General features: G+C 36.7%; 4 protein-coding genes across 4 annotated transcripts; all 4 read left to right on the top strand.

The window, feature by feature from the left end:
• The first annotated feature begins 1,448 nt into the window (after nucleotides 1-1,448).
• LOC110897852 (glutathione S-transferase T1) lies at nucleotides 1,449-3,932 on the top strand. The gene is made up of 7 exons (XM_022144581.2): nucleotides 1,449-1,648; nucleotides 2,553-2,626; nucleotides 2,840-2,900; nucleotides 2,974-3,027; nucleotides 3,109-3,188; nucleotides 3,293-3,495; nucleotides 3,580-3,932. Exons 1-7 carry the CDS (start codon nucleotides 1,584-1,586, stop codon nucleotides 3,769-3,771), a joined length of 729 nt encoding a protein of 242 aa, XP_022000273.1. The 5' UTR covers nucleotides 1,449-1,583; the 3' UTR covers nucleotides 3,772-3,932.
• Nucleotides 3,933-42,910: 38,978 nt separating this feature from the next.
• LOC110897853 (glutathione S-transferase T1) lies at nucleotides 42,911-44,539 on the top strand. The gene is made up of 7 exons (XM_022144582.2): nucleotides 42,911-43,133; nucleotides 43,256-43,329; nucleotides 43,408-43,468; nucleotides 43,601-43,654; nucleotides 43,760-43,839; nucleotides 43,933-44,138; nucleotides 44,216-44,539. The coding sequence occupies exons 1-7, from the start codon at nucleotides 43,069-43,071 to the stop codon at nucleotides 44,390-44,392; spliced, it is 717 nt and encodes a 238-aa protein (XP_022000274.1). The 5' UTR covers nucleotides 42,911-43,068; the 3' UTR covers nucleotides 44,393-44,539.
• A 2,898-nt stretch (nucleotides 44,540-47,437) lies between these two features.
• Nucleotides 47,438-48,372, top strand: LOC110902651 (ketol-acid reductoisomerase, chloroplastic-like). The gene is made up of 2 exons (XM_022149144.2): nucleotides 47,438-47,749; nucleotides 48,244-48,372. The coding sequence occupies exons 1-2, from the start codon at nucleotides 47,468-47,470 to the stop codon at nucleotides 48,316-48,318; spliced, it is 357 nt and encodes a 118-aa protein (XP_022004836.1). The 5' UTR covers nucleotides 47,438-47,467; the 3' UTR covers nucleotides 48,319-48,372.
• A 13,929-nt stretch (nucleotides 48,373-62,301) lies between these two features.
• Nucleotides 62,302-64,847, top strand: LOC110902652 (glutathione S-transferase T1). The gene is made up of 7 exons (XM_022149145.2): nucleotides 62,302-62,395; nucleotides 63,725-63,798; nucleotides 63,902-63,962; nucleotides 64,061-64,114; nucleotides 64,218-64,297; nucleotides 64,391-64,593; nucleotides 64,671-64,847. Exons 1-7 carry the CDS (start codon nucleotides 62,331-62,333, stop codon nucleotides 64,845-64,847), a joined length of 714 nt encoding a protein of 237 aa, XP_022004837.1. The 5' UTR covers nucleotides 62,302-62,330.
• Nucleotides 64,848-72,089: the final 7,242 nt, after the last annotated feature.

Here is a 72,089-nt window from a genome sequence, read left to right as displayed (position 1 = left end):
AATTTTTTGGGGGTGGGGGGTTAGGTTTTTTGAGACACCTCACAGTTTGTTTTTTTTTTTTTCCGGGGGGTGGGGGGGGTGTGGGAGGTTTAGGTTTTTGGGTGGTGGTGGGGTGGGGGTGGGTGTTTAGGTTTGAGTGGTGGTGTAGTGGGTTTAGGTTTTTTGGGTGGTGGTGGGGTGGGGGTGGGGGTTTAGGTTTTGAGTGGTGGTGTAGTGAGTTTAGGTTTTAGGTTCTTAAGTAGGTGGGAGCGGTACATTATAATACCGTGATACACAAAAATAACGCGTGGATTCCCACCGCCACTCCAAGTTCAACACGTGATACTTCAACGTACTCCCAATTCCGTGATTTTTTTCACGGCGTTATTTTGTTAGTTGTGAGGGTAGTTGTTGGTTGGGGGGAAATTGTTGGGTGTGGTGGTGAGTGATGACCACCGCCACTAAAAAAAGGTTGTGAATGATGGAAAAATGGTTGCTGACATGGCGGAACATGATTGGATATTATGAGTGATGAAATTCTATCACTAGTGACCACCCCTACTCCCCTTAGACACTTGTCACTCTACAATATCTTTTTACATTTCTTATTTTAAGAGACTTTGTATAATAACTTAGGGTGTAGGGAGTGGGGGGCGACAAACCCACTTCCCCGATTCGGTGACTAGTGGCAAACGAATGCCAAAGAATTTTACCGATCAAACCTTCACCAATTCGGTGAGTGGTTGCCGACGCGGGGAAGGAGGAAGGAGAGAGAGAGAGGGTAGTGTGGTGTGGGGTCCATTTCAATCTCAACCAATCACACATTTTTCCTTTTTTTTTAAAGTTTACTACTTTACCAAATGTCTAAATCATTGCCAACACTTTTCACCAAAGTTTAAACACTTTTCACTGATTGACGTGGCGCACTCTGATTGGTTGATTTTTTAGTTTGTCACTCTCAAATGTTTAACCACTCCTTAGAGCATTCACATCCAAAGAACTAAATTGTGAGTGTGGAGTTTTTAAAATATAAAGAGTATAAAAAATGGTTGTGAGTGGAGGAGAGATAAAATGTTACTGTTCATCTGTATATTTGGGGGGACACTGTTCACCCACTATAATTTTTTAATATATATTGAAAGTGGTTGTGGGTGAATGAGAGAGAAAAATGTAATGATAAAGGTATAAAAATATTATTTATTTGAAAAGAAGAGAGAAAAAATATTTGTTTTTAGTGGAAATATATTAATATAAGAGTTGTTTTTTAGTGGAATGTATGTATAATTTTAGGGGTCTGGATGTGAATGCTCTTACACCCTTAACCCTATTATTATATAGGCAACTGTCTTAACCAAACCGCTTGCCTTGGCTTGGCTGTCCAACCAACCCAATAGACCAGTCTAATATTTTTTGTATTTATTATTATTATTTTTTATAATAAAAATCTATTGAATCTCATAAGTTGCATCAGCCGTTATGTAATTGGCTGAAAAGAAGTCAAAAGATAATGCGGTGAGCTTCATTTTGTTTTTCGGTGTATCCACCTCAAAGCCCTTGTCTCTAATAATATTACACAACCCACAAAAAAAACCTTCAAGCAGGTGATGGCGTTGAAAGTATATGTTGATCGGATGTCCCAACCGTCTCGTGCAGTTCTCATCTTCTGCAAGTAAGTTACCTATCTTTACTGATGATTCACTACATCTATTGAATTAGCAGGTTAATTGTTCAGTAAATTGAGTTGGGGTTTCTGTATTCTTACTTCAGTTTTAGTAAATTCATGTGTATGCACTTGTTGGTTGATCGTTGCAAGGTAGGGATGGGATTGGTACCATACCCGTACCCATACCCGTAACGGTACCCAAAAATACCGGTATCGAATTTGAACAAAACTGTGTACCAAATACCGTATCAAATATATTGGTACGGTAGTGGTATTTCGGTACGGTACCCACTTTGGTACTATTTTGTTTTCATTTAGTTTTTGAGCACCCATACGGGTACTAAATAGGTAAAATTGACATAATTACCAATATAGTACGGGTACCAAACAGGTAAAATTGGTACGAGTACTAATACGATATAAACACCATATAGGTAAAATCAATACGAGTAGTATAAATATTATAATACGAAATAAAACATAATATAAAAAAAAACTTTTAAAGGTATATATAAAATTCAGTACAAGTACTTGTACCCGTACCAATACCGAAAGTACCGAATACCAAAATCAATAAAACTAGGTACCGATACATGTATCAAATACCTAAAATCGGTACAGGCATTGGTATTTGGGGAAAAAAGCCCATCCCTGTTGCAAGGTATGAGTGTTGTCCCATATTGGTTGTGGGGTTTATACCCTCACCCACTGTACTAGTCTTTGGGGATGAGTTCTCGTGTTTTGGGTTGTAGCACGGATTCAGTTAGGTTTATTGTTCAATTGATTCTTAATCTTATTATTAGCTTGTTAGGTACTGTTTCTGTGTTTCTTTGTTTATCTGCAAGTAGATTTGTAGCTCATACTTGTCTGATTTTTGTTTCTTTATGGCTTTTTTGTATGTCATTTGAAGAATAAATGGGATAGATTTCGAGGAAATCCGAGTAGATATCTTGACAAATAAGCAATTCTCCCCTGAATATAAAGGTTTTTTTTACCCCTATCTTCATTAATTTTGTGTTGAATTTTGCTCATTTTGGTTGTCACAATTTATTTTTTACACACACCTATCATTGTTATTGAGTTATTGCTTCATATCTAACATCATATTATTTTGATTACACATGTTTCACGTGGCTGAAAAGTGTAAAAGGATAATCATTAACATATAAGTATGTTCACTAATCTTGTTATATGTAGCAATAAATCCCATGCGTCAAGTTCCCGCAATAGTTGATGGCCGATTTAAGCTCTTTGAGAGGTTCTTTTTCTCTTTCTTTTTTAAAATCACTCATCGTTCTTTACATGAAGTAAAAATATGATCTGATCTGCAGTCATGCAATTCTTATCTACTTATGCTGTGCATTTCCGGGAGTGGCTAGTCACTGGTGAGTCGGCTTTCTTCTTTTCTCCATATCATCATACAAGTTCTTTACTACATAACATAAATAATCTTTTTATATTCGTAGGTATCCCGGTGATCTATTCAAAAGATCTAAGATTCACTCTGTTTTAGACTGGCATCATTCCAATTTACGCCGTGGAACAGGTAACAGCTATATTAAAAAAAATTCCTTATCTTATTGTGAAATTTTGTTTGATATTTTCCGAATGATTTTATCATACACTCGGTTTTATACTTGTTACTTTCAGTTGGACTTGTTTTCAACACCATCATTGGACCACTAAATGGACTCCCTTCAAACGCACAAGCAGCCAAGGAAGGTGAGAAGCTACTCGTGAGATCGTTAGCGAAACTAGAAGATTTTTGGCTAAAAGATGGGCGGTTTTTGACTGGAAGCCTTCAGCCATCAATAGCGGATATCAGCTTAGTATGTGAAATCATGCAACTTGAGGTAATAATATTAATATTAGGTTCTCTCATTTCTTTATCTTTTTGGTAAATTCTGCATTAAAACACAAAATTTTATGTGTTTCAGCTCTTGAGTGAGAAGGATCGTGATCGGATATTAAGCCCTTATAAGAAAGTTGTTCAGTGGATTGAAGACACAAAGAAGGCAACGGCACCTCATTTTGATGAAGTTCACGGGATTCTCTTTAAAGCCCAGAAAAAATTTCGAGAGCGGATGGCAACAGAATCTGTTAAAAATGAAGTGAAGTCGAAGATGTGAGATCACTTGCTAAGTTTCATATCGTCTTTACTTAAAAGATTAAGTTCAGTTGATCACAGCCTGTATGATATGTCTCAAGTCTATATTTACAATATACCGTTTCAGGATTATGTAATCGTCGTTTTGACTAATAAATTGGATTTCATCCATTATCCTTCTTACTTAAACATAAACATAAACAGTTATGATTCTATGATAACTGCACAGGTTGACAATAGGACCAATGAAAGTAAATGATGCATGTAAGATTACTTGGCTGCTTGCTTGGACTTCTATCTGATCTTGCATCTAGCCCTACACGGCAATGTTTTAAAAACCGGTTTATACCAGCCGGTTGAACCAGTTAAACCGGATGTCGGAAGCTTAGCCGGCACGAATCATACCGGTAAACTGAGAGAACGGTAAGGAAGTTGTAGCGCCGGTAAATTGGGTTATACCGGTTTAAACCGGTATACTAGTACCGGGTGAAAGGTTAAAATTTGGAGTTTTAATCTTTTATGGGGTTAATTAGTCAACCTGGTTGAACCGCCTGGTACAACCCGGTTTAACCAGTTGAACCATTTCTGAACCTAACCCGGTACAATTTAAAAACCGGTTTTTAAAACATTGCTACACGTAACACGGAGATCGGCTTCTATGAGGAAAGATTACTTTGGTTGTCAATTAAACATACTCTGTGTTTACTCCTGACCAATTAATTCACTGCCAGTTCATATGAGGAAAGATCACTTTGGGTGTCAATTGAACATACTATATGTCGACTACTGCTAACCAATTAGTTGACATTTCAGTTTTATGCATATGTATATGAGTTTGTTTAAAGCTTAAACTTACTTATCAATGTGATAATAAACGTCAAATTATAATAATCTTTCTATACTAATAAATAAAAATCTTTTTAGGACACATGTCATTTCCTGGTGCTTTCTCACCTTATTTTCTTATTTATTTCTCATATTAAATAATAATAATAATAATAATAATAATAATAATAATTTAAACAAAATATTAGGGGTTGTTTGTTTACCTCTTAATGATTCAGACCTCTTACTGGTTCAACACTTAATGGTTCAGACTATTTGTTTCGCAAGCAAATGTCTAAATGGTTCAGACATTTGCCTCTGAATGTTTAAACACTATACTGAGTCTGAATGGTTAAGCACTATACTGAGTCTGAATGGGTAAGACCTCTAATCTGAATTGGTCAGACATTTGCCCCGGAACGGTTAAGAATTATACTGGCTCTTAATTGTTCGGACCTCTTACTGGTTCAGCACTTAGGGGCTGTTTGTTTACCTCTTGATGAGGCTCTTAATGGTTCAAATGGTTCAGACCTCTTACTGGTTTCACACTTAATGGTTCAGACTGTTTGTTTCACGAGCAAATGTCTGAATGGTTCAGACATTTGCCTCTGAATGGTTAAGCTATATACAGAGTCTGAATGGTTAAGACCTCTAATCTGAATTGGTCAGACATTTGCCTCTGAACGGTTAAGCATTATACAGGCTCTTAATGGTTCAGACATCTTACTGGTTTATCACTTAATGGTTCAGACCTCTTACTGGTTCAACACTTAACCATTCAGATGTTGCCAAACAGCCTATTAACGGTTCAGACCTCTTACTGGTTGAGCACTTAACCATTCAGATGTTGCCAAACAACCCCTTAGATAAGAATAAATATTTGGTTTTCTAAAAACAATTTAAAAAAAATAGATAAGGATTAACGTTTGTTTATTATGATCATATTAAATAATAATAATAACAACAATAATAATAATTTTAAACAAAATGTTAGATAAGAATAAATATTTGTTTTTCTACAAATAAATGAAAATCTGTTAAGGAAACATGTCACTCCCTGGTGCTTTCTCACCTTATTTTCTTATTTATCTCTCATATTAAATAATAATAATTTCAAACAAAATATTAGATAAGAATAAATATTTGTTTTTCTATAAATAATTTAAATAAAATTAGATAGGGATAAACGTTTTTTTATTATGGTCATGTTAAATAATAATAATTTAAAAAAATAGATAAGAATAACCTTATTTATCTCTCATATTAAATAATAATAATAATAATAATAATAATTTTAAACAAAATATTAGATAAGAATAACTATTAGTTTTTCTATAAATAATTTTAAACAAAAATTTAGATAAGGATAAACGTTTGTTTTTATTATAAACGTATTAAATAATAATAATAATAATTTTAAACAAAAAATAGATAAGAATATAAACGTTTATTTTTGTTATGTTCATATTAAATAATAATAATTATAAACAAAAAAATAGATTAGAATAACCTTATTTTCTTATTTATCCCTCATATTAATATATAAAAACGTGAGGATTGATCTTTACTTTTTTGTACCGTAAACTCTCTTGAATACAAATTTGAGACGGATGTTTTATGAATGAAATAAACAAATAATCATAAAGATGCATATAAATAACTTAAATAATTGCATCTCATAATTTGAATGTATCATAAAGCGGGATTCAACCCCGTGTAATACATGTGTTTTCCAACCTAATAATAAGAGAAAAATGCCTGGATAGTTCCTGTGTTTTATCCATTTTTCACCTTTAATCCCTAACTTTCTAAAATTACAGCTATAGTCCTCAACTTTTGCAATTTTGTTCTCGGATAGTCCCTGGCACAGATGTGGGTTAGTTTTTTATGTTAAGTAGATGTGAAATGATCAAAATACCCCTACTGTTAAATTAATACCTAAAAATTAAAAAGAAATATAATTAATATTAAATAATTTATGTGGGACCCACTACCAACCCCACCCACCTCATCTTCCCCACTCTTTCACCACCACCTCCACCTTTCCCCACCACCAACATCGCGGTTTCTTTCTCTTGTCGAACATGAATTGCAACTAAATGAAAGATGAGTTTTTTCCCAAAGTAGTGTTGATGGATAAAATATTTACCAAAATAGTGTTCATTGAAAACTATTTACCAAAATAGAGTTTCTATTTAATTTTTTATTTGCATTTTGTTTTTAACCTACATATTAAACTTCTTTTTACATATATCTTGTCAAGTAAACGATTCCCTTTTTTAAATATATCTTTTCTTTTATATTTTTTCTCCCTCAATACGCTTTTTTTGTTTATCTGATTTATAGTTTTTTTTACCAATAATTCTTTTCTTTTGTTATTTTCTCAATCAACAATAGCTCTCTACGTGAATCGAACAACCCATAAACCATTTGATGAATTTTCATTTACATTCCATTCATTTAATAAATGAACGAAAATGAACACATTTTATTCACTTAATTAAACGAACGAACGTGAACACGTATTTTGTGTGTTCCATTACGTTCGTAATTTACGTTCATTTGAATTCGTCTGTGTTCATTCCATTAAGGAAATCAATATAAAATGAATGATTAGGTACAAATTTCCATTTAACCGGTCATCATACATTTTATTTCTCCCATTCTATTTATTTTTTTCTCTCATTTTAATTTCATTTAATTCTGGGCATGTGATCATACTTTTTTTTACAGATCATGGACAGGAAAATTAAATATGCATGTTGATCTTATTTGTTACTTATAATAAATTTTTCATAAGAGTGACCAAAATCAATTAAGCCAAATCAAATTTTCAAAAAAAGAAACATATGTAAACATGAATATATATTATCGTTTGTTGTGATACTTTTAAAAACCCAAACCCTTTGTGTTAAGTATTGTTTGTTGGCTAAACATCAGTGTATGGTTATACATTAGCAAACATTTGGATTAGTTCTCAAGGATTTGTTAAAGGTGAAGAGAAACAAGATATCTTGTTTTATCAAAGAAAAACAATACTTAATCGATTGATTAAAAACAATAGATAGCTTTATATAAGAATAAATATATTGACATTTAGTTGATTGAATAAGGATAATACAAAAGAAGGCTAATATGTTGGTTTAAGAAGAGAATGCAAATAAAATTAAATAAAAAACACTATTTTGGTAAATAATTTTCAAGAAACACTATTTTGGTAAATATTTTCTTCACCAGCACTAGTTTGGTTAAAAACTGAATGAAAGATTCTGCCTTTTTTGGGATTATCGATTCATGAATTGCAATTATTAGCACCTGAGTTTCTTTTTCTTGTGGAACATGAATTGCAAATAAATGAAAGATTCTGCCTTTTTTGGGATTATCGATTTATGAATTGCAGTTATTATTCTGGCCATCATCAAACCTGCAACAACTTGTCATCATCAAACTTGCAACCTACAAAAATAATCCGGTTGCCATCCGCCGTCACATCGTTTTTCCGTTCATGGACAGTCATCGCAATGTCTCCGGCAATCAGTATCAGAAGTGGCGGTAACAGTGATGATGGAAGGGTGGAATGAGGCTGGTGGTGCCGGAATGATGGCGGTGAACGGGGCTGCTACCACTAGATAAGACGGATGAAACAATACAAGATAAGTAAATATGAAATGGAAAGATTCTGCCTTTTTTTGTCAAAACTATATGCTATATCATTTAATTAAAGAGGAATATGTAACCTTTATTTTTCAAAAGTCAAACCCATGTTCCACAAGAAAAAGAAACCAATGTTGTTGGTGGTGGAGGTTGGTGGTGGTGAAAGGTGGAGATGGTGGTGGTGGTGAAGAGTGGGAAGATAAGGTGGGTGGGGTTGGTGGTGGGTTCACATAAATTATTTGATATTAATTATATTTTTTTAAACTTTTTAGGTATTAATTTAACAGTATGGGTAATTTTGTAATTTCACATCCACTTAACACCAAAAACTAACCCTCATCCGTGTCAGGGACTATTCGGGAACGAAATTGCAAAAGTTGGAGACTATAGCTTTAATTTTAGAAAGTTATGGACTAAAGGTGAAAAAATGGACAAACCACAGGGACTAACCGAGCATTTTTCTCTAATAATAATAAATAAAAAACAAAGTAAAATGTTATAATAAGTAATCAGTACATTAAAGTTCATTTTTAAAAGATAAATCTTGACGATTGTATGTGTTAACAAATGACATTATATTTTATTCAACACGTGCAATATACGAGTTTTTTAAAGATATATCTTTTTTTATTATTTATTATATATAATATCATTTATGCAAAATATAAAAAAAAAACAAAGTAAAATGTTATAATAAGTAAATAGTACATCAATGTTCATTTTTAAAAGATAAATCTTGACGACTATCTGTGTTAACATATGACATTATATTTTATTCAACACGTACAATATACAAGTTTTTTTAAAGATATATATCTTTTTTATTAATTATTATATAAAATTACATTTTTGCATCCTGTGTAATATACGGGGTTCTAACCTAGTTAGGGATGATAAAAAAATTCCTGAGCCAGATTAGAATACATGAAATCCGAGACATTTTGGACTGGTTTTCAGGTATGAGAAAGGGAACAAATATTTCCTTGACATGAGATTAGGTGATAGCCGACATGATTAGCCAAAGCTACATACATTTTTATTTTTATTTTGTTTCTTTTAAAACTTGTTTAGTAATGCTTCCAACAATTTTGTTTTAAAAACATATATGTGGGAATGCCTGGTATCTAACGGGTAAGCTGACAAATACCAACAGGCATTGGGCCAGGTATGGACATGATTTTACAGTTAGGTATTTGAGAATGGGATTACATACCTAACTCACTGCCATCCCCAATAATAACTAGTCGGTTACGAATGCGCGTTGTGGTGGATAAGTTTTAAACATCATAACTTGGATTAAAAAAAACACGTAACCACAGTAAACATAACGTTTTGTCCAAATGAATGTTAAACGAACACAAAACTATATTGTACTAAACATAGATAACAACTAGTAAATTTTCCAGCGCGTTGCTGCAATGCCGAAACCTTAAGTAACTCGAATTTGTATCATCTAATGAAAACACAATATATTTGAACCGACTCGTTTCCGAACAAAATTTACGTTAAAATATAGACCAACTGAAAATGTTTATAAAATAAGTAAAAGGGGAATTGGCATGTAATAATCTCATGTAGACCTTATTGGCCATTAATAATCACACCTCAAAATATTCCCCCCACCAGTCCCACATTTCACCTATTTTTCCTACAATGGTCTCCCGTTAAAAAAACTTAACGGAGTTAAACTTTTTTTTCCAAATTACAAACAGATTTTTTAGGGATTTTGATCAGAACGATGATACGAGTCCGTTGATGTAAAACTTACTTCGAAATGGTGCTCCAAGTGACTTGATTTTGGTTAATTGGAAATTTAAACACCCGAATTGAAGCGTCGTTTTCATCGTTTGGGGCACCGTTTCGAGGCAAGTTTTACATCAATGGACTCGTATCGTTGTTCTCATCAAAAGCCCTAAAAATCTGTTTATAATTTGGAAAAAAGCTTAACTCCGTTAAGTTTTTTTTAACGAGGGACCATTATAGGAAAAAAATAGGTGAAATGTGGGACTGGTGGGGGGAATATTCTGAGGTGGGATTATTAATGGCCAATAAGGTATAGGTGAGATTATTACAGGCCAATTTCCCTAAGGAAAAAACCACATTATATTTGACTCGACTTATTTTTTTTGAAAGAAACATACGTCGAAAAAAAAAAACCAACTTGAATTTATACTAACACCTTGATGTGCTGAATATGGTTTATAAAAACTAACCTAATCTAGACATTCTAGTTATAACCTAGACTTTCCTAATGCCATACCACAAGACAGGTAAGTTTACCTATCGAGAGTAGTAAAGCCTAATGAAGTCTGGATATCGAACCCACGAGATACTAGTGACCCTAACTATACTCTGACTCAACTAATTACTTAACTGGTTTATTGATTTGAGTTTTAATTAATTAACCTACGAAATTAACTAAGAGATTAACTAAATTACTAAAACTACCAAGACACAAGCTGAAGACTAATAGGGCGAAATCGAGGATGAGAAAGTGCTAGCCAGGTTTGGAATCCTATTCGTGACTCTCGGTTTTCTCTTACAACTATGATAGAACTAGGTCCTAATGATAAGGCACTCTAAGACTAAAGATAAGCTGAATCTCCTCCCGGTCTCATTAACTTCTCTTAAGGATCCTAAAGTTTAAATAACACTCACTGGTATGGGTTGGTTCTCCTCTCGGTCTTTCCAACAATACTAAAGTACCCAAAGACTAGATCTCATCCCTGTCTCACTAATCACAATACACCCTAGAGTGTACTGGGTAATCTAAAAACACTTGAGAAGACTTAGGAAAACAAATAATACTAGGGACTTAGATAGATCTTTCCCCGGTCTCATTACACCTAAATACCTAGCACCAAAGACAATCCTAACTATCTATCTCCTTCCGGTATCAAGAATATGTAGATTACTAAACTCCTCTGAATTATCAAACAATATTCCTATGGAATTCTAGCAAGGAAAACCATCAACTAGTTACAAACACCTCCTGATCTCATTGCACCTAAATACCTAGCACCAAAGACAATCCTAACTATCTCCTTCCGGTATCAAGAATGTGTAGATTTCTAAACTCCTTTGAATTATTAAACAATGTTCCTATGGAATTCTAGCTAGGAAACCCATCAACTAGTTACAAACACATAGTAGGTAACCTGTCACACCCCAACCGACGGCGGAATCATCGGGGCGCGACATTAGGCGAATCAGATTGCTCAAGAGAATCCATGCGACAGTATTTAATGCGTTCATTACCCCATACTAACAAACAATACAATCACATAAGGTATCACAGATTTCTTGTCCTCTCGAACAATACAAATCCTACAACATAGATTTTAGGTGAGTTTCTAGACTTCCTAGCTTGATTTGATGTAGACTGCGGTTCAACCTACAACATACGTTAAAACAACGTCAATACAAAAGTATTGGCGAGTATACAAGTTTTGATAGTGTAGCGTAAATAGATAAAAACGCTGTGAATTACTAAATACATAAACGAGATACCTCAACATATATGCAAATAAGACAGATACTGCCAGCTAAGTCACTCGAGCTGTGATTGCGATTGCTATTCATCCTAACTAGACCCCGTCGGGTGCTATAGTACTATACTAGTTATGGCGGGACCTTGCGAGTATAAGTCCTAACACATATGTAACTAGCATCACGTATAAATATGCATAACAGTTATTCGCAAGTGATAAACAGTTTGATTGAATAGGTCGTTTGATAAGTTTGATTTGTTGGGAATGTATGTTACACCCAAAATGCGATAAAAAGGGTTCGAGTATACTCACACTCGATGCTCAGCAAGCAATACGGCTTGGTTGGATTGCGTCTGAGATTAGCCTGATTACTGATTGATAGCGTAAGCGTTGCATAGTGCGTTAATCGGTGTAAAGTGTCAAAGGATCGGACAGTACTCCGATCGGATGGCAATCCGATCAGGTGGCCGATCGATCAGGTGATAATCCGCTCGGACGGTCATCCGGTCGGGTGACCTTTTGAGTGGATTGTTACCTCCTTTGGGAAGGATGTGTTTGTGTTGATGGTTGCCTTTTGAAGTTTTCATTGCAGCGTTTTGAAAACAGAAGTATCTCATCCTTTCAGGTCGGTCGATCGAACGGCTGTTCGATCGGGTGCTAACCCGATTGGTGGACACTTTAGTGAAAACAAGTTCACAACAGTTTGTCACTCAATCGGAGTGTAGTCCGATCGGGTGACAATCCGTTTGTAGTGAATACATTGAAAATTGTTTAAGTGTTGAAGTCTAAACACCACATGGTCGGGTGGGAGTCCGATCGGGTGGCAATCCGATCGGACGGCAATCTGTTCAATGTTCAACTCCAAATTGTTGAAACTAAGTCAAGTGTGGGACCCAAGGTGCAATCCGATCGGATGGTGGTCCGATCGGATGACTGTCCTGGTCGTTCGGATGACGGCCTGTCCGATCGGATGACTGTCCTGTCCGATCGGATGACTGTCCGATCGGACGGTAGTCGGTCCAAACGATCTAGTCGTCCTTGGCACTTGATTAGTTTGAAGGTTTTTGGCGGTTTTGATCGAGACAGTGTTGTGACGTGCTAAACAACAGAAACCCCATCTCGAACCAAGGGACCCGATCGGACAGGAATCACCCAAATCTGACCGGTTTACTGGTTTATGACTGTCGTTCTTGGTTAACCCGAAATCGGTCGTCTCTTTGTTAGAAACCAGATCTTGAACCAACACGACACTAAGAATGAGTAGAAGGTCGATACGAGCTCCGATTCTATCGATCTTGAGTGCATCGAGTGTAAAAGAGTTGAAAGAAAGTTGGAAAACCATCTTTCAATCCTTTTAACCGTGAATGGGTGTTGATCTATGCGAAAACATTGTTTTATCTTGTGGAAATCCTTCATATCTGAGTTGATCTTGGTGGAATGAGGCCAAAGCTTGAAGTTCATAAGAACTCCATGATGACATCATCCTAGAACACCCCAAATCCACTGATTTCACGGTTAAAATTAAGATTCGAAGGTGAAAAAGATGAATAAGTGTGCGTAGATCATAGAAGTACAAGATTTAGGTTGAAGACTTACAAGAATCGCGAGAAATCAAGAGGGAATAGCCCTAAAGCGTGCTGGTCGAGTGAGAGCTGTCACATCATTGTTCAAGTGATGTGACAAGTGCTATTTATAGGTGAAGTGGAGAGGAGGTGGTGCAGTGCATCGGATAAGATGGCTGTCCGATCGAGTGACACCTCGATCAGGTGGCAATCCGATCGGACGGCAATCCGATCGGATGGTCCTCTGATCGAGCGGTCAGTCGATCGGTGGCATCCGGCAAGTTGTATTTCGGCATTTCGTTTCGGTCGTTAAGTTTTGCGATAGTTTTGGTTACACATTTTCATATATTTATTATAATTAGTCATGTTGGGTCGTATATACATATCCATATTTCAAATCCTGCGATAATCGAGTTACGCGTGCCTGAGAGTGCGTTTTTGAGTATTGAGTTGCACTGCGACACATCACGGCTATCAAGGAGGGTAGAATTGGTCCTCACTTGACATCTTCGTGGTTGTCAGCAAGTACAATGTGATGTGATAGCGATAAAGTATGCGAAATATGCGAAAATACTACGATTTAGCGATATATGCGATATGGCTACATTATGATCCGAATCTCTAGTGCTAGGCGTAACGAGTATAACGAGTAGTAACAACGCATGAACGTGCGGGTTGTTACAGTCTCCCCTACTTTAGGAAATTTCGTCCCGAAATTAATCCACAAGAAGGGTTGCGAGAGTTGATGCGAGCGAGTAAGCGATAAAAGCGACGAGGTAGCGAGCGATCGATAGAGAATTAACGCGTGAGAGTATTGCGAAGACTAAACGAGAGCGATGAGTTAAAGCAATTCGTATGATCAAAGGCGAGATAACACACACAAGAATGCGATTCCAAAGCGTTTTAAATTTTCAAAAAGTTGAGTAATTAGAAAAACTTGTTTATGAAAATATTGTCACGGTGCGGCGTTAACTGTATTGATGACCATACTAGCGCTATGAGAAGGGTTTTGGTTAGGTTACTGAAAGATTTTAAAGTGATTAAAACTCGTTTTACGAAATTTTCTCGTCACGCGGCAGTAACTTGAGTCGATTGTCACTCCAACTTTATAAGATAATCTTGTTTTGTACAAAGGTTTTGATCAAATTTTAGATAAAGTTTTGTAAGAAAAGACAAATTTAAAATTTGTGTAAATAAAACCTTTTAAGTACAAGCGAAAAGCGATGAGCGATAGCGACAACCGTCGGGCGATAGGCGACGATCGATGCGTTGCAGGCGATGGGAATATGCGATTTGATTAGATCAAGCGACACCACAATTTTAACTAACATCAGCCCACATGGCCTTTTTCCACGAAAGTCTGCTGATACGGCTAAAACACCACCATGTCTTAGCCCTATTAGTTTCGTCTCGTGAAGCGAGGTCATGTGTGCTAACATTACGCAGATAAGACAAATAACACAAATAGCGATAAGCGATGAGAACATCGAAGCGACGAGATAGATGCGAGAAGCGTTAAGGCGAAGAGCGACGAGCGATGAGCGGTACTCGTCAAGCGATCCACGATACGCGATTCACAGCAAGCGATACACAGTAAGCGGTAATCGATAGAGCGATGCACACAAAATATGCGATTAAGCGAAGACACACCATAGGTGATTGCGATCCATATAATAAGCGATTGAGATTGTGAACACACAATAAGCGATAACGCGAGACACATAATAAACGATTTGCGATTTGCGAGATAGATTCTAGCGATAATGCGATTGCGAGCGTGTTGACTTACGAAAAGTCTTGCGATCACACGCTTGAGTTGCGATTGAGATTGTTACGCCTTGCGATGTAGTATAGTGTGTCGAAAATAACCACAATAGTATAATAGGTCTACGTTCCAACTCCACATGGCACTTTCTTCACAAAACTTCGGTTAGCATGGCGAAACACCATCATGTTTCAACCATACGCCTCTGTTCCGTGAATAGGTGTCACACTTTGTCAGACATAGTCAAGACGCTTATATATAGGAACTACTAGCAACGTATCCACCACACTTAACCATGCCCTGAACGTTAAGGCATTATTGAAACTCACTACGATCTCCGTGCACTAACCAAAATAATCCCGTGTGCACCCGTGATTAATTTGATTCTTGCACGTTTATCGTACCTTATCTTAAGAACGCATAGTAAGGGTAAAATACATTATATAGTACATAGTGCTAGCATATAGATTGCGCGCGAGTATGAGGGAGAAATAGAATCCACATGCGTCGAGAGATAGAATAGGTTCCACACATAAAAGAAATTGACGGCGATAACTCATGTTATTACAACAACATTAGAAGCAAAATAAAGTTGTTGTGGGGACTTTTGCGGAGACTGCGGTTGTTGCTGAAAATCCTCAAGGCTGCGGTCCTGTGCGACAGTGCTGCGTAAGATGACCATACCAGTTGCAATTCGCGCAATAGAGACAATTAGCTTCTGGCGGGTGATAATACGTACATGTGTAACACAGGGGATGAGTTCCGTTGTAGGCACGTTTCAAGTGAACTGGAGCTGCTTGGAGAGGTTCTGGTTGTGACAGTCCAGTTGTTGAAGAGTCTGGGCTCATGGTCTTTCGTTTACGGCTGGGCTGAGCTTCCTGAGATAATGTAGTGTCGTCGGCGGATTCTTCTGATGATTTGCTGGAGGCATCGTCGGAGGAATCTTCAGAAGAATCGTCGGTAGAATCGTTGGAAGAATCGTCGGATGAATCGATGACGATTGCTTGGTGAGCCTGCTTGACAGGATTCTTGGAGAAGAATCCGTCCAAGACTCGTTTGTCGTTGATTTCTGCGGCCAAGCGATAGGTTTCTTCGATGGTAGCAGGTCTTGAAGCTTCGACAAAATCGCCCACACATTCAGGCAAGCCGCGAATGTACTTGGGCAGATTATGCTAAGCTGTTTGAACCTTGCGGTGTAGCCAGCATTGTCACCTTCGACTTGCTTGATTTCCCAAAATTCGTCTTCTAGCTTCTGGACTTCGTGGGGCGGGCAATACTCTTTCTTCATGAGTTCTTTTAGCTCATCCCAGGAGAGGGCATAAGCTGCGGAGATCCCACGTTTGTTACGTTCGGCTGTCCACCAGTCGAGTGCTTGCGATTGAAATACCCCGGTAGCGCAAGTAGTACGGAAACTATCGGGACACCCACTCTGACGAAGGGTAACTTCGATAGAATCGAACCACTAGAGCAGTTGGGACACACCTCCTTCACCCGTGAACTCCATTGGGTCACAGGCTTTGAAGTGTTTGTAGAGGAAAGCAGATTGCGGTGCTTCCATCTTAGAGTCTTCCGAGGTTCGAGAGTTGCTGAGAGAGTGCACTTGAGCGACAATCAGAGGAATGACCTTGGCCACTTCCTTGGCCACACGCGAGGCAAACCTTTTCTCGGCGCTTCGTTTGGCACTTCTCCTAGCTGTTTGTCTCGAGGTAGAGTCGTTGGAAGGCATCTAGACAGAGAAAGTTTTGGAGTGAGATTCGATCATAATGATTTTTGGGTTTTGCGATGCGATTGAGCGCGTTCAAAACTTGATGCGGTAGTATAATGGTAATGCGAAATCACATAGGAACCACATAGGAGACACTAAATTCCTAAGTTCTCACACAATGACTTGTTTGTTTATTGTAGTTTATACTTATACACATATATCGAAGCAGGATACGCGAGGACGCGTTGAGGCGAGAGAGCGAGCGCGAGGGATTAAGCATTAGTTTCATTGCGATTATTCGATTTTCGTTTTAGATTGCGATGGCTGTGCGAGTTGTGCGTTTTGTAAAACAAGGAGCGAAAATTGATAAATCGAGAAATCGATAAGGCATAAAATAAACACATAAAGCGTAACTAAGTTCATCAAAACGTAAAACCGGCGAGTCGTAGGCTTAGTAAAATAATCGGAGTGCCTTGGGTGTTTAGGCGTCGACTACCCAAGGTAACCCAACTATACCCAACAAGTTCGTGCACGCGCGTTGACCTAGAAGACTTATGTTTCCACTAGGATGCAGCTCATGGCATTCGTCCTCCCAGTCATCGCGTGGCTCGAGTCATCGTTATGGTCGAGTCCTTGGTGAGAGCTTTTCGAAAACCATTTTAGAGAGTGAAACGGTTTATTAAGATACGGGTTTCACCCCTGACTTAACAACTTCGTTCCTAATTGTGGTTATGCTCTTCGAATAAATTCGTGAGTTCCACTAGATTTCGAAATGGAGACTTTCGTCGAGATGTGGATGTCACTCCTAGCTCGATGAAAGGTTCTCGTGCTAGAAAAATGCGCTGAGTGAGCGATCTCATCGAGAGTTCTTGGTTTTCACACCTGGTCTCGACTGGATAACTCAGTTTCGTTATGCGAGTATTTTCGAAGACGTGTGCATTTTGTCAGCCTTAGGAAAGGCTAAGTAGTATTTTAGCCTTAGGAAAGGCTAAGTAGTATTTTAGCCTTAGGAAAGGCTTCTTTGTGTGAAGCTGTAGTACGCGGTGTTCACACAAGGTTGTAGTTTTTTTAGCAATTTCGATCGAGAGCATCAAGTAGGCCCATGCAAACCCTACTGGGTTTGTACGAGTCGGCCTGTTGGTACTTAGACTATAGACTAGGTTAATTTCTAAGACATCGACCCGGACTAGGTCGAGTCACAAAATTTTACCCAATTCCCTATAGTTATGGCTCTGATACCAATCTGTCACACCCCAATCGATGGCGGAATCATCGGGGCGCGGCATTAGGCGAATCAGATTGCTCAAGAGAATCCATAACAACTATATTGTGACAGTATTTAATGCGTTCATTATCCCATACTAACAAACAATACAATCACATAAGGTATCACAGATTTCTTGTCCTCTCGAACAATACAAATCCAACAACATAGATTTTAGGTGAGTTTCTAGACTTCCTAGCTTGATTTGATGTAGACTGCGGTTCAACCTGCAACATACGTTAAAACAACGTCAATACAAAAGTATTGGCGAGTATACAAGTTTTGATAGTGTAGCGTAAATAGATAAAAACGCTGTGAATTACTAAATACATAAACGAGATACCTCAACATATATGCAAATAAGACAGATACTCCCAGCTAAGTCACTCGAGCTGCGATTGCGATTGCTATTCATCCTAACTAGACCCTGTCGGGTGCTATAGTACTATATTAGTTAAGGCGGGACCTTGCGAGTATAAGTCCTAACACATATGTAACTAGCATCACGTATAAATATGCATAACAGTTATTCGCAAGTGATAAACAGTTTGTGTAACACCCCGTGTTACCGAAAGTCAAAGTCAAAGTCAAGATTGACTCCTTTGACCTTAGTTAGTCTATTTTGTGTTCATGCTTACGTTAGTTGTATTATGTGGAGTAATTAATTACAATCGAATTAATCGAAGTTTATTTATCGACGCGAACCGCTTTATGATTGTGAATAATAGGAAGTAACAATGCGCTAAAGTCAATTAATCAATAGTCAAGCTAATCCAATCATCATCGAACTCGAGACTCAAATTACGCGAATTTTGGGGTTAATATATGTGTGTGTGTGCCTTGTGTGTTACCTGTGCATGTTTACTTTATGTTATGTTTGATACTCAATCGAACTCAATCGAAATCGAATTATGATAATTGGCGGCGAAAAGACAGCGCGAGACATAGATGATTGTATGTTAGATATAGTGGTTGGGATTAAAAGTAATCTGAATAGGAAACTCTATCGTATTCTCATCAAACGCAATCAAAATCGTAATATCAAAAATCATCGCACCGAACGCTCGAATCAGGCAGCTAAACGATCAAGCTCTCAGCCGATCGAACGGCCCAGCCGATCGGACTGCTGTCCGATCGGACAGGCTGTCCGATCGGGATGCCTGGCTGATCGGCCAGCCCTTTCCACTTTTGGCATCCTATAAATACCCCTGTCATTGTCATCTTTACCACTTTTGGAAAGCTCTGACCGACCAGCTCGTGCTCCCTTTCTTTTCTCAGATTCCTTCTGATTCCAGTAAGATTTCATTCTAAATCTTGTACTTTCTTGATCTTTACACACTCCTACACCTTTCTATCTTTCAAATCTTGATTTCTAACCGTGAAATCATCAAGATTCAAGTGTTCTAGGATGATGTCATCATGGTGTTCTTGAAGAACTTCATGTTTTGGCTTCAATCCACCAAGAATCACTTGGATCTAGCCGATTTCCACATAAACAAGCAAAGATCTTTCATAGATCTGAACATTTCTCGGTGAAAAGGATTGAAAGATAGTTTTCCAACTTTCTTTCAACTCTTTTACACTCAATGCCTTCAAACCGATAGGAACGGAGCTTGTGCCGATTTGCTAATCATTTCGGTGGTTGCACGACTCAAGATCCGGATTCTATCCACGAGGTTCACTGACTTCGGGTTAAATGTTAAACTCCGTTCCGAACAGTTCACCGGCCGGATTTGGGTGATTCCTGTCCGATCAGGAGGAACAAATGAGAACGGGAGTTCTATGGTTCAACTTGTTGTCAAAACACCTCGATATAACGTCAAACAATCAGAACAACCAAGGGTTAGACGAACAGGCTGATCAGGTCAGGATGCTGACCGATCGGACTGACTGTCCGAACGGACAGCCCAGCCGATCGGACAATCAGCCGATCGACCAGGCCAGCGGATCGGCTAGCACCTGGCCCCACACTTCAACAATTCCATGAAGTCTAGTATTGAACAAACTACTGTTCGATCGGACTATCGTCTGATCTGAATTACTCTTCGGATCATGAGATACTATGCTTCAACACTTAATCGATTTTCAACATGTTCAACGCGTTGGAGTGCCACCCGATCGAACAGCCGTCCGATCAGGTGACACCCTGATAAGAACTTGTTTGCTGAAGTACCTAACCGACCGGTTAGCCGGCGATCGAATGGACCGTTCGATCGATCGACCTGAAAGGTAAATATACTTCAATGTTTTCGAAATGCTACAACGAAAACTTCAAAAGTCAAACCATCATACACAAACACATCCTTCTTAAGGGAAGAAACAATCCACTCGAACAGCCATCCGATCGGCCTACTGACCGACCGGACAGGCTGTCCGAACGGAATGCCAATCCGAACGGTCAAGCCATTCGATCGGACAACCGTCCGATCGACCAGCTGTCCGACCCTCCAACACTTGTTTTCCGTTTTACGCGTTGCTTATCGTTATGCTATCGAACTATTCAGGCTAATCCTACTCTCAAGTGCTCCCTTCAATCCATCAATCACTGTGAGTATACTCGATCCCTTTTTTTTGCTTTCAGCACTTTTGGGTGTTACATACGTTACTTATTCTAAATCACAATCGAACACACTACTCAATTACTTTAAACGCTAACCGTTACCGCATGTATTACGTGACTAAATGAATGCTTTTTGTTATATTTACACGTGGAATGCTGTCTACTTGCCTTAACGACGATAGTACTATAGTTTGGACTCAGCACCCGTTCACACGGGGTTTGTTAAGGACAATTACTTGCATGGATTACAGTGGTATTCATGTATTGCGAACTGCCTCGGGCAGTCAACCCGCAGTCATTAGTATCGATAGATCCATGTCGATAATTAACATGCTTCGTTTTCCTCTGTGTACGTGCCGGTTATGCGTAAACTATTTCGAACTCTATATGCTATTACCAAACTTGTATGCTCACCTTTACATTTTATGTATTGACTTTATTTTAACGTATGTGACAGGCAATTAGGATGCTTATCTGCTAGGAAGGCAAGCTTAGAATAAGCGTCTAGAGCATAGTTGACTGTAGATCTTGCAGATCGTGTCTCTAGAAGCATTGAACAATTTTTATATTTAAATCTGAGTTGTCGGAACAAAATATTTGACTAGATGTTATCTGTAATAATTTGTTTGCTATTTGAGGTACGGTATGGGACGCATTATATAAATTGAATAGTAATGATAGTTGTTATGGAAACTTCTGGACAATCTGTTTCGCTCAGTGCCATGCCCTGATGATTCCGCCATCGGTTAGGGTGTGACAGTTTGATTGAATAGTTCGTTTGATAAGTTTGATTTGTTAGGAACGTATGTTACACCCAAAATGTGATAAAAAGGGTTTAAGTATACTCACAGTCAGTGCTCAGCAAGCAATACGGCTTGGTTGGATTGAAGGGAGCGCGTCTGAGATTAGCCTGATTACAGATTGATAGCGTAAGCATTGCATAGTGCGTTAATCGGTGTAAATTTTAAAAGGATCGGACATTACTCCGATCGGATGGCAATCCAATCGGGTGGCCGGTCTATCGGGTGACAATCCGCTCGGACGGTCATTCGGTCGGGTGACCTTTCGAGTGGATTGTTTCCTCCTTTGGGAAGGATGTGTTTGCGTATGATGGTTGACTTTTGAAGTTTTCGTTGCAGCGTTTTGAAAACAGAAGTATTGTAACACCTCGTAAAATCACGTCCAATGATGTATTTACACGTGTAATAAACCCTAATGAAGTCAAACATTGAATTTAAGGGACTAATTTTTCGAAAAATCAAAAACTTTGATTATGAAAGGACTGTAAGTGTTAGCATACCTAAAATAAGTTTCTTAATAACCTCTCATGATAGTTATATTCACAAATGAGCCACTTGTCGATCGAGTGTAGCCGTTTGCGTAATTAATTGAAAGGTTGCGCAATAAAGAGTTAAAAGCGTCAACATGTTAATTCTTACCTCTGAGTGACCTTTTAACAAACCGGGAGCTTCATGATATTTGATTATGCCAAACATTGGTCGTCTAAGGTTTCTATGCCTATAAATAAGGTTACGCGCAACTTTGCAAGTTAGAGGGAGTAAAAGTGTCAATATGTTTAATTATACCTCTGAATGACCTTTTAGCGAACCCTTAGCATCGTGATGTTTAATGATACTTTCAAGAATTCCAAATATGGATTAATATGAGGCTTCAATGCTATTAAATAATGAGATGCGCAAGTTTGCGCAATAGAGGGACCTAAAGCGTCAACTTTTGAATCTGCGCCTTTCGGTGACCATTTAAGCAAACAGGAGTGTAGTAATATTCAAGTATATGCTTGGGAGTGATCAATATGGGCCATGGAAGGCTTGGATGTCGTTAAACGACATTTCGTGCTACTTTGTGCGATTAAAGGACTAATTACGTCAAACTGCAAAAGTATGTCGATTCGTATGGTAACGGACCTTTCGGAATATGACCATGAGTTAAACATGTCCTAATTATCCCTTACCTACCTTAGAAATAGGCTTAGAGGTGTTTCGTGCGCAAAAATAAACTTTTAAGTCATGCAGGGACTAAAAGTGTCAAAAAGTGCACAAGTTTGCATTTTCGCGCATATCTCACATTCTGAATATCTCCGGACACTCAAAAATTTATGTAACCACTAAAATATTTTATTTTAGTGATTGTCTTGATAAAAATACATTCGTCACGTAATTTGGATCGTTTTTCGTGTCCATTCGTGTTTCGTCGTAATTAGACGAACAGCGTGACCGTACGACCAAACGAGCCGATATCCGACATGTTTTTGAGCATGTTTCATGTTCCCTATGTTTAGGCATCATTGTGGAGCCTTGAAACGAGGTTAACGGGCCTTAAATAAGTCAGGAATTACATTTAACATAGTTCAGGGACTGAAACTGCATATTCTGGAAACTGTCTGCTGGTCTGGACCTTTAGGGGGGCCACGAAGCCTCCTTGGGTTCCCTACGCGGGCCGCGTGGAGTATACAGATGCAAAAAACAAGTTTCAGCTGCTGGTTTTGCTAAAAATGGTTTCCATACTCTCATTTATCAAGTCTATGGGCCATTATGGGCACCCATAGTATTGGAAAACAATGGGCATGATGTGTACGGTCCAGATTTAAGCACGGTTATTGAGGAACGATCCTAACGGTTCTCAAAAACCTATAAATACCCATTCCCCACTTCATTCCAACTTGCACCTCTTCCATTCTAATCTTGTTCTCTGATTCAAGGAGGATTCTAAACTTGTGGGAACCTCCATTCAGTCCTTTGGACCCTTCGTAAGTGTTCCTTCGTGCTTAGTTAATATTATTTAGCGTTTATAGCCGAAAAGTCAAGCGTTTTCGATAAACGCTTTGACTTTTAAACGGTTGAGCCATTGTTCGCAACGAACATGGCTACGTGACCATAATTAGGTAGGTGTTTAACCCTCAAAAGGGCACCTCCTAATTACCACGTTTACTTAGTTAAATTTTCGGGTCAAATAAAAGTCAAACGGGTTAGTTTTAAATTAAGTTCATAACTATTAATATAGAAGCCATAAAATCAGTTTTCTCACTTTAAATAACTTGGTAAATATTAGTTGAACATGTCTAAGCATGTTCAACCCGACAATTCTAAGTATAGGCTCGGTTCGGAACCAAAAGTCGCAAAAGTTGACTTTTGCTTTGACTTTCAGTTCTGACCCGATTTAGCTTAGTTTAGATATGCCTTAGGATTCCTTTAGGACCATGTTATAGGTTAGTGTAACCCTCTGAGGTTATACAACTTGGATCCTTAGTTATCCTATTCATTTACATGTTCCCGTTATATGCTTAAGTGTTGACCATTATGCTCTTTTGACCCTAAAACGAGAATCTTGAAAATGTGAGAGGACAATAATCTTCGTTACTGATTTATAAACTTGTCCCTAAAATTTGACACAGTTTGAGGTCTAGATTAGGAGTTATGCACATTAGCGTAAATGAAAAGCTTTTTATTAATTAAACGGCATAATTAGCGTATATTCTATCTAAACCCAATTTTTGATACCAAAATTTTTACCTACTGATATAAAATAATATTTTGGGATTTTTAAAGATTTTTATTTATTTTTAGGCTGAGCATAACACAGGGTTTTAGTTTTAAATTCGGTAATTGCCGGTTTTGCCCTTTTGGCCTATAAACTGAGTTTTACAAATCTTTTTGATACCAAACTTTTTGCTACTGTTTTTATATGATAAATAAAACATTTTAATCTTTCTGGAATGATAAAAATATTAGCTTTTCTTATGAAATCCGGAAATCGCTTAAAATCGCCTTTTTACGCGTTTTTAACGTATAGTATAAGTTAAAACCATTTTTAACATATAAGGTTTGATACCTACTGATGTTTTAAGTAAATTTTCATAATTAAACAGTAGGCAAAAGTTTTAAACTCAGAATTCTAAATTTGGACCTTTAAAGCTTATGTGAGATTACCAAAATGCCTCTTCGGTGTATAGTTTGGTTATAATTAATAAATTTCACATATATGTAATACCATACTGATATAACTTATTAAAGCAAGTATTTTTACTGATTACATCAGACCCAAAACTCAGATTAATATATAAACTCTTTTATAACCTTTAAAATGACGAAAATACCCCTCCGAGGTTAAATTTGAGTTTAAATTCGTTTTGGACATAATGGAAGGTATCCTACTGATATCACAACATATTTAAGGCATATTAACTTAGGAAATCTGTTCATGACTCATTTGGTTACCCGTTACACACTTTTCGCGTTCGGATTGGCTTATGTAACTAGTTTGCATAAATTAGCCGAAACGGGTCAAAACTTATCATTTTTATCTCAAAATCCAGAATGTGTTTAGTTTACCCATACTAAACAAGTATACAAGCTTGTCGGGTCTAAACCACATTCTAACCCGGTCTTCGCATAATCATGCGTTTTGAACCGTATCTTCTTCTTAAAACTACCGGTCTAAGTTTAGGCTTAATTAAAGACCCGTTAGAAATCTAATAGGTTATTAAAAACCTTCATTCCAGATTTTGGAGCCCAGTAAAAGCTAGTTGTACTTGCTGATTTGATTTACGGCTGGGATTGAATTTATATTTAGCTCAGGTAAATACTCTTAACTTATTTTCTCTATACGGGCTTGGGATAAAATATTATAAAAATACCGCTTGGTCGGGTGTGTAGTCATTTAAATCGTATTGTGATTGATGTATTTACATAACTCGTTTTAATCTGTATTATTTGGTGTATGGCTTTTGGGGGTTAAATGACCATGTCCCAGATACCCTTGGCATCATTCAAAGAAATGACTACGACCTAAGCACGGGGTGTAGGCGTACACCTGACAGTTGCATTATGTAAAAAACTAGTAATCCACTTAAAGGAATCAACCTTGTGGGCATTATACCTGTGGCGTGTCAGTTAATCTTGACCGACTCTACCAATTGGCCCTGACGGACGACAAATAAGTAAAGCTGTATACAAGATTATTTTTAATAATTGTCCCAAGTTATAAAAGAACTTTTATGCCATGTGCATTCAAATCAATTTTCTAAAACATTTTCAAAAATGAGTCAGTTAATTGTATTTACCAGTGTAAACTGACGTATTTTCCAAAAAGGCTAAGTGCAGGTACTAGACGAAATAGGCTGGCTACTCCTGGCATCATTAATTAAGTCTCGCAAGCTCTAGATGCTAAAGTCTGTTGAACAATGATCTTATTTTGCTTTTGATCCGCCTGTGGATCCTTTACAGTCCGTTGTAATACTTGATATTACTATTTATTCGGTTTGTAATGTGATTCATCTCTTTTGTTTCCGTTGTGCATTTAAATTGTGTTGTTTGACTATGATGATATCAACTACATCATGATACTCCCCACGGGGCCCACCAGTAATACGTGGAAATATCGGGGTGTGACATGTTGGTATCAGAGCCAACATTGAGTGAATTAAACACCAGCCTTTTGTGTTTAATCTCAATGACACAGTAGCATATTCCCTAGACCTTCTGAGTCTAGACTTAACATAGGAATACTCTCATCTCTATTCGGAGAATTATTGCTTTCAATTCTATATATTTTAATTTGTCGCCAAGCAAAGAAGCCGTAATGGAAATTCTCCCCATTCGAAGCCTAGGAAAGGCCGAGCTTCGTACTGCGACTAGGATAAACGTGCAACCAAGGAGAAAACATTCAGAAATAAAATGAAGAAGAAACTCCTTTTACTGAAGTTCGTTTCCTTAGTAAGTCCTTATAAGGACATATTTATCTTTCAGTCCCTTCGAGGACAACATTATTCCTTTCAAGTCCCGTTCAGGGCAATTCTGTACCTCTTTTAAAATCATTGGAATGCATTATCAAAATTTCATTTTATCATTATATATGAATATAATATATGAAATAAATGAAAAGTATCATTCCTTTTATAAGATCTACCATTATGATAAAATGGCAAAATCTATAAAGGACAAAGACCTAGCCCATGTGTCATCTTAAGACAAGGCCAAGATGGTAGTCTATCAATTAGATTCAGATCCTTATTAATATCTCAATTTAGGATTGTTCTGCGTTAAATATTAAAAAGAATCTTAAAAGGTACAACCTAGCCTATATGTCATTTTAGACAAGGCCAAGATGGTAGAACCTATTCAAAAGATTCAAATCCTTGTTAACATCTGTAAACATGTTAACATTCCTGGCAAATGTGATTCGATAAAATCGCATAAATCATCCTTATACTGGATTCTCCCGAAATCCTTTCTTATTTTGTGAATTAAGCATCCATTAGGGATGTAATGCTTACGTGCCATATTCATTGTCATATAAGACAAACGACAGTCGTAGCCTACAACTCCCTGTCAAGAAAAAGGCAATGAACAACGTTCAAGCCTAAATACCTTGATTCTACAAAATCATGGTTTATAATTTAAAGTTTCCCTTGTGACTTGGCCTTTTGTGCTGTAGTTATATTTTAATTAAATCTAGGATAATTATTATGAAAATCCTGAATAAAATAAATATCATTCCTTTCCTGCCAGTAAACATATTAAAAAAGAATCTTAAAAGGTATAACCTAGCTTGAATGTTATTAAAGACCTAGCTACGATGGTAAAACCTGTTTAAAAGAGATTCAGATCCTTGTTAACATCTGAAAACATGTTAACACTCCTGACAACGGTGATGCGATAAAATCACACTTGTCATCTTTATATTAGGAACTTCGAAACCCCTTATTTAGCCTTAATGATCAATAGGAATCATGGCTAATAAACGTCGAACATGATGTATACATCAAAACATCCATTTAAGATGTATGCCTACGGGCAAAGATGTAATCACGACAAAGATAGTTTTATTTCATAACTTCCTGCCAAAAGGCAATGAACTATGAAATTTTTCCGACCCAAAGGATCATTGATTATGTTTTAAAAATTTCCCTAGTGACAAGGCCCCTGTGCCATAAAAAAAGTCCTTTGGAACAAGCCCTTGTGATATATAAAATGTCGGTACGACATTGACAGTCGTGACTTATGTCCCCTGTCTAATAAATACGAAGGATTATATTCCGTTTAAACGCCAAAGATGGTTTATTTAAAAACCTAGGCAAAACATAATCAAATAAATTAAATACTATCTATTGGCCTATATGGTTTATTTGCACCATGGCTATTTAATCATCAAACTCGATGATTCCCTATATAATTAAACAAATTATTATTACTTGGTTTGTAGCCTTCAAAGCTTCACCATGGCTGACTCATCTGAAGCTCACAATCATCCAGCTGATCAGAATAATGATGCAAGACTGAACTTAACGGGCACCGAGCTTCAGGCTATGTTAGATACAGCCGTAAACAAGGCCGTGGACCGAGCATTAAAGAATCATAAGCGAAAGTGCGATAATACCCCAAATAAGGGTTACAAAAAGGGTAAGACCGGTTCAAATTATAACCAGTCCAAGCCAAATGAGGCAAAACCTAAATGTAAAACCTGCGGGAAGAAGCACTTCGGAAAAATGTCTCTATGAACAGACCAGGGGATGTGGCATCTGTAAAGAGATGGATCACAAGACTTATGAATGCAAGGACTTGAGGGACAACCAGCAGTCAGGTGAAAAGACCAGATGCAAAACCTGTAGGGGAAATACCACCTCGGGAAATGCAAATTTGAATCTCAGCCTCTACCCTGTGGAATCTGCAAGTCCAAGGAGCATAAGACCTTGGATTGCAAGAAGTTGAAAGATGCGACCTGTTATGGTTGCAACGAGAAGGGGCATATCAAGACTAATTGCCCAAATAAAACCAAGAAGCCTGGAGAGGCTAAGAAGACCAAAGCTGGGGGCTCTCAAATGAATGCTCAAGAGGCCATTCAGGATGACAATGTTACAACAGGTACTTTCCTTATCAATGACGCTCATGCTAGAGTATTATTTGATTCAGGTTCAGATAAGTCTTCCGTAGACAATAGATTTTGTAAATTATTAAATCTGCCTGTTAAAACTCTAAGCGTTAAATATGAAGTAGAATTGGCCGATGGTACCTCAGAGAATGCTTCAACAATATTAGATGGATGTTTTATATCCATTAGGAATCATTCTTTTCCACTGTCCTTGTTTCTGTTAAAAAATAAGAGGGACTCAATATAGTGATAGGAATGGATCGGTCGTCTTAAAACCAAGCCCATATTGTATGTGATAAGAAGCAAGTAGTTATCAAGACTCCTTATTGTGAGCCTTTGACAATTCAAGGAGACCACTGGGTACGGATTGCCTAAGAACTTGTTGAATTTGGTATTTAACACCAGAGCTTCGAGTATGGAAAACTCAGAAGAGACAAACAACAGTCGCGATGCTAGAGATGCGACAAATGTTAATGGTGCATCAAATGTGAACCTCAATGTTAATGGAGTTAATCTCCAAAACTGTAAATAACGCAGCTAATAGAAAGGCTATGAGAAATGTCATGAAAAGGTTCAAGAAGCTGAATGATGCTTGCTTTAAAACACATATCGCTGCTCATGAGAAGAGCTATATTCATACTTCAAATGCGAAGAATAAACCCAGCAAAAACATATATGGCAAGGATTCCCATTCTTTTAGGATGTACTTAAAAGTACTTCGTCTCTTGGAAGTCGAGAGACTTCAATAGAAAAAAGGGGCCATCGATTGCAGAAAATTGTTGGATGACGTAGAAACCATTAGGTGTATCAGCGATTGTGCTGGAAAGGACACGGTGAGGTATGCATCACAGTCATTCGATGGCAATACCCATAATTAGTGAGGACATTAATGAAGTCCACAAGAAAGATCCTCTTATATACATTATGGGATAGTCCAAGTTTTAAGAACTTTATTAGGAAAAACCTATTATTCGCTTCACGAAATGGAAAAAGATGGAATAAGAATTTTCTAACTCTCACCATAAAAGTTCTAGGCTGTAGACAGTTTGTTACAAATTTTAATTCATTGGCTGAGATAGTACCCTATTCAATCTACCCAAAAATCTAAGCTTAATGCAAATAATCATTGGTGGTTAGCATCGGCAATAAAAGGGCACATTAAGGTTTCAAAGTCTGCTTATTATAAATCCATAATGGATCTACCTCAGCTACTCACGTTTTATAGAGTAAGAAATAACCAGACCAAGCTGAGACTGCCCTAAAATTTGTCAAAGATTTTGCAGCTAAGTTTAAAAAGGATCAAGAATGGAGGCGCTTAACCCTCCTGATGAATGATTAGAGGCAGTTCACATTAATAATGACACTAGATAAATCCCTTATTATGATTTTATTAGTTACGTTTGGTTTCAGATGTTGCTAAGTCTTTCATAAAACTATAAGCTTAGCAAACTTTTAGAAATTTTCCCCGTAAGAACCCTTGATGTTAAGTGTAAGGTAAAACTTACAGGCGAAATCATAAGAACCATTTCATCTGTTCCTGTCAGAAACCTTCAAGCGTAGAATTTTAGAAGTATCCTCTCCCTAAAGGAAGTGCGTCAGCATATATAATTGATATCTCTTTAATCTCTATCGATTGCGAATACCAGATGGTATGATAAAAGCGCCATATGAGAATTGATGTATCTTAATAAGTTCCATAGATTGCTTCCATGCCTGATCAGTATGGAGGTTTAATGCATGGAACCGCAAAGATATTCCGATGGTCATATGGTACTAAAGTCAGCTAATGGTATTCAAAGAAGATATCCAGAATGGAAGATTCCAAGTAAATGTCTCTGATTCAGGAAATCGTGGACTTGTAACATAAATGTGTCACTTATTTCACACAAGCAATGATGAATGAACTGGAGCCTGGGATTTGGAAAATCTCTGTAACCTCCTTGTGTCTTGATTATCTTCCCCTAGGACTACTCTGTTTACCTCCTGAAAGGCAAGTAGAGTTAAGATTTATATCCCATTTAGGGTTGTATTATTATAAAATCTCCAAGACGGCTAGTACCATCATTGGAAGAATCGAAACCCTGATTAAGTGAGTTTTAAAATAGAGGATTCATATAGCCTAACTCAATATTCTGAGAATTCGGTATAATTAATTAAGAAAGATGGTTCATTTTGCTTATGCATCGATTACCGCAACCCTAATTAGGCAACAATTAAGAATTGCCATCAGCTGCCCAGGATCGTCGATTTATTCGACTAATGGCAAGGATTAGCTATTCTTCGAGATTAGTTTTAAGCAGTGGTTGGAATAACGATCTCACCTTAAAATAAGCTTTTCTATAATAGTTGTCATATAAGTATCAAGGCTGCTCCTTTGGAGACCTTGTATAGATGGAATGTTAAACATCTATTGTTAGACAGAAGATTAGTAAGTCCAATTATCCTGAAAGTTGCCTTGGAACAACGAATATGATCATACAAATTCATGATCATCTGTAAGTTGCCAGTATTCGGCAGAAAATCAAGGATTAATGAAAATAGCAACCCTCCTAAGTTCTTGTTAAGGGATAAGGTTCAACAAAAGATATCACCCTGGAAGGGTGTGCCAATTTTTTAATTATCAGGCTAGTTAAGCTCTGAATATATAGAATCATTCGAAGGAATCGAATGTATCAAGATCAAATAGCTTATAAGCTAAAACCTATTTAAGGAGCTTGGCAGAGCTCGCAATGCATTACACACTAATGATTTAAGGATGTGTTTCACCAATAAGTCGAGAAGCATTATCACATAATTATATGCAGATTTATGAAATGATGAGAAACCTGTATCGATTAAGGATCGACAGGTTAAGAAGCTCCAAAAAGGATACATGTACAAATTATAGAGGTCAGCTTGGGAGTTTGGAGAGACTCCAGATATGCTATAGAAGTTAAGTCCATTATGCCACAAAAAGAACTTCCAGCATTTTAGCAAATCTCGAGGTCAAGATTTCTTTTAAGGGGGTGAGGATGTAACACCTCGTAAAATCACGCCTAATGATGTACTGACACGTGTAATAAACCCTAATGAAGTCAAACATTGAATTTAAGGGATGAATTTTTCAAAAAATCAAAAACTTTGATTATGAAAGGATTGTAAGTGTTAGCATACCTAAAATAAGTTTCTAAATAACCTCTCACGATAGTTATATTCACAAATGAGCCACTTGTTGATCAAGTGTAGCCGTTTACGTAATTAATTGAAAGGTTGCGCAATAAAGGGTTAAAAGCGTCAACATGTTAATTCTTACCTCTAAGTGACCTTTTAACAAACTGGGAGCTTCATGATATTTGATTATACTCTCGGGAATGCCAAATATTGGCCGTCTAAGGTTTCTATGCCTATAAGCAAGGTTACGCGCAACTTTGCAAGTTAGAGGGACTAAAAGTGTCAATATGTTTACTTATACCTCTGAATGACCTTTTAGCAAGCCCGAAGAATCATGATGTTTAATGATACTTTCAAGAATGCCTAATATGGATTAAGATGAGGCTTCAATGCTATTAAATAATGAGATGCGCAAGTTTGCGCAATAGAGGGACCTAAAGCATCAACTTTTGAATCTGCGCCTTTCAGTGACCATTTAAGCGAACAGGAGCATAGTAATATTTAATTATATTCTTGGGAGAGATCAATATGGGCCCTGGAAGGCTTGGATGTCATTAAACGACATTTCGTGCTACTTTGTGCGATTAAAGGACTAATTGCGTCAAACTGTAAAAGTATGTCGATCCGTATGGTAACGGACCTTCCGGAATATGACCATGAGTTAAACATGCCCTAATTATGCCTTACCTAGCTTAGAAATAGGCTTAGAGGTGTTTCGTGCGCAAAAATAAACTTTTACGTCATCAGGGACCAAAAGTGTCAAAAGTGCACAAGTTTGCATTTTCACGCATATCTCACATTCTGAATATCTCCGGACACCCAAAAATTTATGTAACCACTAAAATATTTTATTTTAGTGTTTGGCTTGATAAAATTACATTCGTCGCGTAATTTGGATCGTTTTTCGCGTCCGTTCGTGTTTCGTCGTAATTAGATGAACAACGTGACCGTACGACCAAACGAGCCGACATCCAACATGTTTGTGAGCATGTTTCATGTTCCCTATGTTTAGGCATCATTGTGGAGCCTTGAAACGAGGTTAACGGGCCTTAAATAAGTCAGGAATGACATTTAACATAGTTCAGGGACTGAAACTGCATATTCTGGAAACTGTCTGCTGGTCTGGACCTTTAGGCAGGCCGCGAAGCCTCCTTGGGTTCCCTACGCGGGCCACGTAGAGTACATAGATGCAAAAAACAAGTTCCAGCTGCTGGTTTTGCTAAAAATGGTTTCCATACTCTCATTTATCAAGTCTATGGGCCATTATGGGCACCCATAGTATTGGAAAACAATGGGCATGATGTGTACGATCCAGATTTAAGCACGGTCATTGAGGAACGATCCTAACGGTTCTCAAAAACCTATAAATACCCATTCCCCACTTCATTCCAACTTGCACCTCTTCCATTCTAATCTTGTTCTCTGATTCAAGGAGGATTCTAAACTTGTGGGAACCTCCATTCAGTCCTTTGGACCCTTCGTAAGTGTTCCTTCGTGCTTAGTTAATATTATTTAGCGTTTATAGCCAAAAAGTCAAGCGTTTTCAATAAACGCTTTGACTTTTAAACGGTTGAGCCATTGTTCGCAACGAACATGGCTACGTGACCGTAATTAGGTAGGTGTTTAACCCTCAAAAGGGCACCTCCTAATTACCACGTTTACTTAGTTAAATTGTCGGGTCAAATAAAAGTCAAACGGGTTAGTTTTAAATTAAATTCATAACTATTAATATAGAAGCCATAAAATCAGTTTTCTCACTTTAAATAACTTGGTAAATATTAGTTGAACATTTCTAAGCATGTTCAACCCGACAATTCTAAGTACAGGCTCGGTTCGGAACCGAAAGTCGCAAAAGTTAACTTTTGCTTTGACTTTCAGTTCTGACCCGATTTAGCTTAGTTTAGATATGCCTTAGGATTCCTTTAGGACCATGTTATAGGTTAGTGTACCCTCTGAGGTTATACAACTAGGATCCTTAGTTATCCTATTCATTTACATGTTTCCGTTATATGCTTAAATGTTGACCATTATGCCCTTTTGACCCTAAAATGGGAATTTTGAAAATGTGAGAGGACAATAATCTTCATTACTGATTTATAAACTTGTCCCTAAAATTTGACATCAGTTTGAGGTCTAGATTAGGAGTTATGCTCATTAGCGTAAATGAAAATCTTTTTATTAATTAAACGGCATAATTAGCGTATATCCTATCTAAAACCAATTTTTGATACCAAACTTTTTACCTACTGATATAAAATAATATTTTGGGATTTTTAAAGATTTTTATTTATTTTTAGGCTGAGCATAACATAGGGTTCTAGTTTTAAATTCGGTAATTGCCGGTTTTGCCCTTTTGTCCTATAAAATGAGTTTTACAAATCATTTTGATACCAAACTTTTTGCTACTGATTTTATATGATAAATAAAACATTTTAAGCTTTCTGGAATGATAAAAATATCAGCTTTTCTTATGAAACCCGGAAATCGCTTAAAATCGCCTTTTACGTGTTTTTAACGCATAATATAAGTTAAAACCATTTTTAACATATAAGGTTTGATACCTACTGATGTTTTAAGTAAATTTTCATTATTAAACAGGAGGCAAAAGTTTTAAACTCAGAATTCTAAATTTGGACCTTTAAAGCTTATGTGAGATTACCAAAATGCCCCTTCGGTGTATAGTTTGGTTATAACTAATAAATTTCACATATATGTAATACCATACTGATATAACTTATTAAAGCAAGTATTTTTACTGATTATATCAGACCTGAAACTCAGATTAATATATAAACTCTTTTATAACCTTTAAAATGACCAAAATACCCCTCCGGGGTTAAATTTGAGTTTAAATTCGTTTTGGGCATAATGGAAGGTATCCTACTGATATCACAACATATTTAAGGCATATTAACTTAGGAAACCTGTTCATGACTCATTTGGTTACCCGTTACGCACTTTTCGCGTTCGGATCAGCTTTTGTAACTAGTTTGCATAAATTAGCCGAAACGGGTCAAACCTTAACATTTTTATCTCAAAATCCAGAATGTGTTTAGTTTACCCATAATAAACAAGTATACAAGCTTGTCGGGTCTAAACCACATTCTAATCCGATCTTCGCATAATCATGCGTTTTGAACTGTATCTTCTTTTTAAAACTAATCGGTCTAAGTTTAGACTTAATTAAAGACCCGTTAGGAATCTAACAGGTTATTAAAAACCTTCGTTCCAGATTTAGGAGCCCAGTAAAAGCTATCTGTACTTGCTGATTTGATATATGGCTGGGATTGAATTTATATTTAGCTTAGGTAAATACTCTTAACTTATTTTCCTTATACGGGCTTGGGATACGGTATTATAAAAATACCGCTTGGTCGGGTGTGTAGTCATTTAAATCGTATTGTGATTGATGTATTTACATAACTCGTTTTAATCTGTATTATTTGGTGTATGGCCTTTGGGGGTTAAATGACCATGTCCCGGATATCCTTGGCATCATTCAAAGAAATGGCCACGACCTAAGCACGGGGTGTAGGCGTACACCTGACAGTTGCATTATATAAAAACTGGTAATCCACTTAAATGAATCAACCTTATGGGCATTATACCTGTGGCGTGTCAGTTAATCTTGACTGACGACAAATAAGTAAAACTGTATACAAGATTATTTTTAATAATTGTCCCAAGTTATAAAAGAACTTTTATGCCATATGCATTCAAATCAATTTTCTAAAACATTTTCAAAAATGAGTCAGTTAATTGTATTTACCAGTGTAAACTGACGTATTTTCCAAAAAGGCTAAGTGCAGGTACTAGACGAAATAGGTTGGCTACTCCTGGCATCATTAATTAAGTCTCGCAAGCTCTATATGCTAAATTCTGTTGAACAATGATCTTATTTATCTTTTGATCCGCATGTGGATCCTTTACAGTCCATTGTAATACTTGATATTACTATTTATTCGGTTTGTAATGTGATTCATCTCTTTTGCTTTCGCTATGCATTTATATTGTGTTGTTTGACTATGATGATATCAACTACGTCACGATACTCCCCACCGGGCCCACCGGTAATACGTGAAAGTATCGTGGTGTGACAAGTATCTCATCCTTTCAGGTCGGTCGATCGAACGGCTGTTCGATCGGGTGCTAACCCGATTGGTGGACACTTTAGTGGAAACAAGTTCACAACAGTTTGTCACTCAATCGGAGTGTAGTCCGATCAGGTGACAATCCGTTTGTAGTGAATACGTTGAAAATTGTTTAAGTGTTGAAGTCTAAACACCACATGGTTGGGTGGGAGTCCGATCAGGTGGCAATCCGATCGGACAACAGTCCGTTCAATGTTCAACTCCAAATTGTCGAAACTAAGTCAAGTGTGGGACCCAAGGTGCAATCCGATCGGATGGCGGTCCGATCGGATGACTGTCCTGGTCGTTCGGATGATGGCCTGTCCGATCGGATGACTGTCCTGTCCGATCGGATGATTGTCCGATCGGACGGTAGTCGGTCCAAATGATCTAGTCGTCCTTGGCACTTGATTAGCTTGAAGGTTTTTGGCGGTTTTGATCGAGACGGTGTTGTGACGTGCTAAACAACAGAAACCCCATCACGAACCAAGGGACCCGATCGGACAGGAATCACCCAAATCTGACCGGTTTACTGGTTCGTGACGGTCGTTCTTGGTTAACCCAAAATCGGTCGTCTCGTTGTTAGAAACTAGATCTTGAACCAACACGACACTAAGAATGAGTAGAAGGTCGGTACAAGCTCCGATTCTATCGATCTTGAGTGCATTGAGTGTAAAAGAGTTGAAAGAAAGTTGGAAAACCATCTTTCAATCCTTTTAACCGTGAATGGGTGTGGATCTATGCGAAAACATTGTTTTATCTTGTGGAAATCCTTCATATCTGAGTTGTTCTTGGTGGAATGAGGCCAAAGCTTGAAGTTCATAAGAACTCCATGATAACATCATCCTAGAACATCCCAAATCCACTAATTTCACGGTTAAAAGTTAATATTCGAAGGTGAAAAAGATGAAGAAGTGTGCGTAGATCATAGAAGTTCAAGATTTAGGTTGAAGACTTACAAGAATCGTGAGAAATCGAGAGGGAATAGCCCCAAAGCGTGTTGGTCGAGTGAGAACTGTCACATCACTGTTCAAGTGATGTGACAAGTGCTATTTATAGCTGAAGTGGGGAGGAGGTGGTGCAGTGCATCGGATCAGATGGCTGTCCGATTCAGTGACACCTCGATCGGGTGGCAATCCGATCGGACGGCAATCCGATCGGATGGTCATCCAATCGAGCGGTCAGTCAATCGGTGGTATCCGTCGAGTTGTATTTCGGCGTTTCGTTTCGGTCGTTAAGCTTTGCGATAGTTTTGGTTACACATTTTCATCCACATTTTCATATATTTATTATAATTAGTCACGTAGGGTCGTATATACATATCCATATTTCAAATCCTGCGATAATCGAGTTACGCGTGTCTGAGAGTGCGTTTTTGAGTATTGAGTTGCACTACGACACATCACGGCTATCAAGGAGGGTAGAATTGGTCCTCACTTGACATCTTCGTGGTTGTCAGCAAGTACAATGTGATGTGATAGCGATAAAGTATGCGAAATTTGCGAAAATACTGCGATTTAGCGATATATGCGATATGGCTACATTATGATCCGAATCTCTGGTGCTAGGCGTAACGAGTATAACGAGTAGTAACAACGCATGAACGTGCGGGTTGTTACATAACCTAACATGCATCTATGCATAAAAGACATTCACAAAGACACATAAGGAACGATAATATGGCAATAAATTAGAATAAATTGCACACACACATCTAGTCAAATATTATTAGGTCTTTTACTTTAATATTAATTCAATCAATAAATTACCAAATATCGAGTAATTACCAATAAACAACGAATAATAATCACAAACCCGGGTAGATAAACGAACTAGCCAATGATAATAATGGAGAATACGAAACAAGTTTTAAACAAACATAGTATCAAGTTTGAAACACAAAGTAAAACAAACCGAACAATAACTTGTTTCCCTACCGACTCAATTCTTGATCTTTTAACCTTTTAGATTTGATCCGTATAGCCTCTTTCTAAAAATCGTCCAGCAGCCTCTTGGTTGGTATCCCCGTATGGCAGCAGCTTCCCTATGTATCGTTTTCGTCCCCCTTTGTATATTATACAAATACCAATATAGTGGAGGGTTCAAATAACTACGTGTTAACTTAGTTGGGTGACACACGATCCGTTTTTGGTTCACCTCATTCTAATTTGGCTATAACGTTTTCATTAAAAAAGTTTCACCCTACACTTTGGATGGTTCCAGGTGTAGCACCTTTTTTTTTTTAAATTCGTAACTCATTTTTCTTTATCAAACAAAAGTAAAGCTTTGCCTTGCGTCTTTATTTGTTCGACGTCACACCAACATAACAATAAAAGCTTCTTCTTTTCAAATATTCTACTACCTAGAAGACCCACACAATCAAATTATTTTATTGAATTTAAAATTGCAATCTTTTGACTTTTGCACCCAACGGTTATAGTTAGTTGTGATCCGACTTTTGCGTTTACCACCCTTCGGAATTAACTTCATAGTGTTTCTATTTGATAGCCGATAACAAATATCTCAACTTCACGCGCTCTGATACCAATTGTTGAAAATCAAGTTTTCTTTAATAAAATCAAAATTTAAGATGGCGTTTAGGATTACTTATTATAGTTATTTATTAGTTTATTGACTTTTCCAAAAGTTAAAAGATGTTTGATATTGTGAATGTATGTGAGAGAAAAATCAATAAATCACTCCATTATGACTTATTGACTTTTCTAAAAAGTTTTCCAAACTCAATCCAAAACATGGCCTATGGGCGGAAGGAGTGGGTTCGGGGAACCCTTCGGTGCCTTAAGCTTACCGCGCAACAAGGTGCCGCAAGCCCTTCGGTAACCAATCTTCGGTGAATGGTGAGGGACAAAAATGGTGAGTAGTCGCCGAGTGGGGAAGAAGAGAGAGGTGGGAGGGAGAGGGGGTTAATGGTGGCCCCCAACCCCTCACAAATTTATATTGTTTACCACTCTTCATGTGTTTGAGCACCCCTAATGATTGAATGTAAAATGAGGAGGGAAGTGAGGAGTTGACATGACATGATATTATTGGTTAAGAGAAAAGTTTACCACTCCCTATTTGGGGAGCACTCCTTCCACCCTAACAAGTAAAAACTTTTTTATTAAAACTGAAGGTAAATAAACCTAAACTATAATTCCTCTCTATACTAAGGCTACTCGGCGTGGAGGAGAAAAATCCTTGGAGGATGCCCCTCCACGTCATCGCCACGTCAACATGCAAGGAGAATGCCCCTCCAAGGATGGACCAAAGGAAATGAAGGATGGGTCTCCCCCGATTTTTTTTTTTAAATACTAAAACAAATCCAGGCTCCTAAATCATCATTCAACTCTTAACTCTTCTCCTCCATCAATAACTTCAAAGCCAAAACAGAGCACCCTATCTTCCCCTGTTTTCATCTTCTCCAAAAATCATACAAGAAAACACCATGAATCCTTTCATTCCAGCTCAAATCAGCGATTCGGTTCGATCTTCGCTATCGGATTTGATCCTAACAGGCATAAATCAAAGCACTCTGGATTCAATTTTCTCACTCTGTTCCTCATCTTCAAAAATAGAGGACATATTTTGCACATATATATGTATGTATGTATATGTATGTGTGTATAAAGAAGAAGAGAGAGAGAATGAGGCACGGCTTGAACGTCTAGGGGCCGACGGTGACGACGTCGACGGACCAGCGGAAATGGTGTGGAGGGGCGGCGCCATGGCTCGACGGACCCGGGATGTCCCCCATACCGTATAGCCTAAACAAACCTTAATGCCCAAAAATCATACTAGGCTGGAATTAGGAAACTCAATAATAATAAAATAATGCTAATATAAATCTTAAATCTTTCTATTAAAATAAACTAAATCATTTAGCAACCTCCAACTTTTGAGTATCGACAAGATTAGTTCCAACATATAAAAAACATAATTGCTATATCAAGTGCGAGTATCACATCGGTACCGTAAAAAACCAAACCAGTACTGTCTGAAAGCCACTTAGAGGGTGTTTGGGGTTGAGTTTTGAAGGAGATTTTTAGATTATTGAGTTTTGAAATTACTAGTGGGAAAGCCCGCACGTTGTGGCGGGTATCCCGACTAATATCATATTCATTTATGATATGTATTATAAATGTTGACTTTTAAGCATGAAGTTTGTTAGTTACAAAACCCAACATGTCACTCTTATCTTACAAAATGAAACATGTGACTTATGATAAACTAACGTGAAATGCGTAACAATGGTTGGATGAAAGAACAAATAGCATATCACCTAGGATTGAATAAAATTAATTGGAAATCAGTATCATAAATGAAACCTGAAGTTAAGGTGTAATCGTTGTTGGCCTGCAGTTTGCATGGTTTGTTTCACCTGGTTTATCTTTTAAAGTATTGTGGTAGTATCATTAATATATCAATTCATGAATTGCATAACTGACATAAAACCCAAGAATACAATAGTTGGTAAACAAGATAATGGAAGTGGAAATCATTATCAGGACCACATGTTTCTTTTTTCATTTCGTTATTTGTTTGTTTTTTACTACTTTAGTAGTAGGCTTGTTTATTTATTTGATTTTTTAATATGGACTTCCCAGTTTGTTTGTATAAAAAAGTGATCATTTGATTTCTGGCCAAATGGCCCAAAAAATACTAAAATGCTTAAAGGTAAGAAGAAAAGGTCGTCTGAAAGTCATTGACAAATTATTTTAAATTGGGGGACCATAGTAACCACGTCGAACGAGATAGTATGATCAATTTAAATAAGGTTTGAATTTCTCCTTGATTTCGTCCACACTGGTTGTCCACCGTTCATCATCCTCCCAATCGTCTTGTTTGTTATTTTGCTGGTGAGCTGGGGTGTTTAGTGGTGTAGACGTCGTACCAAGACATCCATGGGTCTTCTCTATTTCTTTGATTATGTTGTATGTGTGCATGGATGTTGCTAAGAAACCATTTTTTTTGTTAATACAAATAACATGGACTGTGTATACATCGAAAACTATATGAATAGTGAAAGTTGTTGTGGGTGTACCAGGTGGGTTGTTTTTCTTTTGATTTGTTGGTGAATCCTTTGGTTGATGACAATCACTTAAGGATGGTTCAGTGGAAGCCGTACTTTTCCCTTTGTTATCATCCTTGACTTGTGGGGTTGTTGTTTCAGTGGTACCTGCGTATTATGAATGTTAACGCATGCAATACAAATTATTTGTGTACCTTTTTGTTTTGAATATAGTGGGCGCTGTTGATGTACCTGACTTCTCTAAAATGGAACTAAGTTATCGGCTACAGAAAACAAAATCTGTCTAACCCATTGATGATTCTAAAAGGTCTATGTAATATCTTTTATCTGATTGTAAAAAGGATGGGCATTCAGAAGACGAGATAGACAAAGGCTTGAGGTGGCGGTTGCATTTGGTTGCCATGTTGTCTTTTCCAGCTTAACTGAGATGAGAGCACTTCTGATTGGTCTCTGAATGGAAGATGGTGGCCGTTGAATCCCGAAAATGGGAACGATAGTGCTAGCGGTTGTGTTAAACTTGCAAGCAAAGATGAAGGTTGTGGTTGGATCTGATGTGATAGCTCAGATGACTTCACACAATTGCGGCGGTGCTCCAATTCGAAGATGTCTTGATTAGATATCGTTGAGTTAACAAGATTTGTGATGTTATCCAGTCATGGAGGTTACTTTTTCCAGAAGATGCAACATTTGCAGGTTTGGTTCGATGATGATTTTAGAACCATTTCAAACTGAATTGATTCACATGACGGTGTGTTTCTTTTTTATATATATAAAAAACTTTCATCAAAGTGGTTATAACGATTTATTTGATTCTCAATGATAGCCATTTAAGCAAGATCGGTTACGACACTTGATAAAATGAAACAGATTATTAAGTGACATTGCATTCAACAAAAAGAGTTAATTCCAATTATATGTTTATTTATTGATTTATTTGAGTTTTCAACTCCACGAGGAGTTTGGTTTTGATCACTTGTTATATAAATATATGTTTGAAATATTATTAATTTTATATATTTATCTGATAATCACAAAATATTAATTTTATATATTTATCTATTAATTATAGGTTACAAAGGTGCCGAAATCACTAAAATGCCCCAAAAGTGTCTTAAATTTTTGGGAAATGCGCAAGTTTACCTCCTCTAAAATAGTTTGCCTCTCTTGTACATGTTGCTTCAAAATGATGGACACAATGTAAAATTACCAAAAGGGTAAAAATCCAAGTTCTCTTAATAAGGTAGTATAAAAGTATAGATTATTTATATTTATACATACTATTAAATCATGAAAATCCCATAGGTTGCATGCCTAACCTTTAATTTAATCATTTAATTCCTTTAATTATTATAAAACTTTTATTTAATTTCTTAATTTAATTCAATTAATGTAAGACATAAGTGGTCATAGATTCCATGGATGAAATGTCTAGATTGCGCTCAAAGTGTCTTAAAAGTTTGGACAATGTCCAAGTTTCCCCCCTCTAAAATGGCTTGCTTCATTTGTATATGGTGCTACAAGATTTGTACCTAGGCAAAATTACGACAAGGGTAGAAAACTCAGTTCTCTTAATATAGTATTATAGATAAATAATCAGTTTTGAGTGTTTGGGTAAAAAAAATTTAAAAATTGATTATTTGCGTTTAGAAAGTTACAAAACGCAGTTTTCCAAATATTGATTATTTGCATTTAGAAAGGGATTTTCACTTGTTTATTTTTTTAGATATATATTTGCCAAACGCTCAAATAATTGATTATCTGATTATTGTGATATCAAACAACATAATCAAATCCAAACACTATCTTTCAACATCATGTTTTGTTACAGTTTAACTATCTGATTCTGATTATTCAAAACACATAATCTATTTTCAAAACTCAACCTCAAACACCCTCTTAAAGCTAGGAGTCCAAGTAGCTATACACATTATAAAGTAAACCGACACCGAATGTTGAGAAAATAGTTATGCTCTCTAGATGCAAAATCATACAAAAAAGTGGTTGGCTAGTAAGTGTCTAAAGGTACAAAGAATAAAATGTGACCACTTGGAGTTCACACACACACACAAATTGGCGGGTCAGGGGAAAAGTGCAATAATTAGCACAAGTCTAGAAGGTGTGATGCGTGGATTAATGAGGACCATGATAGAAAGATATGATATTCGATGTGTTTACATTAAAAAAACCATGTGATCATATATCTTGTCTTGGCATATATAAGCAAACCAGATGCCCTTGTTCATCTCCACCCTAAAAACTCAAAAGACTTGAAGTTTGATTAGATTCCTGAAAGAAAAATGACGCTGAAAGTATACTGTGATCGAATGTCCCAACCGTCTCGTGCAATTCTCATCTTCTGCAAGTAATTAATTTATCATCATCCCTATGTTCTTTCTTTCTGTAGTTGATATATTATATATTTAGTAACTATATATGTTGAATCTTTTCTAATGTGAGTGTTTGTTTCTTGTGTGTTATATAAAGGATGAATGGGATAGAGTTTGAGGAAATCACCATTAATATCTTGAAGGGCGAGCAACACACCCCTGAATATAAAGGTTTGTTTAGTTTAATATGTATGAAGAAAATAATTTCTAACAACAAATAAGTATGTTCATTGATCTTGTTTTATGCAGTGATAAATCCCATGTGTCAAGTTCCAACAATAGTTGATGGAGATTTTACACTTTTTGAGAGGTTTTTGCTTCTTCTCGTTTTCAAATCCTTCTATATATGATTTAAGGTTCAGGGTTTAGGATTATGTTACTTGTATTTAAGGTTTTATGTTACTTGGGTTTTTGGTTTAAGTTAATTGGTGTGCTTCTGCAGTCACGCGATTCTTATACACTTAGCTTGTAAGTACCCGGGAGTGGCTAGTCACTGGTGAGTCGTCTTTCTTCTCCTTCCATTCTCTATACAAAATCTGAACTACCATAAAAAATGTTCTTGATGTAATATGGATATTTACTTTATATCTATACATTATAGGTATCCTAGTGATCTTATTGAAAGAGCCAAGGTCCACTCTGTTCTAGACTGGCATCATGCCAATTTACGCCGTGGGTCAGGTGATATAATCATATTAATCTGAATTTCCAACTTATAATATACTTTAGTTGAATGGTTTCATCATATGCTCGGTTTTATGCTTTGGAATTCAGTTGGAGTTATTATAAACAATGTCATGTTACCACTAAATGGCGTCCCATCAAACCCTCAAGCGGCCGATGAAGCTGAGAAGACGCTTGAGAAAGCGTTGACTGTATTAGAAACTTTTTGGCTAAAAGATGGACCATTTTTGGTTGGAAGATCTCAACCATCAATTGCTGATCTTAACTTAGTATCTGAAGTCATGGAACTTGATCAGGTAATGATATAAAAACTTGTCAACTCTGTCTTTTTGGATAATCTTGCATCTAAACACAAAATGACATGAGTTTACAGCTTCTGAGCAAGGAGCTTCGTGATCGGATCTTAAGTCCTTACAAGAAAGTTCTTCAGTGGGTTGAAGATACAAAGAGTGCAACTGCGCCTCATTTTGAAGAAATCCACGGGGTTCTGTTTAAAACCGGGAAAGAATTTCGAGAGCAGCTAGCATCACAATCTGGAAAGAATGAGTAAAGTTGTGGAATATGATATCTTGATCATCCAATAAGGTTTTAAATTTCGGGTTGTGTCAAACAGTTGTGTGTTTGAAGGTTGATTTTATTTTGTCATTAGCTATTGAGGATTTTGGAAACAATGCATAAATTTGAGGTCCTTGGTGTTTCTTTTGTTTGGATTAAATAAATTAAAGAGTAAATTACAAGTTTTGTCCTTTATGTTTGCATCAAATTTCAGGCGCTGTCCTTTAGCGCAAAAGTTGACAGGCGGTGTCCTTTACCTTTCAAAATCTTGCACGTTTTGTCCTTTAGGCCAAACCCAGTTAGATTTTTTGGTTAAATCTAGTCATGTGCAAGGCACATGAGGGTACTATTGTAATTTCAGCATTCAAGGGGTTATTGTGTAAGATAAATTATATCAAGGGGCTATTACGTAAAAATAAAACAAAATAATTTAAGATATTATTTTCATAACCATATATATATATATATATATATATATTTATTTATTTCTGAAATTAGGAACCACCTATCACCACCATCCTCCACCTCCACCACCACCACTACCATCCTTCATCGTCTACAACCACCATACAATCAGACCAAATTTGCACTTTTTTATCTCAAAATAAAATATTGATTTGCACAGATCAAAACCCCAAAACAATTACCAAATTCAGCCCAAAAACTTGTGCAGATCAAAACCCCAAAACAAAACAAAATATATTTCAAACATAATTGAAGCTGGTCATAATTGAAGTACCACAAAGAAGCTGGTCATAATTGAAGTACCAGAAAGAAGCTAGAAGCTGGTCATAATTGAAGTGAGCTCAAACATACATCTCAATGGTGTTTTGTGGCCAAAAAAAAAAAACCAGGCAAATCACTCACCGCCGTCGATCACAACATCCCACCGTCGCCGCACCTAACCCACCACCACAACCACCCCTTCACCTCCACCCACCACACAACGACGCCGCACCTAACCCACCACCCAACGACGCCGCACCTAACCCACCACCACAACCGCCCCTTCACTTCCACACACCACCCAACGCCGCCGCAACCAAATCACCCATTGCCGCCGCACCTAACCCACCACCACAATCACCCTTACACCTCCACCCAACGCCACCGCAACCAAATCACCCACTGCCGCCGCACCTAACCCACCACCACAACCACCCCCTCACCTTCACCCACCATTAAATCACCCACCACCGCCCCTAACCCACCACCACAACCACCCTTCACTGCCGATTGTGTTAGAGAGAGAGAGAGAGAAGAGAGAGATGGGTACCTGTCGTCCCCCCTTCAGATTGTCTTAGAGAGAGAAAAGAGAGAGAGAGATGGACCTTAAGTTTAGAGAGAGAGAGGGACTTTCAGGTTAGGTTTGAGAGAGGGAGAGATATTATATTTTTTTTATTTTTTATTTTATTGCAAATTAGTCCCTAAACATAATTTGTTTTACACAATAGTCCCTAGAAAATGAAATGACAACAGTACCCTCATGTGCAAGGCACATGACCAGATTTAACAAAAAAATCTAACTGAGTTTGGTCTAAAGGACAAAATGTGCAAGATTTTGAAAGGTAAAGGACACCGCCTGTCAACTTTTGCGCTAAAGGACAGCGCCTGAAATTTGATGTAAACATAAAGGACAAAACTTGTAATTTACTCTAAATTAAACAAGTTATAATCTATGTGTGTATGTTTTTCTTCGTATTTGATGCTTATAATGTGTAATTTGATGTTTTGCATAAATTATTATTTATATGGTTATATGAGCGACCATTTTTTTTTAGTTTTGGAATTACCAGATACAAATAACATCTCTTTAATCATGTGAGTTCAGGCCCCACTGATAACACCAATAAAGAAAAAAAATAATAATTGAGTCAATAACACTCAAGAATCTCCCTTCTTTAATAATAGCTGATGGCATGGGAATACATACTCAAGTTTATGCTTGTTCTCGGTCCTTTGGCTGAGGACAACAACCCTTCTGATGGTCTCCATCTGGACGACTGGACCGATATTGGTATGAATGTCGCTATCTCGTCTATTACCCCGCTGGGCCCTGATTAGTTATTAAGAGATTATGCTTTGTCATCTTGCTAGTGCGCTTCCCGATGATCTGAACCGATGCCTTAGAACGATCCGTCTTCTTATATTTTTATCAAACTTTTTCTCACGAAACGTTCTTTAGTTAAACCTGTGATCACGCATGTTAACCAATGGCGGCGGCACCTTTAACGTTCACACAGGAATGGTGCTTGGCGCCTTCAAGTACTGAGGTGGCAATGGGGGTAACACCCACCACACGTAGTCTGTATGTACAAACCAATAATTAATTAATTAGTTGATGACGTGTAGCGTAATGATATTTAATCTTTGTTTTTAATCAAACTATTGTAAAAAGGTAGTGTAGACTGTAGAAGACGAATATTTTCTTTTGTTGGATCCATATTAAAGCTAATATACCATGTGATTAAAGTTGCCAAATAAATATATACTATGGAACACATCATTACTTTTCAATTGTATCAATCACAAGCATTATTTTCATATGTTCTCTCTATGCAAAATCATACAAAATAGTGGTAGGCCAGTAATGGCAAAGCTATAAATAGTAACACTAATAATTCACACACACACACACAGTGTAAAAGTGCAATAATTAGTACAAGTCTAGAAGGTGTGATACGTGGATAAATAAGGACCATGATATAAAGATATGATAAACGATGCGTTTACAGTAAAAACCAATGTCATCATATTTATACTTTCTATTAAAGGAGCTTAGAGGATGACCTAATTTTGCCTACGTGTCAACATATTAGCTATGCCACATAGATTCCGCTTATGTCATAAATCACAATTTAAAATGTTAATATATATATATATATATATATATTAATATATTAATAGATAGTATAGATATAATACATAATTCAAATTTCAAAATATGGCTCAATTTCAAATTTCAAAATATGGCTCCAGTTTCAAATTTCAATACCTCCCTCTCTCTTAAAACATACACCTAATCATTTACAATTTACAGAGAAAAAGAAGAGCACCGTGAAGAGTTTAAATGACGACCGCCATCGCAACCACCTTCTCCTCCGTCCCACCTACCACCTCCTCTTCACCATCTCCGACACTCAAAACCCTAGGTTTCACCACAACCTTTCTCTCATCCAAAACCTCCTTCAAATCACTCCACGCTTGCGTATTTCCATCCAACATGACCTCTGTCTCCGTTATGGGAGCTCGTATGGTTGCATCTCCGACGATCACCAAGTCGCCGGTGTCTCTCGATTTCGAAACCTCTGTTTTCAAAAAGGAGAAAGTCAACCTTGCCGGTCACGAAGAGGTACAATATCATTTTTAATTTATTTTTTTCTAAAATATTTTATAATTGACTTTTGTAAACGATTTTTGTGTAGTACATTGTGAGAGGAAGTAGAGATTTGTTTCAAGATTTGTTTTTTTTCCATTCCTTGATTTCAATACACGCGTGGTTTTGTTTCTAACAGGCAGGTTTATTAATTTTCTTCACAATGTTTTTAATTTTTGTTGTTTTATTGATTGTTTATGATTGCCTTTGGTTTGGGTTTTTGTTGTTTTATGAAATTGTTAGGGATTTTTGCTCATGTTAATTTTATTTTGATTTGTAGATGTAGAACAGTAACTTAGATATGTTCGATGAATGAAAACTCCAGTTGATTCTTAAAGTATGGTTCATATGCCTTTTCCCCCCAAACTTGAAAATATAAAGATTGACTATAATGACCATTGTAATTTACATGAATACCTTGAGTTTGCATCCGAATAAACTAACCACTCTGGTATTGATGTCCACTGCAGGAGCCGAAGAGGATTAACAAGATTGCTTGCATCAGAAAAACCTACATAGCTGGTGCTTCAGGGGATTTTTGGTAATTTAGATAATTTTATGAATTCAAGGGCACATTATTGATTTATTTTTCTTGATTATTAGTCCAAGTTTTGGATATGTGATGATTTTTTTACTATTTTAGAAGGTGTTGAGTTTCAATAACTCAAAATTTTATGAATTCAAGGGCACAAAAAGTTTTGGATATGACTCAAAATTTGAACAAAAAGTTGGGTTTATGATTAAACTTGCAGGTGGGTGGATCAAGATTTGTGTTTGATGCAAGATTTGTGTTTAATCTAATAGTTGATTTATGAAAATATGATTGAAATTTTGAATAGATTTAACTGATTTAAGTGTGTTTGCACTTATTTTGATGTTTTGAGGTATTTATTTTGAATAGATTTAACTGATTTAAGAGTATAGATTCTAATTAGCTTAAGGATTTGAGCTTTATTTTTGACCTAACTGTTGATTTTTTTATTATAGGTTTGAAATATTGAATAGATCCGTTGTATTTTAAGAAAGAGTGAATACAAACGCTTCGGACTGTGTTGATTTGTGAGGTTTTGGTGTGTGCTGCCAGGTTTAGAAGAAGAGGATGTTCCTCAAGTGAAGGGGTAAGGTCCCAAAAACCTCATAATAGGTACTTGGAACTATACCACAACCCCGTCTTCCAACTCTTTTTACCTTGCGCGGCCGCGCATTGGTTCTACAAAGAAGGCTTAAAAAGTCAGATAGCAAGTAACACTTGCGCATCATAAAGCCTTGCGCTTTCCTCCATAAACGAAGGATGAAATTCCTGAGATAAGCATCTCCCGCTGGATAATACCCAGACTTGGGATTTATTTATTCAGCCGACTCCACACGATAAGGAGTCACACCAGATTACAGCAGTAATCTTCTAGAAAGACCCAATCGTGCACCACTAAACGGTTACAACCGTCTGGACACGTGTCGGCACCTTAGGCGTCTCTAAAAATCATGATGATAGCATGTAATTGGAGAGAAACCTCCACTTGATCACTTTCCACGTGGCAAATCCCTAGCCATAGATCTAAACCACGATCCGTGTGCACTCACGTCGAATCAAGAAGCTTAACGGAAGGAAATGTAACCGCTTACGGGGTTAGCATCTTCCGTCAACATTTCACTAAACGGGTTTTCCTTCCCAAAACTCTCGGCTATAAATAAGAGAACAATTCAGATATGAAATTCAAGTTACACACACTTCTTCAATACTTCTTCTTCTTCTTCATAAACACATACTTATTCTCACGCCGGAGTCGGGTCAAGGAGAGAACCCCCTTTCTCCCCTTGACGAGGCTAACGGTGCTTTGTTTTGCAGAGTTCGGAGAGGAAGATCGGTAACATCGAATCAAACGAGAGAGAACAAACCCCTTTTATGCAGATCCAAACCCCCTAGATATTTCGATCCCGGTCGTTTATCTAGTGTTTCTTCATCAAGTGTACTCAAAAGGGCCAAATCTTGGTATGTAATCCTTTAATATTTGTGGTAATTTGCTGTATTTTAGAAATTAGGGTTCTAATTTGGGGTTTTTCATTACATGTAGTGTTTTCATAGAGCTCTGCTGTCAATTGTCTTCTATCAGGTACAAGATCTCTGTTTTAAAATTGCTGATGAAAATTGTTGATAATTAAAATTGCATAGAGTTTAGTTCATGAAATTAGGTATTTAGGTAATTTAAAGATCCTTTCTATTTGCTCAAACTAATTGATGTCTCTTGCGTAGGTAGACTGTATCTGATGTAAGACTAATTGATTATTGGAACTTGTATGATTCTGTGTGTAAGACCCAGTTTATAATACTAAATTTTATAAGATAGAACCTTACATTTCGTGCCAAAACTTCAGAGTTTACAAAAACTTTCAAGATTTGAAAACCAACTAGTTACAACATTCACATGTTTAACCTACCAAACGATATTCAAGGTAAAACTACAAGTGTTTACATAGTAACAAAACAAAAAATCAAGTGCGGAAGCGTTATATTGTGTGTGTTCGGTTCGACTTGATTGCTTGATCATCATCCTTTTACTTGGGTACCTGAAAACTAAATATTTTAAACAAGCATTAGCATTATGATTCTAGAATTTCACGTATTCAAGCAGGTCCGAAAACGTATTCAAGAAATTGAAATAAAAATCACATCAAGCTGGGCTCCACCGTAACTTACGGTGTCACCGTAAGTTACGGTGGCTTCTGGACAATTTGGAACCTACCGTAAACCAGTAGGATCCCACCGTAGCAGTATACTGGCCACCGTAAATTACGGTACCACCGTAATTTACGGTGTACCCTGTACTAAACTCCTTTGTTTCAAATGCAGTTTTGCTGATTCTTTTCATGCGTCAAAACAACTTACTTTCACATAAATTGTTAAGCGACCGAGCTAATTTTTCCATACTCATATTTTACTTATGATAATACTCAACTATTCTCATGAGGGTATGTCTACGGATTAGCTTACAAGCTAAATTCCAAGGCTTCAAGTTTAGTCGTTTGTGATATTTGTCATGCATTAAATTTCTAAACTTTAACTCCTATATTAAGAGCAAAGTTTCTCAATTTGCTTAATGTGTTCGCTACACGGCTTACGCGTCATGTAAAATCATGCATTATGTAATAGTGTCTAGCTTCGTGCTTATTACCAAAACTTGTTTGACCCGTTTGGGTGCTGAATTTACACACCATTCAGGACATGCAAGATTTCATGCTTATCACTTGTTTTGACCCGTTCACTTGTTTAAGATGCAAAGTCACTTTCGTGACACAATGGTCTATCCTGTTTACCATGCTTTATACTACGACATAAAAAAACAATAATTAATCTTAATGTAACGAAGCGGTAATTTCGTACCTTTAGAGCACGCCCTTTCCCCGTGAATTCCCTTCGGCTTGTCCGCTTGACGATCCGGACTCTTTGCCTAGAAATTTCAGTTTACAACATGTTTAGAACTCTTTTTATGACCAAATCACATCATTATGGACCATTATCAAATCTGCGTTTTTATCCAAATTTTTACATTTAATTCCTCACTTAGGCATTTCAACAAACACCTAACGAGTCAGATTCTCCTACAATCATTACCAAGTTCGTGACTTGAAATTTAACATCTAATTTCACTTTATTTAATAAATTTTTTTTACACACATCTTGACATCAATATTTCTGAATTACTTCACTAATTCAGATTTTGCTAGATCAAGTGTCAAAATCTCTAGTATTCACCAAGTTTCCTTCAGTTCATTTGTTCCCCACATGTAAACCCCAAACCTTACAAACATGATGCAAGGTTTTGACAAGGAATCACCTAGGGTTTAACCATAGACATCAAATTACTTCAAGATTCATTCATGCATTACATATCTAGGCTAAATTTCAGTTTTTCAAAGTTAACCTAGAATTCGTGATGGATCAAAACACCAAGATTTTACATACCTTTTGATCCTTACAACAAGGGGTTTGCTAATTTGTGTTTAGAATTTGATTTGGAACGGATTTGAGGCTTCAATTTGCAGATTTTAGTGTGAAGCTAGGGTTTGGAGAATCCCCTGTTCGCCCCTCTTCTCCTTGATCGACCAGACACACAAATTTTGGTGTGTTTGGTTTGGTTTTGTTACAATTAGTAACTAACTTTCGATTTTTGACAAGTTTAGACCCTTAACTATGATTTTCTCTAAGTTTAAGTGTTTTAACCATAATATGTATTATTTCAAGACTTGAATTTAACTAGGTTAAGTTCCTAGTTGGTAAATTCTTGTTTATTAACTCTTTGAATTTTCTAATATAAGGATTTATATTTTCGGGGTGTTACAAGTCCACCCCCCTTAAAAAGGGTTTCGTCCCCGAAACCGAATTACGTACCAAATAATGTAGGGTGGAGACGTCGCATCTCCTCTTCGGATTCCCACGTAGTGTCTGACCCTTTTCTGTGCTCCCATTTGACCTTGACTTGATTTATCACCTTGTTCCTCAAACTTTTCTCTTTACGATCTAAAATCGCAATCGGTTTTACTGCATAGTTGAGGCTGTTATCCACCTCAATATCATCGTAGTGGATATGAGCGGTTTCATCGGCCAAACATTTTCGGAGATGTGACACGTGGAATGTGTTATGTATCCCACTCAACTCTTCGGGTAATTCAAGACGATATGCTACTTTACCAACCCGTTCAGTGACTCTAAATGGCCCAATAAATCTTGGGCTTAGTTTTCCCCTTTTTCTGAATCTAATAATACCCTTCCATGGGGAAACTTTTAGCATAACCATATCGCCAACCTGAAATTCAATTGGCCTATTTCTTTTATCCGCATATGCCTTTTGCCGGTCTTAAGCCGCTTTCAAGTGTGCCCGAACTATGTCGATTTTCGCATTTGTAGTTCGGATTATATCGGTAGGTGCTAGCCCCCGTGGACCCACTTCTCCCCAACATACCGGAGTCCGACATTTTCTGCCATATAATAGCTTATACGGGGCCATTTTAATACTCGTGTGATAGCTATTGTTATATGCAAATTCGACCAAGGGTAAATGGACATCCCAACTACCTCCAAAGTCAATAATGCAAGCCCGCAGCATATCTCCCAACGTTTGTATTGTTCTTTCACTCTGCCCATCCGTTTGTGGATGGTAAGCAGTGCTAAGGAACAATTTAGTTCCCATTTGTTCTTGGAATTCACGCCAGAATTTCGAAGTAAACCGAGTATCTCTGTCTGACACAATGGATATCGGTACCCCATGCCTTGCTATGATTTCATTGGTGTATACTTCTGACATTTTCTCAGACGTATAAGTCTCACGAATCGGGATGAAGTAAGCACTTTTAGTTAACCTATCCACGACTACCCATATAGCATCAAAACCACGGCTTGTTTTAGGCAGTTTGGTCAATAGGTCCATCGTAATTTGCTCCCATTTCCAAACCGGGATTTCAAACGGTTGGAGTTTACCATATGGCTTTTGGTGTTCCGCCTTAACTTGTAGGCAAGTCAAACACTTTTCCACGTATTTCACGGTGTCCCGCTTCATTCCGGGCCACCAATAGTTTTGCTTCAAGTCATTATACATCTTGGTCGCTCCTGGATGAATGTAATAACGGGATTTATGAGCTTCATCAAGTAGAAGCTTCTTAACCTCACACGTGTTAGGGACCCAGATTCTATTAAAACGAGTCTTTAGGCCGTGACTGCCTATCTCTAGGTCTTTAACTTGGCCGATAATTCTTTCCTTTTTCCAGTTTTCCGTCTTTATAGCTTCATCCTGTGCTTCTCGAATTCGTTCTAGTAAGCTTGAAGTCACAACAAGTTGCATTGATCGTACCCGTATCGGGGTATAATCTGCTTTGCGACTCAGCGCATCGGCCACTACATTGGCCTTCCCAGGGTGGTAATGTATTTCACAATCGAAATCTTTGACCGTTTCCAACCACCGCCTTTGTCTCATGTTTAATTCCTTCTGATCGAAGAAATGATCGAAGAAATATTTCAAGCTTTTATGGTCGGTCAAGATTGTAAATTTTACCCCGTACAAGTAATGCCTCCATATCTTTAAGGCAAACACCACCGCCGCCAATTCCAATTCGTGAACCGGGTATTTCTTTTCATGAACCTTCAATTGCCTCGAGGCGTAGGCGATGACCTTACCTCGTTGCATCAAAACACACCCGAGCCCCAAATGGGAAGCATCCGAGTAAACCACCATTTCATCAGTCCCTTCCGGTAATGTTAACACCGGAGCGTGGGTCAACCTTTCTTTGAGCGTTTGGAAAGCTTCCTCTTGCTTAACGCCCCATACAAACTTTTCCTCCTTGCGAGTCAATTTGGTCAATGGCAAGGCAATTTTGGAGAAATCCTGTATGAATTTCCGATAATATCCCGCAAGCCCTAAAAAGCTTCGGATTTTCGAGGGGTTTCTTGGAGGGTTCCATTTTGACACCGATTCTACCTTGGACGGATCCACTAGTACTCCATCGGTACTAATGATATGTCCAAGAAATTGCACCTCTCTTAGCCAGAAAGCGCACTTAGAAAATTTTGCATATAGTTTTTCTCGTCTGAGTGTGTCTAATACTTCCCGCAAATGACACACGTGCTCAGCTTCATTCTTCGAATATACCAAAATGTCATCGATAAATACAATTACCGACTTATCTAGCATGGGTTTGCAAACCCGGTTCATGAGGTCCATGAAAGCCGCGGGTGCATTTGTCAATCCGAAGGGCATTACAAGGAACTCATAATGCCCGTACCGTGTACGAAAGGCCGTCTTCGGTACGTCTTCCTCCTTGACTTTCAATTGGTGATAACCAGATCGGAGATCAATTTTGGAGAACCAACTTGCTCCTTGTAGTTGGTCAAACAAATCATCAATTCTTGGAAGTGGGTATCGATTCTTCACCGTGAGTTTGTTTAACTCTCGGTAATCGATACACATGCGCATACTGCCATCCTTCTTTTTCACGAATAAGACTAGTGCGCCCCACGGAGACACACTCAGTCGGATAAACCCCTTGTCAAGAAATTCCTGAATTTGAGACATCAATTCTTGTAACTCCGACGGTGCAAGTCGGTATGGCGCCTTGGCCACGGGTTTCGCGCCCGGAATCAACTCGATTCCGAACTCTACCTCCCGTTCTGGTGGTATCCCCGGTAGTTCTTCCGGAAACACATCTTCATAATCTCGCACCACCGGTACATCCCCAATTTTGAGGGGTTCTTTTTCCGTTTCGCTTGCGTATACCATATAGGCCTTGCATCCATGTTTCATGAGTTTATGGGCTTCTCGCATTGTGCATATCACCGGGTTACCTCCTTTTTCACCATATATCGTAACTTGTTTTCCGCTAGGATACGTTAGTTTTATTTCCTTTCGGAAACAAACCACTTTCGCGTGGTAACGAGATAGCCAATCCATTCCCACTATCACTTGGAATTCTCCCATCGACATCGGAATCAAGTCTATTGCGTATTCCTCGTCATCAATGTTCATTGTACAGTTTTCACATACATCGCAAACAATAAAGCTTTTGTTATTACTTATCTCCTACAATCATTACCAAGTTTGTGACTTGAAATTTAACATCTAATTTCACTTTATTTAATAAATTTTTTTTTACATACATCTTGACATCAATATTTCTGAATTACTTCACTAATTCAGATTTTGCTAGATCAAGAGTCAAAATCTCTAGTATTCACCAAGTTTCCTTCAGTTCATTTGTTCCCCACATGTAAACCCCAAACCTTACAAACATGATGCAAGGTTTTGACAAGGAATCACCTAGGGTTTAACCATAGACATCAAATTACTTCAAGATTCATTCATGCATTACATATCTAGGCTAAATTTCAGTTTTTCAAAGTTAACCTAGAATTCGTGATGGATCAAAACACCAAGATTTTACATACCTTTTGATCCTTACAACAAGGGGTTTGCTAATTTGTGTTTAGAATTTGATTTGGAACGGATTTGAGGCTTCAATTTGCAGATTTTAGTGTGAAGCTAGGGTTTGGAGAATCCCCTGTTCGCCCCTCTTCTCCTTGATCGACCAGACACACAAATTTTGGTGTGTTTGGTTTGGTTTTGTTACAATTAGTAACTAACTTTCGATTTTTGACAAGTTTAGACCCTTAACTATGATTTTCTCTAAGTTTAAGTGTTTTAACCATAATATGTATTATTTCAAGACTTGAATTTAACTAGGTTAAGTTCCTAGTTGGTAAATTCTTGTTTATTAACTCTTTGAATTTTCTAATATAAGGATTTATATTTTCGGGGTGTTACACTATGACAGGACATGATAATAAGGAAAAGAAATAAAAATGTTAAAGTTAAGGGGGGGGGGGATTATGTATGCTGAGTTATTTTGTTTACCTGTCAATGTCTAAAACAAAGGCTGCCTAACTACGTTTAAAGTGCTCCTCTTGAGTTATTTTGTTTAAATCTGTTACATGTTATTTTCAGTTTGTTGTTTATATTTTGATGGTATTGTAAGGCAGCCATTGGTTTGTTAGGATTTAGTTTACTTTTTTCATATGCATATATTAGGCTTCCCTTAATGCTACTCAGTCCTCTGTTAAAGAGTTTAATTAAGAAGTTGAGTCAATACATTCAAATTACTCGATCTATTTGTGCTCGGTTGTATATTTTAAATGATATGTACTATCTGTAGAAATTGATTAACAGTTTTATATAACTATAGTTGTTATAACTATGAATGTCGGCTATAATTTGTCATGGTATATATTATTGAATCATATGGCTTTTTAAGTAGATTTGTAGTTTTGAAGGTGCAGTGCATCTGCTGTGTTTGATTTGTTTTTTTTTATATTGAAGAAGGACGTCACGAGACGGTACTGGTGGATCGTCGGATCAATTGACGGATCTGCCTCAGGTCCAAGTCAAATGCTGATTGGTTTACATGGATTTTGAAGGACGGTTTGATGTTCGATCAATCAAATCAATTGATGTCACAACAGTTTCTCTCCGGAAAGGGTATTCAGGTAATTTCTTCTCTTTTTCTTGCAGTAAAATCAAGTGCATCTCATAACATCTTTGCAAGTTACTTCTTTTAAGGAAAGGGTATTCAGTTTTCAATTAGATCATGGGCTTAGTCTTTTATACTTTTATTACATGCATTGAAATTGGTACATTGTACTTTGTTGTTTGTAAACTTCAAATTCAGTCTTTCCTTTTCCTTAGAAAGTTGGTTAGCTGAGACCAAGTCGGTGTGTGTTTGAAGAACCTATGACAAAACCAAAATTGTGCATTGAAAACAAAACCAAAAAAAAATTGAAAAGACGAAAACCATACCTAAAATCAACATAGTGAAACATAAGTAGGAGGGTCGTAGACAAAGTCAATGACTGAAACAAACTAAGATACATACAAGCAAGAATTTAAGAAATTAAATGTTGATATATATGTGGATGACTCACAACAACCATGTGTAAGATACTATGATCATCATCAACTGTAACTAACAAAGAATCAATAAAGTGCTAATAAAACATTAGAAGCAATTGATCAAACAACTACACTTGAGTTTGTAAGACTACCATATTGAGTGCTGTTGCCCCTAATGTGGCTTTCGACTTTAGCCCTAGAATATCTTCAAGTACCAAACAATCTTAATTTAATTAAAATTAAGGAAAAAGTTACCCGTGTTTGTTGAAACTGTTTCGCTTCCAAAATTGTTAAAGTCAGCACGTAAATGAACATTAAATAGATCATCCATGGTACCAAACAACAATCTTAAGAAAAAAAATTTAGATGAAATATTTTCTAATTTATCGAAAATGGAACACCGTCTCTTTATCTTCAAACTCATGAAAAGATGTAAAAGTAAACTGTGATAAAAAAATTAATACTTATAAAATATGAAGTATTAAGAAAGTAGCAATTACATATAAAAAAGAAAACTAATCAGACACATCTAACTCTAACAGCAAGAATCAAGAAACTTTAACTTCAACTCCATGGAGCACTGAACCTCTCGATGTATCTCATTGATCTTTCTCATGAACTCCAGGTCTCTTTCTCCACATTCTATATTACTCGCAACACATAGGTCACGTATGGAAGTAGTCGGCATCGCCCTCAAGTCCCTCGAAACCTGGTCTCTTGTCAGCAGACCAAATTTCAGTCCGTTAAAACACCTCTTCAACTCTTGAAGAGTAGACCTATCAGCCAAAACTTGGTCTTCGATTTGTTTAATAAAGTGTTGCTTGAAATCGTCAGATTTTGCAGAAGTATATGACTCCATTTTAATATATTTATAAGAACTAAAGCAAAACAATAATAGTTGCTCCTCTGTTTCACTGAATGAATCTGTTTTGATGAAAAAACTTTTTATTGGCAATGCTATTATAAAGTATATGTAACAGGCCAAAGGTCAGCTTTAAAGGCAATCATTAAATAAACATTTATACTTAAAAACCATGTACATTTAATGATTTAAGAGTAAAAAACGTGTATATGGGAAATGCCTGTTTAGTTATCCTATCAACTTTGAAAACTGAGTTTTCATGGGAAAACAAGTAAAATTAAATATGTAGAAAACCAAAGAACAAAATTGAAACCTTCAAAAAAAAAAAAAGGTTATCATAATTAGGAGATGTCTCTTCATTTACCCTATCAAACATTTTAAACACTATAAAGGATCATTTTTAGTTTACTTGGAAACATCAACACTTCAATTTAAAAAAAAAAAACCTTCATCCTAAAACAAATCGTCCAAAAACACTCACATTCTTCCTAAATGGCAAGGAAAACCTTCTACCACTAGTCAGATACTACTGATCTTAAAATCGAATTTTCAACCTGGTCACTCCAAGAACAGAGAAACGCTGAAGAACTCAACATAAAAGTTGCTATGGTTAGTGATAATTATTATAAACAAACCTGAAGTAGCATTGCACTACTGGATGAAGTTGCCTGTTCTACTCCAACAGAGTTTAAAGAAAAAGCAGAAGAGTTTATTACAAATTTGCTGAAACAGGATCAGAAGACCTGTGATATGCTAGCTGATCTACAAATTAAAACAAAAAATGAAATTGCATGGAAGAAGGCGAGAGAACGAGATATTCTAGGAAGTGTTAATTGTAATGTTTAATTTTTTATTTTTATTATTTTTCAAAATCATAATTTTGTAATACTATGGTTTAATATTGAATATTCAAAGTTTCAAAATCAGAATTTTGCAATTTCACTTTTACCAGTTTAAATAATAACAAAACAACTTCCATTAGTCTTGGCCCAATGAATATTGTTGCAGAAATATCCATTAGTCTTGGTTATTGTTTAAAAAAGTTCAATTAAAAAGATTACAATTTTAAAGTTAAATATAAAATCCTTTTATTGGTTAACAATTTTAATTTTAAATATAAATATGAGATCATTTTTGCACGAATTGACATAACCGTTTTTAAAATAACTGTCTATGATTGTAGGAGTGCTGTTTTATGACATTATCCTTAATCCCCATTTATTAGATAAGTAGATACTAATAGTAATTAACATTTTAATGAATCTTATCTGTTAAAAGAGCTGCAACCTTGGAGGTGCCCCAGAGTACACAAAAAGCTGTTATGCGGCTCAAAACTTCAGGGACAGAGGCTGATCATTCTTCCTCGCAAAATCCAGTTGCCAAAATATCTAAAGTCAGAAGTCCAAAAGTAGTTGATCGACGATCATCTTCCAATCCATTGTCTGAGGTATAATATTGCTAACCTTAAGCCTGTTACATATTTAGGGGTATAGATTGAGAGGTAACGATAACACCCAAAGTGAGCCAAAGGGGCTGAAAAAAGTTTACAGGGTGTGAACGAGCTGAGCAACTCGAGCTTGGTTAATAAAAGACTGAAACAAGGCAATCTTAAATGAGCTTCAGCCCGAGCCTAAAAAGGAGCTTATTAAGTAAACGAGCTTGAGCATGTGGTTCACTTATCGAGCTCAAGCCGGCTCGCGGGGTTAAATGAGCCCACTGTTTATATAAATTATAATTAATATAATAAATATATATTTTTTAAATAATAATATCTACTAGTTAAAAAATTATTATGAAAAATAATTTAATTATATTATAATATATAAAATGAGCCCTCTGTTTATATAAATTATAATTAATATATTAAATATATTTTTAAATAATAATATCTACTATTTAAAAAATTATTATGAAAAATAATTTAATTATATTATAATACATAAAATAATAATTATTAAATCTATATATCTAGAGGTGACTGAGAAATTTTTATAATTGCTTTTTATAATCATCATCACACTTCTCATCATCACACACTTCTTAAAAAATCTTGATGTTAATCTCTCTCTCAACTCCCAACATTCATCATCATCATCATCATCATCATCATCATCATCATCATCATCATCATCATCATCATCATCATCATCATCATCATCATCATCTTAATCCATCTTCATCATCTTCATCAATCTTCATCTTCAAAACAGAGGTTTGGATCTTTATCTTATCTATATATGTTTTTGATATTTGTGATGTTTTTGTGAAAAACAGAGGGTTGATTTGGGTATTTTGGTGATAAGTTTTTGATAATCAGTTATTTGATAATCTGAATGCCACATGATGATGATGATAATCAGTTATTTGTGAAAAAAGAGAGGGTTGATTTGGGTATTTTGGTTTCAGTTTTTGATACTTAGTTTTTGATAATCTGAATGCCGCATGATGATGATAATCAGCTACGTATAGTGAATTAGTTATTTGTGAAAAAACAGAGGGTTGATTTGGGTATTTTGGTTTCAGTTTTTGATAATCTGAATGCCGCATGATGATGATAATCAATTATTTGTGAATGTTTTTGTGAAAAACAGAGGGTTGATTTGGATATTTTGGTTTCAGTTTTTGATAATGTCTTTGGTAATCAGTTTTTGATAATCTGAATGCCGCATGATGATGATAATCAGTTATTTGTGAATATTTTTGTGAAAAACAGAGGGTTGACTTGGGTATTTTGGTTTCAGTTTTTGATAATCAGTTTTTGATAATCTGAATGCCGCATCGTGATGATAATCAGTTATTTGTGAATGTTTTTTTGTCAAAAAATAGAGGGTTGATTTGGATATTTTGGTTTCAGTTTTTGATAAACAGTTTTTGATAATGTCTTTGGTAACCAGTTTTTGATAATCTGAATGCCGCATGATGATGATAATCAGTTATTTGTGAATGTTTTTGTGAAAAACAGAGGGTTGATTTGGGTATTTTGGTTTCAGTTTTTGGTAATCTGCATGCCGCATCATGATGATAATCAGTTATTTGTGAATCAGTTTTTCATAATCAGTTCTTTGATAATAAGTTTTTGATAATCAGTTCTTTGATAATCTGAATGCCGCATAATGATGATAATCAGATATTTGTGAATGGGTTGATTTGAGTATTTTCGTTTCAGTTTTCCAGGTTTGTTTGTGATGTTTTTGTTCTGTTTTGTTTTGTTCTGTTTGTTTGTTTTGTTTTTGTTTTGCTTTGTTCTGTTTGTTTGTTTTGTTTTTGTTCTATGCTATCGTAGTAGTATCAAAACAAGGTTTGTTTGTGATGTTCTTTGTGAAAATATTGTACAGAATGGCTGCTGATGTAAACATATGCAAAACACCAACTACGAAGGCGAGAACACTTGACAACCTCCTAGAAGATGGTGTGGTGCACATAAGGAAGTAATTGATCAGAACAATCAATTGCATATGAATGGAATATAACCCCAGTGGCAGATATGTAATTAGCGAGCTCTGGAATTTCAAGAAAAATCGAAGAGCTACATTAGGGTTATATTCATTCATATGAATGAATATAACTCAAGTGGCAGATATGTAATTAGCTACACTGGAGTTATATTCATTCATATTTGCTACATTCCGAAGTGCACCCGTCAGTAAAGATCCACAATTGCTTGTGGTGGTATGACGTTTTGTTCTGTATTGTATGTTACGGTCTTTTGTTATCGAGTCTGTAAGTTCCGTCAAGTCTACGAAGTTGGTATGACGTTTTGTCTCTGTATTGTATGTATTAAAAGTTGGTATGACGTTTTGTCTCTGTATTGTATTGTATGTTCGCACAAACCACATGGATGCAAATTGCATTTTTCTCTTAATGTTAATAGTATCAAAGATATGGGCTTTATTGAATTGTTCAATGACATTTGGTTATTTAAATTAAGTCATCTTTTTATTATTAGACAACATAAAATTAGGTCATGCTTTAATTTTAGACAACATATTATCAATTAGTTAGGTTATTTCTATATCAAACCTTATCTAATAATTTATGACGGATCATATGTTTAACATTGTTTTATAAAGATATGTAAACAAACACAAAGAATTTAAATAATATATTATAATATGTTTTTAGTATTTGATTCCGATCGTTATTAGAACAAACCCGTGTATTCACACGGGTGTACACCTAGTATATATATATAAGCAAACCAGATGCTCTTCATCTCAACACTAAAAACTCAAAAGACTTGAAGTTTGATCAGATTCCTAAGAGAAAAATGACGCTTAAAGTATACTGTGATCGAATGTCCCAACCGTCTCGTGCAATTCTCATCTTCTGCAAGTAATATATATATATATATATATATATATATATATATATATATATATATATATATATATATATATATATATATATATATAGGGGAAGGTTCAAATGAAAACCACTAGTTATTGTGAAAACTCGAAAACTAATTAAAAAAAGCCAAAAAAACATACAAAATTTTTTTTTTGCAATCAAAATTTCACAGGTTTTTTAATATAAAAAAAACATTTTCAAAAAAAAAATTTTTTTTTTTTGTGTAGTGCACATGTGTAATACTGCACATATGTATGTGTACTACACATGTGTATTATTACACATGTGCACTACACAAATTTTTTTTTTTTTTTGAAAAAAAGTTCTTTTTTATATATAAAAACTAGCGATTTTTATAAAGAAAAATTGAAAAAAAAAAATTTTTTTTTTTGTGTGTTTTTTAGGCTTTTTTTAGTTAGTTTTCGAGTTTTCACAATAAAAGTGGTTTTCATTTAAACCATCCCCTATATATATATATATAGGGTGAGGTTGATGCGAGAACCACCTTTATTGCGAGAACCGCGAGAACCAATGTCAACACAACCTAAAATAGCTAAAAAAAACCTAACCCCCCCCCCCCAAGCTAAAATGCTAAAAACTAAACCCCCAAAAAACCTAAAAAAATCTAAAAAAATTTAAAAAACACACAAAATTATTTTTTTTTATATTTTTTAAGTTAAAATCACTACTTTTAGTAGCAAAATTTTTTTTTAAAAAAAAAAATAAAAAAAAATTTTGGCTACTAAAAGTAGCAACTTTTTTTATAAAAAATATTAATTTTTTTTTTGTGTTTTTTAGCTATTTTAGGTATTTTTTGTTGTGTTCACATTAGTTCTCGTGGTTCTCGCAATAAAAGGTGGTTACTAACGGATCTTTATATATATGATCTTCCATCTTCTCATTCTGTTGTTTATGCATAATTTACTAAAAAATGTTTATTAACATCTATGAGTTAACTAAATGTGTTCGTCCACTATACGCTCTAGTGTTTGTGACATTAGTTACAACAACATATTATCAGAAAAATATTTCTAAATTTTACTGGTGACTTTATATATGTTACTGTTTTTCCTAAGAGAAATTTCTTAATTTCACTTCAGTTTCTGTGATTTGAAGTGTTGTATTTGTGTATTTAGATCTGCAAGTAGAAAACCAACTGATCATCATCATCATACTTAGTAAATCCCACTAATAGCAAAGCTAAGGTAGGGTCTAAGGAGGATAAGATATAGGAATAGAGAGTCTGCTTCCAGTGAGAAGTAGAAAGCCAGCTGAATCTTTTCTAATTTGGTTTTTTATTTATTTTGTATAAATGATGAATGGGATAGATTTTGAGGAAATCACCATAGATATCTTCAAAAACCAGCAACATACCCCTGAATATAAAGGTTTGTTAAGTACTATTCAATTGTGTATCTTTAGTTGAATAAGGAAGAAAAGAATCATTGACAACACCTAAGGATGATAACTAATCGTGTTAATTTTATGCAGCAATAAATCCCATGAGCCAAGTTCCAACGATAGTTGATGGAGATTTTACACTATTTGAGAGGTTTTGCTTCTTTTTTCAAAATCCTTCTTTATATGGTTTAGGGTTCAAGGTTTAAGGTTATGTTACTTCGGTTTATGTTGATTGGCGTGCTCCTGCAGTCACACAATTCTTATTTACTTATCTTGTAAGTACCCCGGAGTGGCTAGTCACTGGTAAGTCGTTTTTCATCTCCCTCCATATCTTTATACAAATTCTAAACTTAAAGTAAAACTGTTCTCGTTGTAATATGTATATTTATTTGTTCTATCCATATAGGTATCCCAGTTATCTTATTGTAAGAGCTAAGGTCCACTCTGTTTTAGACTGGCATCATGCCAATTTACGTCGTGGGTCAGGTGATATAATCATATAAATCTCAATTTTCCCATTTATAGTGAAGTTTTGTAGGATGGTTTCATGATATGCTCGATTTTATGCTTCGATTTTAGTTGGAGTTATTATGAACAGTGTCATCTATCCACTAAAAGGCATCCCTTCAAACCCTAAAGCAAACGAAGAAGCTGAGAAGACGCTTGAGAAAGCGTTGACTGTATTAGAAACTTTTTGGCTAAAAGATGGACCATTTTTGGTTGGAAGATCTCAACCATCAATTACTGATCTTAACTTGGTATCTGAAGTCATGGCACTTGAGGTAATGATGTAAAAACTTTTTAACTTGCTGTCTTTTTGGTAAATACTGCATAAGCACAAAAAAGCATGAGTTTTCAGATTCTGAGCGAGGAGCTTCATGATCGGATCTTAAGTCCTTACAAGAAGGTTCTTCAATGGGTTGAAAATACAAAGAGTGCAACTACGCCTCATTTTGAAGAAATTCACGGGGTTCTTTTTAAAACCAAAAAAGAATTTCGAGCGCAGTTGGCGTTAAAATCTGGGAAGAACGAGTGAAGTTGTGAGACAGTTAACAAACTCCATATAGTATCTTGATCATCTAATAAAGTTTTGAATAGGGTTGTGGCAAACAATTGCGTGAAGGCTGATTTTAAGTTTTCAGTAGCTAATGAGGACTTTGGTAACAAAGCATAAATTTGATGTTCTCGGTATTTCTTTTTGTTTGTATTAAAGAAATTAAACAAGCTTTAAATATAATATATTGTGTTAAATTACAAAAATCGTCCTTTATGATAAATATAATATAATTGCTTTGTTCCGGGGAGGTTAAAAGCTTACTATTTGTATAAGAAGGGTTGCTGATCTTAAGAAGGATTTTAGGACATCTTGTAAAAGTATCAAGATCTCATTTCTTGTTATGTTTACAATGATACAACATCTCTTTTTATATAGACAACCATACATGAACAACCTATCAACAAACTCAACTAACTCTCAACTAGCATAACCACCTCTGCACAAATACACAACATATACATATACTCTAATACGCCCCCTCAAGCTAAACGGGGAGCATCTACGTGAAGCTTGGACCTCAGACTGTCAAAACGAACACTAGACAAGCCTTTGGTCAAGATATCTGCAATTTGAAGTGTAGTAGAAACATACCTAACATGTAAAATACCCGCCAAAACCATATCATGAATAAAATGCAAGTCAATCTCCAAGTGTTTCGTACGTTGATGAAACACCAGGTTGACTGCAAGATATGTAGCTCCAATATTGTCACACCAAAGAGATGGTGGACAAGTCATCGTAATTGATGTGCACAAAATGCAACATATAAATTACATCAATTGTGGCGTAAAACTAACCCTTTTCTAGTACTAATGTTGGAAAAAGTGTGTTTTTGTCTTCCTTTTGTATTTACAGGATTAAATGAGCTCAAATAAACAAAAGAAGTAAAAAGGCAACTAAATCTAACATAAATACAAGAAAAGGAACAAACGTGGCATGCCCGACCCCCCGACAGCATCTTCCCAAGCAAAACAAAGAGAACAGAAGGCTGAACACGCCCCGTGCTCAGTGAGCACGGGGGCGTGCCCAAGTGTCAACAGAAAAGACAAAGTTGTAGAAGCTTCTATCGCCCACCACGGGGCCGTGCTCAGCGGACACGGGGCCGTGGTCAACTATAAGATTCGCAGAATCCAGGCAAATCTTGATAGTACAGATACGCTTCTGCACACGGGGTCGTGCTCAGCGGACACGGGGGCTTAGTCAACTAATGCAGAAAAACTGCAATTAATGAAGAAAGAGAGAAGGATGGACACGGGGCCGTGCCCAACGGACATGGGGCCATGCCACAACTTCTGTTCAGCCTATAAATAGGAGTGCTTGGATCACTTGCAACTCATCCCTTGGCACACCACCTCTCTCATACTTCACCCACCACCCACCACCATCACAACACCATCATCCACCACCATCATCCATTGTCCATCATAGAGTGTGTGAGTCATCTTGGGATCCAAGATTGATCGTAAGAGTTCTTGACAATCAAAGACCATGTTTGCCTAAGTCTCTTACATCACTTGGTGAAGACAAGTGTCTAGTGTAATACTTTTTATTTTTAATCTTTTCGCACTTTTTACTTGGTTATGTATTAATGACTTTAATAACTAGTTTCTTATGTTGAAGGTGATTCTTCCTTATCGTTTGTCTGTGGTGTTTTGGCATTATTTTACTATCTATATAAAATAAAAGATTTTCACCATTCATATCTCCATGGTCTATATGGAGGTATGTTGGCTACCTGGTCGGGGGTTAAGGGAACAGTTTGGTAAGAGTCTTGCCATTGTTCAGTGTATAGATCCTGCAAAGGACCTGGGTCAAATTTAGTAGGACCTCCTTCAATACCCTCCGGTATTGGATGGCGGGGGTCCTGTTGGTGCATAAATCTGTTGACTTCATCTTGTATCGAGTCTTAGACTATAGTGTATAGATCAGGGCTCGTAGAATGAGAAAATATTAAGTTTTGTGTTACATTTAGGCTGATTTCGCTCCAAAAGGTAATTCTGCTCTAAATGTCATTTGGACTGATTTCAGGCGGAATCACATCATGCTAATTCCGCTCCTAATGTGTTTGTGTCATTATGAGCGAAATCAGGTGACTATATATAGGTCACCTGGAGCGAAATCAAGAATCCAGTCCTTGTATTCCATGCCGAAGTGCTGCCGGTGTGAGGGTTGAATGTAATTGCTGTCAGATTAATCAAATCAGTGATTTCAGTGAAGTGCAAGTTGTTTCTACCTCTGTTTCTTGTTTTCCGCACCTGAAACAGAGTAAAACTCCTCTGAACGACTCATTCGGGTCAGTCACACGATCCTACAATTGGTATCAGAGCCAGTTGGAGGAGATCTGCAGTTTACAACCGAATTTCATTGAAATTTCTAGCTTCTACACCTTCTTTCATCATTTCAGGAAGATTTAACGGTCAAAATCGGACAAAATTTTCACAGACTGTTTAAAATTGGACACAGACAAACCCTTGAAAGTTTCATGGCTAAAATCGGATTAAAATTGAACAAAAATGACCTCCGAGTTGATTTCGCTCGAACTGGAATTTTCTGATTCCGCTCCAAGGTTCTATCTGATTTCGCTCCAGAAGTGCTAATTTGATGATTCCGCTCCAAAGTTGTGAGTGATTTCGCTCCAGGCTGTCAATCTTCTGATTCCGCTCCTGTGCAAGTTTTGATTTCGCTCCTGTGTAAGTTCTGATTTCGCTCCAAGCTGCAAGTTCTGATTTCGCTCCAAGCTGCAAGTTCTGATTTCGCTCCTGTGCAATCATCTGATTTCGCTCGAGACTGCAATTTGGGATTTCGCTCGAAGCTGATTATCTGTTAAGTCCGCTCGAAACCAACTGTTTTGAAAAACGTGATACGTAATCATGAGTGAAGAGTTCTATAACGCGTTCGCTTCATCCCCGACTACTCCGGCTTCCATTTCTCAGAACATGAACTTGGAAAACGAGACTGGAACGTTACAAAAGCCCCCGAAACTAATGAGTATCGAAAAGTGCTACGGGTGGAAAGACAGATTCGAAAACTGGGTTCAGGCAAACCATCTTAGGTCTTGGGAATGTATTATAAAGAAATATGTTTTGCCACGCACATATTTGCAGGTTATAAAAGATCTATCAGAGTTTACCGATCAAGAACGGAATATGTACAAAGCCGAGAAGATGATGATCAGTCTGCTTCAACAAGCCATCAAAGAAGACATCTTCATATTGCTTCTGCATGACAAAACTTCAAAATCGATTTGGGATGCACTTAAAGTCAAATTTGAGGGTAGTGAGAACATGATTAAGAGCAAGAAAGCATTGCTCAAGAAAGAGTTTGATCTGTTTAGCAGTCTACCGGGTAAAGACACAAAAAAGCTGATTGAAAGATACTGCCACTTGGTGCGATCCATGTCGATGCTGAGTATTACAAAAGATCGTGAAGAGTAGGTAGACAAGTTAGCTGATGCGTTACCACAGAAAGAATGGGGAATTTATTTGATGATTCTGAAAAATACTGGGGTTTATGATGGGTTAACGATTTCTCAGTTTATCGAGAAGATTGAAAGTCAGGATTTGGAACAGCAAAAGATCGCGAGGATGAACAGTCCAAGTGGTCAACAGGATGTAAAGATGTATTATAAAGGTAGTGTTCCGGTTCCGGAAGCTGAGAGAAGTCCGAAAATCCAAACTGCATTTAGTGCTGGGGATTCAACGGAAAAAGTTGATCAGACTTCAAACAAAAGCAGTGGATTTTCATCATTTCCGAGTGTCAATCCGAAAGAGTCAACTACAAGTTTTCATTCTCAAAGCTCAAAAACGGGAAATGGTTGTGTGATCCAACGCAACATCGCATTAAATCTTCCAGAGGGTCAAAGTTTTTCTGAAGAAACTGCTAAAGACCACATGGCTTTACTTGGTTCTGTGTTACTTTCGTATGAAGGTCTTGTTGCAGGTCGGATCAGGAATCCTATGCTCACAAAGGAGGATTATGATCAGATAGACGCTAAAGAGATGGAATTAATGGATATTAAATGGTGTCTAGCCAGTGTTCTTAGACGAGCTGAAAAATTCAAGCTTATTACTGGGAGAAATGACTTTCTTGATGCACATGTTTCTACTTTAGGTTTTGATAAATCTAAAGTTACTTGTTTTTGATGCAGGGAGAAAGGTCATTTCAAGAGAGAATGCAAGAACAGGGAAGCTAGTGGAGCTCAGAATCCGTTTGGAAAAGATGATTACTACCGGAAAGCTATTTATCAACAAGTGGGTCAGCAACAACTACAACAACCACAGGTGGCTCATGGTAGATAGATCGAGGATTCTAAGAGAGCATGTTTGGTGGATTTTAACTGGAACAACTACATATCACCAGAAAGCAAAGTCTGTTTAGTCAATCAGGATGATGAAAGATTACCTGAAGGCTTCAGCTGGGATATGTTTGTTGATGAAAAAGGAGAATTTAAAGCTTTCATTGCTAAGATCGTTAGAGAACCAGATATGTTTGCCACATGGATGAGATCCATTGGTGAGACTGTGAAGAATATGGAGGAAGTGTCTGTTGTTTCTGATGAAAGCTCATTGAGTGCAGATGAAAGTTCACAAAGTGATGCTAGTTCAGAAAAAGAAGTTGTCTTTGATCAAACACCATCTGTTTCTGGTTCCTCAGATGATGTGTCTGAAAAATCAATTGAGTTTGATCAGTCACCAACTGATGATAGTAGTGACGATGAAGAAGAGAAACACATTAATATTGCAAAATCTCATCTCTCTCCTGAAAGTTTTCATTTTTATTTTGCAGATCGAGTGGAGAAGCTGAGAGAGAAACAAGCTGCAAAAGAACAAAAGAAAATGAAGACTGAAAGTGTTGCTGAAAAGGATGAGACTGTTCAAAAAGAAGAAGTTGAAAGTATTGCTGAGGAGATTATTGAGACTTAACAGGTTAATGAAGCAGAAAAGGTGACTGAAACTGAGAAAATGATTGAAGTTGAGAAGATAATAGAATTTGAAAAGATTGTTGAAGTCATCAAGCCTTGCACAAAGTGTTTGGAATCTTGCAAGGAATGTGCAGCAAAAGATGAGATGATAGCTGAATATGAGAATAAAAAAGAGCAGTTGTTGTTCAATCTCAACTATGTAAAAGAATCTTATAATGTCTTGAACAAAACTGTAACTGGTCTTCAAAAGACAAATTCTGAAAGGGAACAAGCATTAACGATGATGAATGCTGTGATGATGACCAAGCAGAAAGCTATCAATTTCTACATCGAAGAGAGTGCTAAGTGGAAACAAGAGTTGGAAACCGAGAAGATTGAGAATGAGAGAATTAGACGTTTATTACAAAGCTATTCTAGTTCTGATTATCTCATTGATCGAATTTATCCAACTGTTGCAGGTATGGAAGCTTTTCAAGACGACAAGTCAAAGAAAAAGGAAACCTGTTGGTGCACTACGTCTGTCGACTACGTCTTATATCGAGTCTAGTGTTGTATAGGTTAGACATGGCACGAAATCCTAGAAACATATGTTAGAATAGGTTTCGCTTATGTGTCATAGTCTTAGTTTCGCTTATGTGTCAAAGTGAAATAGGTTCGCTTATGTGAACATGATAGTTCCGCTTATATGTCATGACCATATAAGCGAAACCATGTCATCTATAAATAGGTCATTCAAGCGAAACTAGTGTGTGTGTGTAGAAGGTGTTTTCTTCCGGTGAGCCACGAAGTGCTGCCGAAGTGCTGTCAGAGTTTGTAAACGTTATCAAGATCAATACAACAACAATTTAAAGTGAATCCGACTGATATAGCACCAAATCATTAGTTTCCGCCTCTTGATTTGGATAGGAATTCTTCTGATCGACTCAATCAAGGCTGAACACGATCCTACAAGTGGTATCAGAGCTCAGGAGGAGGAGTTCTTGCCATTTTAGCTGGATTTCATCATCATTTCTTGTTTCTACACCTTCTTTCATCAATTCAGAAAATTTTATTGGTCGAAATTGTCTCAAAATTTCACAGAGTGTGCATAATTGAATATTAACAAACCCTGGAAAGTTTCAGACCAAAATACGGACAAAAAATGGACGAAATGATCTTCGAACTTGGTTCCGTTTTTATGGACACTTCATAGTTTCGCTTATTTGGACAGATAGGTTCGCTTCAGTGTCACCTAAGTTGATAGTTCCGCTCCAAAATGCTTCAGTAGTTCCGCTTTTGTGTTCATCACAGGTCCGCTTCAAAGTCACTTAGTTGTAGTTCCGCTCAAGAGATCCGCTTGAACAGACATCAGGTAGATCCGCTTGAACAGACATCAGGTAGATCCGCTTGAACAGACAACTTGTAGTTCCGCTTGTGTGACAACTTTGTGGTTCGCTTATTTGGTTAAACTTGGTTCCGCTTATCTGTTCAAACAAAGGTTCCGCTCCAAGGAACAAACAGTAGTTTCGCTTTTAGTGACAACAAAGTTTCGCTTTTGTGAACCACTTTGCCTAAATTTGGAAATTTTGTGAACTTTGGACAATTGACAAATGGACACTGAATTCTATAATGCCTTTGCTAGCCCGATCTCTATTACTCAGAATGCTTTAATTGAACATGAAACCGGAACGTCTCAGAAACCGCCTAAACTCATGGATATTGATGATTATAACGTGTGGTCTGAACGATTTGGAAACTGGGTCGAGGCTTATCACTTGGATGCATGGGAACACACTGAAGAACCATATGTTAGACCCGTTATAAATGGTGTGCAGCAAACAATTCGAGAAATGAGTACGGAAGATAAAAATAAATATCGAGATGAGAAATTGATGGTGAGTCTGCTTCAGCAAGCGATAAAAGAAGATATCTTGATATTGCTTCAACATGATGGAACTGCTTATTCAATCTGGACAGAATTGGAAGCAAAATTTGTTGGAAGTGATGATATGCTCAAAAATAAGATGTCTCTCATGAAGAAAGAATTCGATTTATTCCGTGGTTTGAAAACTGAAAACACCAAGCAGATAATTGACAGATATTGTAACTTGGTGAGAAATATGACAAAACTTGGAATTAAGAAAGATACTGACGAATTGATTGAAAAACTTGCAGATGCGCTACCACATGAAACATGGGGAACGTTTCTGATGATGCTGAGATCCAACAGAAAAGATTACAAGAATATGACACTGGGAGATTTCATCAAACACCTGGAAGCTCAAGAGATGGAGCAAAGGAAGATAGTCAGGATGAAGAAT

Source organism: Helianthus annuus, chromosome 13 (genome assembly GCF_002127325.2).
Source record: "Helianthus annuus cultivar XRQ/B chromosome 13, HanXRQr2.0-SUNRISE, whole genome shotgun sequence".
NCBI lineage: Eukaryota > Viridiplantae > Streptophyta > Magnoliopsida > Asterales > Asteraceae > Helianthus > Helianthus annuus.
The sequence above is the reverse complement of the archived record's forward strand: the minus strand, read 5'-3'. Positions and strand labels throughout refer to the sequence as shown.

Excerpts from the sequence above, each read along its gene's own strand:
- LOC110897852 (XM_022144581.2), top strand. The coding sequence starts at position 1,584 with ATGGCGTTGAAAGTATATGTTGATCGGATGTCCCAACCGTCTCGTGCA. Across the intron at positions 2,627-2,839 it reads ATTCTCCCCTGAATATAAAG|CAATAAATCCCATGCGTCAA; the intron begins GTTTTTTTTACC and ends TGTTATATGTAG. Across the intron at positions 3,189-3,292 it reads CAATTTACGCCGTGGAACAG|TTGGACTTGTTTTCAACACC; the intron begins GTAACAGCTATA and ends TGTTACTTTCAG.
- LOC110897853 (XM_022144582.2), top strand. The coding sequence starts at position 43,069 with ATGACGCTGAAAGTATACTGTGATCGAATGTCCCAACCGTCTCGTGCA. Across the intron at positions 43,134-43,255 it reads GCAATTCTCATCTTCTGCAA|GATGAATGGGATAGAGTTTG; the intron begins GTAATTAATTTA and ends TGTTATATAAAG. Across the intron at positions 43,469-43,600 it reads GATTTTACACTTTTTGAGAG|TCACGCGATTCTTATACACT; the intron begins GTTTTTGCTTCT and ends GTGCTTCTGCAG.
- LOC110902651 (XM_022149144.2), top strand. The coding sequence starts at position 47,468 with ATGACGACCGCCATCGCAACCACCTTCTCCTCCGTCCCACCTACCACC. Across the intron at positions 47,750-48,243 it reads ACCTTGCCGGTCACGAAGAG|GAGCCGAAGAGGATTAACAA; the intron begins GTACAATATCAT and ends TGTCCACTGCAG.
- LOC110902652 (XM_022149145.2), top strand. The coding sequence starts at position 62,331 with ATGACGCTTAAAGTATACTGTGATCGAATGTCCCAACCGTCTCGTGCA. Across the intron at positions 63,963-64,060 it reads GATTTTACACTATTTGAGAG|TCACACAATTCTTATTTACT; the intron begins GTTTTGCTTCTT and ends GTGCTCCTGCAG. Across the intron at positions 64,115-64,217 it reads CCCGGAGTGGCTAGTCACTG|GTATCCCAGTTATCTTATTG; the intron begins GTAAGTCGTTTT and ends CTATCCATATAG.